The following is a 69,992-nucleotide window of genomic DNA, read 5'->3' as shown; positions in this document are numbered from 1 at the left end:
AATCTTATGTTTTTGTCTGTCGAGCTGCTCAGAATAGGGAGCATTCTGTCTCAGTGTGAGGCTCTTCACAAGGATCCTGGCATGAACTATCCCGTTGCAAATGCACAGCACAGCTCCAGAGTCCTGCTTAGTACATGCATCACGCATCTGACTTTTTCCCTGAGCTCTTCCCAGCATCGTTCACAGGCCAGCAAGATACCCCTGGCTCCACCCTCAAGAAAGGCCAAGACTCAGAGGTGCTGTGTACCAGGCAGTGTATACTGTATGTATCCTTCATCCTATTTTGCAGCTGGAGAAACTGAGGTTCAGATACGTTAAAATCCTTGCCTCCAACTTCAGTGTCCTTTTACCCAAGCACCCTTGATTTTCTGGGATTTTGCTCCATAATTTCCTCTAACTCTTGACCTGACTAAAACCAAGACACTCACTCAATCATTCATTCAAGTATTCAGCATTTCCAATCTGTGCTCAGAGGACCTGGACTGCCTGCCTGTAACCAAGTCTCCAAAGACGCTGCTACCACCTTCCTCAGACTCCCCTGAGCCTCAAAACCAAAAGATCCTCAGCGCTGTGGACCTGTCCTTGGTGCTGAACTGCTTCTGCAGTATTCTGCCTCCAAGGTCTGGGCTGGGGTCATCTCTGGACCTCAGGGAGCTATAAACATAAGCTCCAGGACCTAGGATGAGTTATTTGAAGAAGAGAGTCATGGTCAAAGGAGGTGATTTTCCACTGTGTTCCATGCTGGCTTTGAACGTCTAAGCATTGCCTCTCATCTGGCTGAACACTCCTTACCGAGCTTCTCAGAGGCAGCACAAGGCTGATGCAGCCTAGGACCTGGTTCAGTAACGTTTGCTGGACTGAGCCAAGGGAGAAGTACAAACACTTGGGCATGTCCAGGGGTGATACCAAGGTAGAGGAGGGTCTGGGAGCCACGGCAAAGGGAGACGGTGGCAAGGCCCTGGTGAGGACCCACAGGTCCCTGTGGGGCTGTCCTGGGAGAGGGTCTCAGGGTGGTTCTTCCCAGAATCAGATGCTTGAGGCCTAAGGAAGGGAGATTTCAGCTCCACCTAAGAAGACCTTTTCTTATAGCTAAAGGACCCCAGTGAGGGATCATTTTGCCGCATGAAAAGATGAAAAAGTCAATTCCATTCTTCTAGGGTCCTCATGAGAGCAGACCAGCCATTCAATGGACACCTATCATGTACCTGCCACAACCCACAGGTATATGCACCATTAGCCCACATCACAGATAAAGAAGCAAGCTCAGGGCTGGAGGGGGTGACTCATGCAAGGTCATATAGCCATTAAATAATTGGGTGAAATCATACCCAGGTTTGTTTGACTCCAAACCTGTGTTGTTAACCTCTGTGCTAAAAATGCTCCCCGAAATAATCCAGAAGGGAAAGAATTCCTCCCCCACTCTCCCAGTCTTCTTTGAGCTTTAAGGAACAAATACATGGGGAAAAAAAAAAAGAAGGAAAGAAATGCTCAGCCCAGGGCATGGAGTCTGATTTTACTAAAACTGATGTTTCTTTCATGAGGGATGGGACAGTACTTCTCACCTGCAGCAACCCAGAGTGGTGGTGAAAGCTGCCTCTAGTCACTAAGGCCACCTGCCTCCCGCTCTGCAGGATTCTCCAGCCCAGCCCACCCCACCATCTGCCACCACCTTTTCCTCCCTCGCTCCCCGTGGCCCCACCACGGCTCGCACAGGCACTCCCAAGCTCCGATCCGATCTCAAGGGCAGCCCAGGGTGGCAGAACAAGACTGGGCTTTGGAATCAGGCCAGAGTCGAAATCCTGCCTCTGCCATTTACTAACTGTGAGGTTTAAGAAAAAACACTTAATCAAAGGATTTCTCTCCAGTAAAGGGGGGATGCCTGTGACATAGAGTCACCATGACATCTGAGCTAATGTATGTAGAGCATAGTTTCTCTCCCTCTGATCCTGGTCACAATTCTGAGCTGTAGGGTCTGTCATTACCCTTGTTTAACAGAGTGGCAACCTAGGGCTCGATAACTGGCCCATATTGCTACTGCTACTCCTGTTCTTTTTATTATTATTATTATTATTATTTTACATGGGCAGGCACCAGGAATCGAACCCGGGTCCTCGGGCATGGCAGGCAAGCGCTCTTACCCGCTGAGCCACCGTGGCCCGCCCTACTCCTGTTCTTATTGGTGTATTGATGAATGGCAGCACTTCTTGCTCTGAGTGCCCATGGCGCACAACCAAAAGGGGAAATGGACAAAATCAAGATGGTTGGGGTTGAGGTCCTTTTCGTGGAGGAGCAGGGTACACCTTGGGGAAGCCCCAGTACTTCTCCCCCACAGTTTTTCCTTGACCCAGCCCCTGTCCATATAGAAGTGCTTAACAACAAGGGATCAGACTGACCAGGGCTCCGATTGTTGGAGGTTTGCCCCACGTGATGTTTCAACCAACAGAGAGACTGATGGGACCCACTTGGATGGAGAGCATGTGATTGCTGAAAAAGCTGAGCTTGCATGATGTGACTTATACCGAGGGCTAGTAGGCTTCCTATAATGAACCCCAGAGTTAGGCAGACCCATGGCCCAGCTACAAGCATACTGGACCTGGCAGCCCGCTCAACTGCAGAAGAGCAGAGATCATGGGCTTCCTGTGGGCAGCCTGGTTCCCCAAAGAAACAGTCCCACTGCCCTCATGCTGAGAGCCCTTGGCCTAGGCAATTCTCTCTGAACCCCAATTTCCCATTCCGTGCAATGGGGGTAATAAGAGAACCTACCACATAAAGTCATGACCAGGGTCAGATGGTACAGAAGGATGAGGCAGCGGCCAGCAGGATCCCTCCAAGGCTGCCCAAGCCCTCAATCCCCCAGGCTAGAATCCTAAATGCCAGGTGGCCCAAGAGGGGTCTGGGCACAGCCCGCACTCGCCAACCACAGAGCAGCCCTCAGCAGCAGCTCTGAGCCTCCTTGCCTTGCGTGCCATATGATGCACGTGGCTGTGAGAAGCAAAGGGAAGGCAAAGAGGCCGGGAAGGCTGGGGCCCAGGGGAGCACCCTGCTTGCCAGGCGCCCTCATGCAAGGGGCTTGACATGCAATGTGAAAGCATCCTCCCCCTCTCCTCCCTCCTCCTTTCTCCAGCCCAGAAGCAATTGCTCAGCAATCCCAGCCTCTGACCCCACTCCAGCCTCCACTCCCTCTGCCTTTTAGTCGGTCAGTCTGGCCTCTCAATGGGCACTCTGGCTGCCTGCCCCTCTCCTCATTTGCTCGTTGGACTTTCACCATGCTCATTGGTCTGCCTGTGAGTCTGTCGGTCTGGCTGTTGGTTGACAGGTCTCTCGTAGGTCAGACTGGATGTCCATTTGTCTATCAGTCTGCCTATCTGCTTGTCTTCCTCCCTGTTTATCCATTAAGTCTGTCTGTCCTCTTAATGGTCAGACTGGCCTCCCATCTCTCAGTCTGAGTGTAATCTGCGTGGAGTCTGTCTGCTGTCTGTTTGCTCATAACTATTCTTTCAGTGATCAGGCTGTCTGCCCATCTGTCTTTCAGTTTGTCTGTCTCCCTCTGTCTACACAGCAGTAAATTAGTCCCTCAGGCTGTCTGCCCACCCACCTCTCTGCACACATATCCTCTCTGTCCACTCTCCTATTCCTCCTCTCCCATTCTGCCTGGAGCTAAATTCACTCATCTCTAAAACCTGCCCCTCTATGCCATGGACCAGGACCTAAGCTGGCTGCCCCAGGGAAGCAGAGCGGCAGGCCATCAGCCCAGGAGGTCCCAAGACACTGCCCTCCCCCAGCCCCATTTTGCCCCCCCCACCTCCATGGGGCAGCATCTCCTAGCTTTTAGCACCACCCTCCTTTCTCCAGCCCTGGAGTGTTATAGAAAGATTTAGCTAAAGGCATTTCGGGAGAGAAGAATCAAATTAATGATGAAAATAAGGTTTTATGATGCCATTTCAGTTTTATTTCTTGACTGATTTTCCCCATTACCATTGAACAGAATTTGAGAATGGCTGTTCTCTGCAGCATTTATGATAATGCAGGTTAATGTCTGAGTTTGAGGAACTCAATTAGCGAACTCATGGGCAAGAGGGTCTGTTCAGGCATCTCTTGTGAAGACCGATGGTTCATTAACCATGGGGAGGTGCTGGGTCTCATGTCCACAGACAAACGCCGCAGTTCTCCCCATAGTTGGTGTCAGGGAGCCCATGAGCCTTTGTTCTCTCTGCCCATCGTAGTACTGGGCACAGAGTAGGGCCTGGATATATGTTAACTAACCTTTGCTATTTGGCACTCAGCAAAGATCTGAGCACATGGGAGATGCCTCTAAACATTGAATAAATGAGGTAATCATTTTGTCCCCATTGTTAGGCAGAGGGCCTGGAACAGAGAGGTACTTTGAAGAAATTGACACACTCCTGATCCCCTTGTGCCTAGCATGGGGCTTGCCAGGTGATAGTGCTGGCTGAATGTTTGTTGACTGACTAAATGACTGGCAATGAATAAATGCCTCTAAACTTCTCTAGCAGCAAGGCTAGGCTGCCCAGATCCTGCCTTGAGGGTGACTAGAAGAAGTAGGGTTTACTGGAAGGGGTCCTAATTTGGAGGGTGTAGGGCCAGAGGAGATGAGCAGAGCTCCTGCCCTGGGCTAAGTACAAGTGCTGTAGGCACCTGCCTATCCTCTCCTAGTTGCCTAGTCCTAGGCAATCCTAGTCCCTGTTTCTCAGGGGAGGGATGCTGTGGAGAGAGACCTCATTTTCCCAGTGCCTCCCCAAGACTGACTTCATCGGAGATGCACCACTTGGGGAAGCAAGTTTGGATGATTAGCTCCCATTTTGCAAACGTGAAAACTGAAGCCCAGGAAAGGCAAATGCCCAGACAAGCCACTTAGTGGCTGAGTCAGGATTTGAATGCAAGTCTTCTGTGTTCCTTCCTCTACTCCCTGCTGCCACCTACTCCCATCCTTTGTTCTCTCTGCATCTTTGATATCCCATATCTTCCTGGATGTGGCTCCCATCCCTCTCCCACTAGAATGCCAGCTCTACCTGGGCAGGGATCTTTGTCTCTTTGCTTGCTGCTGTATGCCCAATGCCTAGAACTGTGCTGGGAAATTAGAGTAAGCTATAAAGTTGTACTGAATAAGTGAATGAATGGATGATCCCAATTCTCATGCCCACCTGTAAGGGCAAGATGATAACAAGAGTCATAGCACCTCCCACTTATTATACTCCTACTGTGTGCACTCTTTCCTCCCAGCAGCCCCATGGGGAGAGTGTTAACTTATCCCTGCAGTCCTGGTGAAGAAACCAACCACATTTAGAGAGCAATGCAACTCACCCCAGTCACACCGTCAGTGAGAGGCAGAGGCAGGACTCCAACCCAGTCCATCCTGTACCCGAGCCCCAAGCTCCCACCCACTAGTCTCGTGCCTTTGGCCCCCCTTGGCCTGAAGCTGCACGCCCAGCCCCCTGCACACCCAGCCCCAGGGCGGCGGCTCGAGCAACTGCGGAATCACCTCCCCAGGCTGGAGCTGGAGCCATGCCAGGGAGACCAGGAGGGGCCCGGCCAGAGGAAGCAAGTTCGGGCCCTGGGCAGCTTCCCTGACCGCCCGCCAGGGGCCTCAGCAGTGGCCTCTCGGTGAGATGAGGTCGACATTTCCCGCACAGCCTGTCACCGGCTGCCTGACTCCCCCTGGAAGGGGATCTGGTGGGAGGAGATGTGGCGTGATAGGCGGGGACATGACAGCCGGGCCTGGGGGACCAGCCCCGTGTGCCCTCCTCCAAAAGCCTGGCAAAGGAAACATGCGGCCACGGCCCTGCACAGAAGCTTGCAGGAGTTGCAGCCAGCATCTGTGGAAGGCCAGCGCCGGCCGGGCACCCTGTCCTTAAACTGTGAGGGAGGCACAGCGAATAGCCCCATTTTACAGAGAGGGAAACTTGGGCCCAGAGACATGAGCTCAATTACCTAATGTTGTGTGAACAGCGTGGTGGGTGCAGGACCGAGTTCCGTCTCACCCCAGAGCCCTCTCCCTTAAATTCTGCTCTCAGGAGCCTCAGTTCAAAAATGTAAGTCACATAAACGTGGGCTCTGCCCTCCAGGAACTTCCCAATACAGCTGAAAGAGGCAGGAGGCAAAGCCCCGGCCGTGGAGCCAGGAGACCCAGGCCCAATCCTGCTTCTGCCAGGAACTCCCTCCCTTGGCTGTGGGCAAGCCGCTTCACCTTTGGGATCCTCTGCTTAAAATGCAGATGGTTATGCATCCAGGTCTGAAAGAGGAGGTCAGCTTGGCTGATCCTGGAGGCTCCTTCCACCCACCCCCTCTCCGATTTTCAGGCCTGAGGAAAGCTTTCATATTCCGAAGGAGGAGGTGGCCTGGGGCGCTGAGTCCCAGGGGAAATAACACGCATTTGGTGAGAAAGTCCCCACAATACAGAGTTGCATGCAACCCTCCTCAGCTCCCAGCGGGGGCATCTGACGGCCAGAGAGAGAAGCGACTTGTCCAAGGTCACATGGCTCATTAGCATCCGTGAGCGGACTCCCAGCCCAGCACCCTCCCCCACACAGCTGCCGCAGCAGTAAGTGTTCAAAGGAATTTAAGAGCTTTACCTTCCGCCCTTATTTTTTTTCAGATCTTTATTTCTTTTTCTTTGAAGAGAACTGCGCATGGGGGTTCTTAGAAACTCTTCTTCTTTTTTTTTTTTTTTCGTCCTTTAAAAAAAAAAATAAGCAAGCTTGGTCTAGAGGACCCTGAAGACAGAAATGGCAGCTTGGCTTTCTCCCACTGCTCCCTGGAGACCTGGCGGCTGTCTTCCTGAGTCCCTGGGGACTGGCACTGTCACGGAAAAGCCCGGGGGTAGGGGGGACTTGCCGGACCAGCTGCTGCATAAACAGCGAGCAACTTCAGACAGACTGGAAAATCAGGTGCCACTTCAAAGGCGCCATGACAGGCGGCAGCGGCGGTGGCAGCACGGAGGTGGTCTCCCCTGGCGACCAGCCCTGAGTGGGAGGCTGGCCCCCTGCTGTGTTCTCACCGAGAAACGGCGGACAGGAGGGCAGCCGCCGTCTCTCCCCACCAGCCAGGAGGCTGTTACAATATTTGTCAACCCGGGAGCTCCGGTGGGGGGCATTTGCGCCCACCTGGGGGAGTGGGGATGGGGGAGAACAGAGCTCAGGCCCCTCCCCAGGCTGCGGGCGCCTGCAGAGCATGCGGCGGCCGGGCTGAGATGTGGGTGGGCAGACGCCGGCCTGGCCCCTTCCCCGAGCCACCTTGAGGCGCCGGGCGTGCTGCAGGGCCCAACACACCTTGGGAGCAGAATCGTTCCTCCCCTCAAACAAGAAACGCATGAACTCAAGGCTCCAGGAGGCAGCAGGAAGCCCCTCTAGAAAGGTCGGGGTGAAGCTGTGCGTCTCTGTGTGTGTCCTTTAGCACCACTTATTTTGTGCTCAGACCTTGCTAGAATTCCCCGTTTCCCTCATCTGACCTCGGTCCCGCTTTCACCCCCACCTCCTTCTATCGGCTGTCCGTCCTCCCACTCCTCCTCTCCCTTAAAGGGACACAGGAGTGTGACAGCCCCCATGGGATCCAGACCCAGCCCATCAATCCCGGACAGGTGACCTCAGAGAGAACTGCACCCCCCCCCCCCCGCCCCGCCACCTGCCAGGGCCTCACTCACCCTCCTTGTCTGTAAAGCAGGCGGGGTCACTGCACCTTTGGGGAGTGGCTGAGGTATGGAAGCACCCAACACAGGCCAGGCACACGGGGCTGGGGATGGGGGCGGCAATGCACACAGACGTTTGCCCCCCTCCCCCTTCATCCTCTCTTCTCCTTAGCTCCTTCCCCAATCCCTCTATGTGCCTCTGTTCCCCTTTCTGTAAAATGGGGATAATGCAACTTATCGTCAAAGCTTGTGTTGAAGATTAGGAAAGATGTTCTACACAGGTCCTGTGGTTTCACCACTCACTGGCCATGCAATCTTCATCATCCTCACTCCCCAACGTCGGGCACATAAACTACGTTGTTACTGAACGGGGAGCCTCTGACGTGTTCTATTTTCTCAAACTCTTTGCACTAGTCTTTGGTGTTTAGCTAAATGGCTTTTCACACAGGTATACACCTACAAAGCCACCACTTCTGAATTCACCATTTTGAATCAAAATGTAGACTTTTCCAGCATCCCAGAATGTTCCTTCATGCCCCCTCTCAACTGATACCTCCCCGCCCCCAACCTTCCCACTAGAGAGAATCAGTATTCTGACTGCTGATACAGCCCAAGTTGCAGCTTAGAAAAGCGAGTCAGGTACAGGAGGATGCCAGCTGCCAGAGAAAACCACCGAGCCTGTGGTCTCAGGGGACCTCTTCTCCAGGAGCTTTCCACTGCCTGAGAGGGAGGCAGGAAGTAGGAAGCCCAGCCCCATGGTTCACGGTCATGTGCGTCTCAGGTCTCTGGGCTGAGCTGGTCCAGCAGAGCCAGAGATGCAGGCAGCTGCCACCCCGGCCCTTTGATGTGACAGAGATGGAGACACACACACACCCGACAATTAATTAATTGTGACTTTCACCGCACAGCGGCCGCTTCCTATTGATCTCCTCCCGTCTGGAGTGAGAGAGACAATTAGGAGGGAGCACAGCGGCAGCAGCTAATTACCCACAGAATGAAAACCGTGCCTTTCAATTTATTAAACTTTTATCACAAAAATAACCCTGCACCCCCTCCAGCTGAGAAGCAGAGGGGGTGCTCTGGAGTGGCACCCGCAGCCAGGCCTTCACAGGTGCTGAAATCCTGAGGATGTCATGGCCACCTCATTGCCAAAGAAGACACCCGCAGTCACCTGGGCTCTGGGAAATAGAGTTGGAAGGGAGAGGGGGCTGCCATGCCATCTGAACCAGCCCCGGGGCCCAAGGCTCTAGTTCTGATAAAATCCTGCCGCAGACCAGATGAAACCAGACAGAGGCTTCCAAAGACCATGAGGATGTCGATGAGGGCCTGAGAATGTCTCTAGAGATCGCCAGATGTGGCCCCTCGGCAGACAGAGGCAGCCTGGTGGCAAGCAGGTGTCATGCAAACCTTGGCTCAAACCTCAGCACCGCCTCCTGGGATTTTTACTGCTTGCCATGGTTTAGCACCCGCGTGGTAAAGACTGGCACGCCCATTATGCAGATGTGGGAACCAAAGCTCTGAGGTTCAAGGCCACACAGCTGGCAGCCACTAAATCTGAGGCTCCACTGTGTCAGTCTTTCTGTGTGTGGCCTTGGGTAAGTGATGTCACGTCCCAGAGCCTCAGTTCTCCTTGTAACTGTGATGAAGTACCTACTATGTAGGGAGCTTGTGACTCTTTAGAGACAATGAAAACATTGATTGGTCCTTTAATGGGCCAGCAGCATGACTAGCAGCCATTGCCTTCAGCAATGGGGAAACTGAGGCTCTGAGATGGGGTCAATCACTCAAGGCCAGCACATGGGGAGCAGAAGGAGTAGACTATTCCCTGTCAGCCCTATTTTCATCCTATAAACATCTTTCTCTGAGTTTGCACCTGGCTCTGTCTCTTGCTGGACATGCATGTGAGACCCTGGGAGTGTCACTTACCAGCAGAACCTCAAAGCCCTTAGATCTGCCTGGCCTGTGGGAAGCTCCTTCATGAGCATCATTCCTTGGGGTCCTTCCCAGGGCTTCTCGAGGCAGCCAGGACAACACATATTGGCACCTGAGAAAGAAGAGAGGGTGCCCAGGATGCATAAGGTGCTTGTGACTGAACCGAGAATAGAACTCAGATCTCCAGGCTCCAAAACCAGTGCCCTTTCCCAATACCTGGGCAGAGCGAGTGCTCCCAGCCTGGCTCCAAAGTTGGCTTGGCATCTGCACCCCTTACCCAAGGCTGGCCCTAGAGTCCAGCCCATAAGCCTTTGATCCCTCTCCTCCCTGATAGAAGTTGGCCCAGACTCTAGAAAGCCTCCTGTGGCCTTGGTTCCTGCAGGAGATGGTGGGAGTAAAAGGAGGGTTGCTTATCCCATCAGCCTCTATCCAGTATGGGCCAGCTCCCACCTGGGTCTCCCAGCAACTGCCTGACTGCCTGGAGCCATAAAGCTGGAGAAATCGGGGACAGCAAGTGGAGGGCTTCAGAGACAGCTGCTTGGAAGTCCCTCTTCTGGGGGGGGAAAGCTGACCCAAGGGCCATTTCCCCCTGTATGTCCCCTGGGCCTTCACCCCAGCCCCCCGTTAATTCCCATAACAGCCTTGCATTGTAGGCAACAGGCATTACGTTATTTGTTCAGTGCAGGAGACAAGTAGCCTCCCAGGAGTCTAAGCAACCCTTTCCAGGCCACCCTGGATACCTGTGAGCCATGGGCCAGGGGTCATCATTTTGAACTCAGGCCACTCTTCAGTCTCATTTAATTTTGCAAAGATCCTCTGGGCAAGTACTTCATATTTCCTTCCTAAATAATATCTAGCATTCATTAACACTCCCTGTCTGCCTGGCGCTGTTCTAAAGACATTATCGTATTGACTCCAGTAATCCTCGGCACGATCTTGAGAGGTGGCTTCTGTTACCATCTCCATCTGACAGACGGAAACACTGAGGTACAGACAGGTGCCCAATATCACACATCCAGGAAGACGCAGGGCTGGGATTTAAACCCAGGCTGATGAGGATGCTTCTCTGGCAAGTGAGCAGGGTGAGGGGAATGGGGGATGAGGAGCCAGGCACCATGGCAGGCTGGGCAGCGATGACTCCGACCCACCCCTGCCCTCTGGGAACTCACAGTCTGCTAGGGCTGCTATGTGGTGCCAGGAAGTCAGCTGTCCATTTCGACCCCCCCTTTTTTAAAAAAATATTTTTTATTATGGAATACAACATATAAACAAGCAAAAATTTCAAAGTGCATTATAACAGCTAGTTACAGAACAGATTTCGGAATTTGGTATGGGTTACAGTTCTACAATTTTAGGTTTTTCTTTCTAGCTGCTCCAAGACACTGAAGACTAAAAGAAATATCAATATAATAATTCAGCAGTCATACTCATTTATTAAATCCTATCTTCTCTGGTATAACTCTCCTTTTCTTTTGACCCGTCTCCCAATCTTAAGGGGTGTTCTAGTTTGCTAGCTGCCGGAATGCAACTCATCAGAGATGGATTGGCTTTTAATACAAGGGGATTTATTTCGTTAGTTCTTCAGAGAAAAGGCAGCTAACTTTCAACTGAGGTTCTTTCTTACGTGTAAACGCATAGGGTGGTCTCTGCTGACCTTCTCTCCAGGCCTCTGGGTTCCAACATCTTTCCCCGGGGTGATTCATTTCTGCATCTCCAAAGGCCTGGGCTGAGCTGCGAGTGCTCAGATGAGGTATGCCAAGCTGCTTGGGCTGTGCTACATTGCACTCTCTCATTGAAGCACCAGCCAATTAAATCAAACATCATTCATTGCAGCAGGCACGCCTCCTAGCCGACTGCAGATGTAATCAACAACAGATGAGGTTCATATGCCGTTGGCTCATGTCCACAGCAATAGAACTAGGTTCCTTCACCTGGCCAAGTTGACACTTGAATCTAACTACCACAAGAGGTATTTGGGCTATGCCCATTATTATTTTTCACGTTGAAATGGGTGTTGATAAATTGGGATAGGGAGATGGAACTAGCTGATGTTCTTGGAGAGGCTGGGCCCTCTGGGTTTCAGGACTTATCTGGCCTAGGAACCATATGGAGGTTGTAGTGCCTGGAAAGTAATCCTAGTGTGTGAAACTTTTGTAGAATTTCAGATAGAAATTCTTTAGTGTTATAAGAATGGAGTTGGCAAACCATGGTACATAGCAGTATCTAGCTGAAGCTTGCATAAGAGTAAGCCTCCAGAATAGCCTCTCGGCTCTATTTGAATGCTCTTAGCCTTTCTGCTTTCCCTTTTGGTCGGGAATACATTGCCAATCCCACAGTGCCAGGGCCAGGCTCATCCTTGGGAGTCATGTCCCATGTTGCCAAGGAAAATTTCACCCTTGGATGTCATGTCCCACATAAGAGGGAAGAGTAATGATTTTCCTTGCAAAGTTGGGCTTAGAGAGAGAGAGAGGCCACATCTGAGCCACAAAAGAAGTTTTCTGGAAGTAACTCTTAGGATTAACTATTGGTAGGCTTAGCTTCTCTGCTACAGAAATAAGCTTCATACGAGCAAGCCTCAAGATCAAAGGCTTGGGCTATTGACTCGGGAGTCCCTAATGTTTGAGGCAGTATCGGGGGTTTCCCCAGTGCTAAAGTTTAATAGTTCCATATTTTTTCCTTCAGTCCTTCAAGGGATTTTGCCAATATTTTTTAATTATCTGCCCAACATACTCTAAGATGTATCCAGATCACCTCTTCTTTTTTGAAAAAAACTTTTTCGTGTGCAATATATACAGTGTTGCTTTGGATTGCTAATGCTGCCAGAATGCAATATACCAGAAATGGATTGGCTTTTTGTAGCCTAATTAGGCTACAAATTTACAGTTCTAAGGCTATGGAAATGTCCAAATTAAGGCATCAACAAGAGGATACCTTCACTCAAGAAAGGCTGAAAGCGACCAGGTTTCTCTGTCACATGGGAAGGCACATGACATCTGCTGCCCTTCTCTCCTGGGTTGGTTTCCAAAATGGCTACCTCAGCTCCTGCGGGACCTTCTGGCCTCTTCTGGGGTGTTTTCCCTCTCTAAGCTTCTGTGCATCCTCTCTTAGCTTCTCTGGGGCAAACTCTGGATTACATCTCATAGTTTATAATATCCCAGGGCATTTTCTGTCTCCAAGCATCCGTCATCTCTCTGCTTTCTGTATTGGTTCTGAGCTCTCTCTGTTTCCTGCCTTTTACTTTCTTCATAGAAGATAGCGCAAAAAGATTAAGACCCTCCTTGAATTGGGAGGGTCACATCTCCATGGAAACAACCTAATCAAAAGGTCCCACCCACAAGATTGGATGAGAAGATACGGCTTTTCTGGGGTATATAACAGTTTCAAACCAGCACAAGTGTAAAATTTCCCATTTAACCTTTTTCTTTTTTTGCATGAGCAAGCACTGGGAATCCAACCTGGATCTCTGGCATGGCAGGCCAGAACTCTGCCTGCTGAACCACCGTGGCCCACCCTATACCCATGAAGCTTTAACTCCTTGTTCCCCACCCCCACCCTGCCCCATAAACTGTAATCTACTCTCTGTTTTCTGTGAATTTACATATTCTAGGTATTCCACATTGGTTCAGTCACACGATATTTATCTTTTTGTGCTTGGCTTATTTCATTCAACAGGACATCCTCAAGGTTCATCCATGTTTTGCAGCATGTATCAGAACTTCCTTTTTATGGTTAAATAAATTCCATTGTATGTATATATGACATTTTGTTTATCCGTGTATTTGTTGATGGACACTTGGGTTGCTTCCATCTTTTGGCAATTGTGAATAATGCTGCTAAGAACACTGGTGTACAAATATCTGTTCGAGTCCCTGTTTTCAATTCTTTTCACTATGTACTTTTCCCTATATACAATTGCTGGGTGGGCCATGTGATAATTCGATACTTAACTGTCTGTAGAACTGCCAAATTGCTTTCCACAGCGGCTGCACCATTTGCCTTCCCACCAACAATGTACTAGGATTTCTATTTTTTGAAGCCTCGCCAGCTCTCATTTTCTGTTTTTGTTTTGTTTTAATAATAGCCATTCTAGTTGTTACGAAGTGAAATCTCATTGTGGGTTTGATTTGTATTTCTCTAATGAATTAATGATGTTGAGAATATTTTCATGTGCTTTTTAAGCCAATTTTATATCCTCTTTGGAGAAATGTCTATTCAAGTCCTTTGCCCATTCTCTAATTGGGTTGTTTGTCTTTTTGTTGTTGAATTGTAGCTGTTTGGTTTTTTAAGAAAACATGTTCTGGATATTAAACCCTTATTAGATTTGTGATTTACAACTCTTTTCTCCTATTCTGTAGGTTGTCTTTTCACTTTCTTGATAATGTCCTTTGATGCACTGCCGGATGTAATTTCGGCCCCGTTCCTCTAGCTTCTCTTCTTTCTTCAAACCCTCTAACCTCGTCTTCTATGGAATCCTATTACTTGCCTTAATTATCGTTCTTATTACATTCAAATGCATATATAAACAACTCTCCCACCATAGACAACAAACTAAACTTCTTGCTCTAGCAGCTCTCGAACTTCAAAACCCCTTCGCGGGCGCAGGCCATCACCAACAGGCACAGGTATGGTTAGCAAGTGTTGCCCACCCTGAGGACTGATCACCCTCTGGGAGCGTGGCTCATGCATATGCTGGCTCATCCGCATGAGCCCCACGGGCGCCCGCGGGCCACCTGCACCTGTAGCCGGCCTCGCCCCTCCCTTTTCTTTTTTACTCTCTCTTTCTCTCCTATTAAACAAAAGGGAGGAATTGCCGGATGTAATTTCCGCCCGTTCCTCTAGCTCTCTGCCTAGCAACATATTCAAGCCATTCCATTGGACCTTTCTGCTCTCAGCACACCCAATCCCTCGCTGCCACCCTTAGCCTCCTCACCAATCACGCAGCGCACCTCCCCTGGCCTCCCCCCCCCCATTTCCGCCTCGCCACTATATAAAGCTCTGTACTTCCTCTAATAAACGTTCTGGTGTGCGATGCCTTGCCAGCCCCATCAGTTCCCGCGACTCGTTCTTCGTCTCGCGCGCCCTCCAGACCTTCGAGCCCCCGGGACCAATCGGCTACCGAGTTCCCCCGTCTCGCTGCGAGGAAGACCCCAGGCGGGAGCTAGGGAAAGCTCCTGCAATGCACAAAAATTTTTAACGTTCATGAAGTCAATTACGTATTTTTTCTTTTGTTACTCATGCTTTTGGTATAAAGTCTAAGAATCCATTGCCTAATACAAGGTTTTGGAGATATTTCTCTATGCTTTCTTTTAAAAGCTTATAGTTTTAGTTCTTATATTTAGGTCATTGATCCAATTTGTGTTAATTTCTTTTCTAAAAAATATTTTTATTGATAAATCTTCACACACATACATTCCATACATGACATACAATCAATGACTCACAATATCATCACATAGTTGTGTATTCCTACCATGATCACTTTTTAGAACATTTGTATCACACCAGAAAAAGAAATAAAAAGAAAAAAGAAAAAACTCATACATACCATACCTCTTACCCCTCCCTCTCATTGACCACTAGTATTTCCATCTACCCAATTTATTTTACCCTTTGTCCCCCCTATTATTTATTTATTTTTTAATCCATATTTTTCACTCATCTGTCCATACCCTGGATGAAAGGAGCAATAGACACAGGGTTTTCACAATCACACAGTCACATTGTCAAAGTTATATCTTTATACAACTGTCTTCAAGAATCAAGGCTAGATGCTCCTTTTAGCTACTATATCAACAGAAGAGTAGAACATATGGAATAAAAATAAATAATAGGGGGAACAAATGTTAAAATAAATTTAGCTTGAAATGCTAGTGGTAAATGAAAGCGAGGGGTAAGGAGTATGGTATGTATAATCTTTTTTTTTTCTGTTGTCTTTTTATTTCTTTTTCTAAATCGATGCAAATGTACTAAGAAATGATGAATATGCAACTATGTGATGATACTAAGAATTACTGATTGTATATGTAGAATGGAATGATATCTTATGTTTTGTTTATTAATAAAAAAAGTTAAAAAAAAAAAAGAATCAAGGCTACTGGAACACAGCTCTACAGTTTCAGGTACTTCCTTTCAGCCACTTGAATACACTATAAACTAAAAAGGGATATCTATATAATACATAACAATAACCTCCAGGATAACCTTTCGACTCTGTTTAAAATCCCTCAGTCACTGAAAACTTGTCTCATTTCTCTCTTCCCCCTTCAGGTCAAGAAGGCTTTCTCAATCCCATGATGCTGGGTCCCAACTCATCCTAGGATATCTGTCCTACGTTGCCAGGGAGATTTTCACCCCTGGGAGTTGTGTCCCCTGTAGTGGAGAGAGCAGTGAGTTCCCCTGCTAAGGTGGCTTAGAGAGAGAGGCCACATCTGAGCAACAAAAGAGGTTCTCTGGGGGTGAAGTTTAGGCTTAATTTTAAGTAGGCTTAACCTATCCTTTGCAGAAATAAGTTTCACAGGGGCGAACCCTAAGATGGAGGGCTCAGGCTAGTGATTTGGTTGCCCTCCCTGCTTGCAAGAATATCAGAAATTCTCGAAATGGGGAAGTTGAATATTTCCTCCTTTCTCCCCAGTCCTCTAGGGGGACCTTGCCAATGCTTCTTTATTCACTGCCCAAATTACTCTGGGATATATGGGCATCACTCTAACCTGGACAAACCAACGAGATCTCCCCTTATTCAAGAGTCCATGTACTTATGGTGTTCAACTACACCGACCATACAAGTTAAATTAGGAAATGCACTATCCAAAATATAAATTTTGCACCAAATAAACATCTCTCCCTTTGGTCTCACACATAAGTTGAAGTTTTAAAATATGGAAGCTATCATTCTTTACCCTGTATTCTGATTTAACTATCCAGAACAGTTTCGTTCATATCGCTACTCAAAGTCTGATCACTTTTTCAACTTTTTAAACAGTTCCTGTATGGGACAGTGCTGACTTTCGTAGCTTCAGAGCTCTAACTCTGAGTCTCAGGTGTCACATAAATACCCGAAGTTTCTGGGAATGACCAGGTTATAAACACACAGCTCAGTATCTCAGAATTTAGACATAACAGTTACAACTCCTCAATATACATGGCTGTTTTAAGAGCTTACAATCTAGGACCCTTTACAATAGGCCCCAGCCTAATAACCCATGTCGTCAACTTCAGTTCACCGGGTCTTTATATTATAGCTAGTCCATATGATTGAGACATGATAGTATTTGCTTTTTTGTTCCTGACATTTCATTCTACGTACAGCTTTTAAGGTTCATTCACCTAGTTGCATGCCTCACAACTTCATTCTTTCTTGAGGCTGCTCAGTAGTCCATTGTATGTATACACCATAGTTCCCCCTTCCCTTCCTTAGTCATTTTGTACCCTTAGGCCACCTCCATCCATTGTGGATCATGAACACTGCCACCATAAACACCAGCGTGCAATGGTCCATTAGTCCATTCATAACCCCATATCAGTGCCTCCAGGTATATACTCAGTGACAGGTTTCAGGATCACATGGCAACCCCACTCCTAGCCTCCTTGGAACCACCGCACTGCCCTCCAAAGGGTTGCACCTCTCATTTCTATACTCATAGTGAAGAGGTACATCTCTTTTTCCGCATTTTCTCTAGCACTTGTTTCTCTCTGTTCATTTTTTAGCAGTTTTATTCATATATCATGCAATCACACCTAAGTGTATAGCTCTGCCTTCACCACCATAATCTATGTGAAGACATTTCCTTTTCTACCATACGATTTGTGTTAATTTTTGCATATGGTGTGAGGTAGGGGTCCACTTTCATTCTTTTGCATGCAGATATCCAGTTTACCCAACACTACTAGTCAGAGATTTTTCTTTCCCCCTTGAATGAACTTGGTTTTCGTGTTAAAAAATCAATTGACCTTAGATGTAAGGGTTTATTTTTGAACTCTCAGTTTGATTCCATTGATTTATATGTCTGTCTTTGTGCCTGTATCATATTGTCTTGGTTACTGTAGTTTTGTAATAAGTTTTGAAATTGGGGAGCATGAGTCCTCCAGCTTTGTTCTTTTTCAAGTAGTTTGGCATTTCGGGGCCTCTTGCCCTTCCATATGAATTTAATGATTGGCTTTTTCATTTCTCTGAAGGGTATATGAATCTGATTTGGCTAGTGTTAAATCTGTAAATCACTTTGGGTAGTATTGACATCTTAACAATACTAAGTTTTCCCAGGCACGAACACAGAACGTCTTTCAATTTATTTAGGCCTTTAATTTCTCTCAGCAATGTTTTGCAGCTTTGAACGTACCAGCTCTTTATGTCTTCGGTTAAATTTATTCCTAGATATTTTGTTCATTCTGTTGCTATTGTAAGTGGAATTATTTTCTTGATTTCCTTTTCATTTTGTTCATTGCTGGTCTATAGAAACAACACTGATTTTTGCTTGCTGATCTTGTACACTGCCACTCTGCTGAACTTATGCATCAGCTCTAGTAGCTCTTCTTGTAGATTCTCTGGAGCTTTCTATATATAGGATCATGTCATCGGCAAATAGGAAAAGTTTTACTTCTTCCTTTCCAATTTGGGTGCGTTTTATTTCTTTTTCTCGCTTTACTGCTCTGGCTGGAACTTCCTTTAGCAACCCTTCTCGTTCTGCCACATAACCCAGTCACAAGGACTCTCAACTCCAGTCACCTCCGAAAGGAAAAAGGTTCTCTAACCTGGGGCACAGAGACCACACTGGAGGAAAGGGGGAGTCTGTGTTCCCTATTCCCAGACTCCTGTCCCTCCCACCCCCCCACTTTCCTTCTTGGGGAGGATACGGTTAACAAGGCCCCTGGGGTGGGGACTTGGTTGTGCTTGGGCCCCATTTTCAGTTGTTTGTTCTCATGGGGCACTGCTGAGGCTCCCAGCACCCATCCAGTAAAGCAGGACAAGGCCACTGGGGCTCAGCCTCAGCCCCTTGACAGTGTTCCCCTCCACCCCCCACCCCCTGGCCCCGGTCCCTCCCCACCGACTCCCTGCACTCTGGCCTCAAGAGCTGGGCCAGCTTCTGGGAGCCTCCCACCTCTACTTCCCCAGGACTTGGTTAACTCTAAGATCCACTCAGAAAAGGGGGCACGGAACTGTTGGCCCTGCTGCTTCATCTGGCTTGAAAAGTCAGAGTTTGCAAGATTCCAGAGGCAGGGTTAGTTCTCATTCATCACCCTGGCACACTGAAATGAAGCGTCTTGGGTCACCTAACCGGCACATGTTCTCGAAGACCCGCATCTCTGCCTTTCTTCAAGGGGAGCTAATTTCTGCAATACTCTTAAGGGAATTCCCTATTTGGAGAGATGAGGGTGAGACCAGGCATACATACAGTAATTGAAGGTTCAAGCGAGGGCCAGAAAGAGGACAGGGAGCCCTGGGGGGATGAGGCTTCCATGAGGGGCGGGGGGGGGGGGGGAGGGGAGGTTGTGTATATTTGAGCCTCCAGGTGTAGTGGGCTTGCACTATGGAGATGGTGTGGAAGGGCACGCCAGGATGAAGGGACAGTGAAGTCAAAGGTATGGAGATGAGAGGGCAGCAAGAGGGCCATTGGGCTGTGAGCTGGGTGAGAGTCCCAGTTCCTGGATCACATGGACTCTGGGACCACTGGATCCTGGCAAAACCCTTGAGTGCCCCCAGGTTGGGGCAGTAGTGGGGTCTCAAAGATCAGGCTGGAGCATTGAGACTTCAAAGGAGAAGGAGAATATTCTGGAGCAGCTAGAAGGAAAAATCTGAGAGGATCGTATGGGAAACTTTTGGATCTGTCCTGTAACCACTTGTTGAAGAGTGCTTTGAAAACTATTGCTTTTTTATTTCTTTGCTTTGTATATATGTGATACTATACACTAAAAAAAGTTATAAAAAAAAAAAGAGTGAGAGAGAGAAAGAGAAGGAGAGGGCAGTGCAACCGTGGCTCAGTGGAAGAATTCTCGTCTGCCATGCCGGAGACCTGGGTTTGATTCCCAGCGCTGGCCCATGCAAAAAAAGAAAAGAAAAGAAAGAAGGAGATGTGGCTAGGCCAGAGGGAGCAAAGTGAGGCTCAAGGTCAGAGGACAGAAATCCCTAACCCCAAACAGCACAGTGGATACAGGCTCTGAAACCAGGCGGGCTCAGCTTCCAGTCCTGGCTCGGCCACGTCTTAGCTGTTTAGTTTTAGGCAAGCCAATTCCCTTTCAGAGCCTCCATTTTCTCATCTGTAAAACAGGGATAATACTCGTTATTTCTGTCCTCTCACAGCACTGTTGCAAAGGCCAAATGAGGTCATAATAGCAACTAGCATGTATTGAGCAATTACTAATACCAGACACTGGGCAAAGCACTTTACATATATTAAGTCATTCAACCCTCACGAGGACCCTATGAAAATGTACTTGTATTATCCTCATTTTACAGACAATAAAACTAAGGCTTTAGGAGGGGACATGCCTGATCCATGGTTATATAGCAGGGAGTAGAGGAACTAGGGCTTGCACCTGAGTCAGGACAAGAGCCTAGGAGCACCATGAAGGTGAGTCGCTGCTGCCAGCTCCCTCGTCCTCCTCTGAGAAGTCTCCCAAGATTTCTGCACTGGGGCAACACCCTCCTAATCACTGCAAGCTCTGCTACTGTTGGTATCTTGGCGCCCCCAGGACCTGCTCAGTCCAGGAGTTATTTCTGCAGCTGCCTCCCCCAACAGAACACAAGTTCTCCAAAGGTGGGTCTGGATATTTTTCATTTTGGATTCCTGGCACCCAACCAGTTGCTGGATTGGATGGCACAGAATTGATAAAGGTCTGGGCAGTGGTGGAGAGCTCAGGCCGAGGATAACTGGACAGCTCAAGTGGGCTCAGCTGGAGATGGTGCCTCCTGAAGGGGTCTATGAAGACATTGTCAATGACAAGAAAAGCACTGAAAATGAAGAGGAGGCAACAGAGGAGGAGGAAGAGGAGAGGAAGGAGAGTGGATTAGAACAATGACAACAACAATCTCAGTATCAATGTGATACTCATCCTGTATTGGGCCCCTCCTGCACTGTTTCAGTCAGGATAAGCTAAGTTCTGCTGCAGTGACAACATACTCCACAACAGCTTAATTCCTTGATAGTTTACTCCTCATACCTTTCAAAGCATCCAGGTGACTCTCCTAAGCCATCGTTCCCCATTCAGACACTCAGCTAGCCAGGCATCTCTCATCCTGTGGCTCCTTCATCCCAACACGAGGACTCCACAACCACAGCAGCGGAGCAAGAGGGCGCTGGAGGGTTTGCACCAGGAATTCATTTTTGCTCACATGATATTGTTCAAATCTGGTCCTTGGTCTGACCTAACTGCAGGGATAGGGCCAGAAAATGCCATTCACCTATGTCTCCTGCTGGAGAGGAGCTCATAAGGCTTCTACAATCCATGAAAGCACTTCACACACTACGTCTCTTTTAACCTGGATAATTCCTAAGCACACACAATACTGGGAGAGTCAGTAGACTAGAAGTCAAGGCCTTGGACTCTGGAGTCAGATCTGGGTTCAGATCCATTTCCACTGCCAAAACAAATGATGGGCTGACTCTTTAGGGAGTGAGTGCCCCATCACAAGAGGTATACAAGCAGAAACAAGATGACCACCCTAGTCATTGTCCTCATGGTATGTTAATGTGCAATCTTTTTGGTGAAATACCTACAATTCATTTTATTTTAATCGTGTTTTGAGGTAAAATTTATATATAGTAAAATGCACAGAACTTAAAACTTGATGAGTTTTGACAGATGCATACACTCATGTAACAGACCCCTCAACCAAAATATGGAATATTTCCATCACTCCTGAAGATTGCCTCCGCCCCTTTCCCTAGCCCACTACCCCAGACACTTGCATTTTAAAGGAGATATATGATGAGGGCAACGGTTGGCCGAGTGAGAGGACTCTGTAATGGTAGAATTTCAGCACGGCCAGGACCAGTGTGAGGCAAGCAAGGCGCCCAGAGCACAGAATTCAAGGAGGCAGTCACTCTCTGCACCTGCACGCCTGTGAATGCTGCCTGGAATTTTGCACCCCAGGTGCCTCGCTCACCTCCCCTGGCCCTGCACTGCAGGGGAAGGGGCAGAGGTGCAGTACCTGGGAGTAGGAGGGCTGTTCCTGAAGCCTTTTCAAATCACCTACCACATGGTCAACGGCCTGCTGGAAGGCAGATCAGGGCAAGGCTGAGCCCCGAGGGTGCAGTGGGCGTATCTTTGATGTCGGACAGCCCCAGGGGTTCTCGGAGAAATGGGCACCTCAGTCAAACGCTGGCACCGCGAGGGTTCTCAACCCAGTCGCGGGAAAGAATTCAAGTACTAGTCAGTGTGGACAGCCAAGTAGTTTAATAAGGTCGATGCCGGAGAGCTCGGGCAATTCTTGGAGAAGTCAAGAACTCTGATGCCAAGAAGGTTCTTGAATCAGCTGCAGGAAAGAATTTGAGGACTCATCAGAGTGTGCAGCCAAAGGCTCCAGGGACTAGCTAGTGTGTACAGCCTGAAACTTGAATGTGTAGCCTAAGTACATGCTCCAAGGGGGTGAGTACAGATCTCTCCAAAGGAGGAGAAGCGCCCTGAGGTTGGGATTCCTGCATTATAAGGACTTGGGGGCCCTCCCCACTCTGGTTATGCCATGAAGGGATTGATAAGCTGCACTTTCCAATAGTTCTTTTTGGTAGTGGACCTGAGCGAGGGCTAGGTGTGCAGGGGCTGGGTGTGTGTGTGGCAAAAGGGCCTTTTTGTTATGGGTCTTAGGGTCACTTCCCCTCCCTCTTTCCCTGTCTACCCTGCTTCATCTTGAGCTCTCCAATCAGAGCTCCCACTTACTGAACACTTACTAAGTGCCAGACCGTATTAGATACATTACACAAAAGCCCCTGCCCAGCCCTCAGCACGATCCTGAAAAGTATGTTGTTAGCTTCATCTTACAATGAAAAAAATAGAGGCTCAGGGAAGTGAAGTGACTTGTCCAATGACACACAGGGTAGGGCTGATGGGGTTCCGAGTCAAAGCCAGTTCTCTGAGCCCCAAGTCAATTTCCCCTCTGCCCTTCCCTGTGCTCCAGATGCAGGAAGGCAGGTGTGATGGAGGATGAGCCCCACCCATGCTGCTATCTGTCCCCCAACGCCCTTGAACAGGAGGGACCTGGCCCTGCAGCCAGGGTTCCCTTTTCCCCGGACCTGCCTCTGCCCAACAGCCAGCGCTTCCGCCGAGGCTTCATACAGCCTTTCCCAGGAGCCAGCGAGGGGTTCGTTTGCATACTACGGTGTCATTTGCATACTACTTAGAAAAAGCTTTCCCTCTTCCCACCTGCAGCAAACTCCAGGCTGATTAGTTCTCCCCACATTGGAGAGTTAATTACTCTCCTGCGTAGAGTGACTGTTTATTTGTAATCAGCAGAGGGCTAGGAAAAGGGGGAGGAAACAAGACAGAAGCAGCTGTCGTCAGCCCAAATTCCAGAGCAGCTCCGCGGGTGGAGAAACAAGAGGGAGCTCCTGCCCTGCGAACCCCACCCTGGAACCCTGGCCCTTACGCGCCATGGACCTTGGACACGACCTGGGCTCGAGGGGAAGGAGAAGGTTGATTAGATGTGGGCTTAGGAGAGTGCTTGTTAACTGCTCCCAGTGAGCTCTCAGGCAGGGCATCTCTATGCAAAGGCAGCCACAAGCCCAGAACCCTGGGAACGGCTGGGACAGGAAACTACAGCCGCCTTCCAGGACAATCCTGCGGACAGGCTGGTGGGCAGAGACCTGGCCTGAGAAACTGCAGATTGGACCTGGCTTGGCTGTGTGATGTGGGTAACTCGCTGTCTTCTCTGAGCCTCTACTTTCCCATCAGCTCACTGGGGATAACAACAGTAGGCTGTCCACTCCTCTCGTGGGGAATCAATGAGCCAGGCAGGACCTATGAAAAACATTAACTCAGCTTAAATGTGAGCCGAGACATTCAGAGATATTTCTGAATTCCAAGCTTGGCAATGGTCTCAGCCCGAGGGGAGACTGGTTGACCCTCTCCTTTGTCCCCCACCCCAAATAAACCTGAACTTGCCCCCCTTCACCAAGGTATTTCTAGACCCTCCAGAACCTGCTCCTCACTTGTCAGACGTCATGTCCAAAGGTCCAAACAGGCCCAGCCCAACATGGTAAGGTTGGAAAGAACCTCGGGACCCAAGGTGCTGGGCTGCCAGCCTCGGAGCTCTGCGGGAGGGCACTTGTTAAAAATGCAGAGGCAGAGGCTGCACCCCTGAGATTCTGATGGAATAGTTCAAGCTGCAGCTCAGGCAACTGTGTTCTTAACCAGCTCTGCCAGGTGACTCCGATGCAAAGGAACCACTGCTTTGGTTCAACCCCCACCCCCTCCTTTTTAAATAGATGGGGAGTCTGATGCCCAGAGGGGTGATTTGTCCCAGAACACCCCGCAGAGCTGAGGGTAGAACCCAAGTTTCCTGTCTCCAGCCCGTAGTGGCATTTCCTGATGAAAAGCCTAGGGCAGGCCGAACCACCAGTGGACAGCCTAACCTAACACTTACTCCCTGCCTGCTGGAGGCCGGTGGAGCACCTTCAGATGTGGTAGAACTAACTGTATCACTTACTGGGTGTGTGACCTTTGTGCCTCAGTTACCCAGTGTGTGACGGGGACTCCATCGTAGCACTACCTCCCTGGGGTTTGTGATGATGAAATAAAATGGTGCATTAGAGCACCTAGCACGCAGTACCGCTGCCCATTAGCATCTTGCAAAGCTGCTTCTTCAATTTGAAAGAGAGGGCAATGCTTACCTCCACTGAATTACCCACTCTAACGGGGAATGGCACACCTTGTGATCAGCCCACGACGGGGCTCATTTCTGCACGAGGGGCTTTCCCTTGGAAGCTGGCTTTACCCCCGCCCTCTTGGGTGCCACATGAACCCTGCCTGTAGGGTCCCCGACAGCCCTCAGCACCCAGGGCTGAGCCCCCAGAAGGCAGAGGCAATACCTCCCTGTGGGCTCCCACAGCCCGCTCTGTTTGTTTCCCAAACTCACTCCTAATTCTCTTAATCTTTTTTACTCTCACCTGCCTGCGTGCCTGGTAGCGTCTGTGCGGGCATTTCCAGCTTGATTTGCATGTTGGGAACCTCTCCGGGAGTGGCTCCCCTCGCAGACTTGGCCTCTCCCTTCTGAGCATCTGGGGTGCAGGCTCCAGCGGGGCCGGGGTGGGGTAAGGGGGCAGGGTGGGGGTCTGCCTTTGTTTCTTTTTCATTTTCTCCACCCTCCCCCAAAGAAATCGCTTTGCCTTGTTTTGTCGTCTTTTTACATTTTCTTTCCAAAACTTCACAATTTAGCCGCCGTGCCCAGGCCCTGGGAGTGGTGGGTCGGGGAAGGAGGAGGAGACGGGAACGGCTGAGAGCTGACCACGGGCCAGGGACTGCCCTGCCCGGAAGTCTCCCACCTGGCGGAGGCGGTCAGCATTCTCAGTTCCCAGGAGGCTGCCCGGGCAACAGCACACAGCCAAAGGGAGACGGACACCGAATTCGGACCCAGGCTGCCTCCACCTCCCTCTCTGCAACAGATTATTTCTATGGCCAACCCCCTCCATTTTCATAGACCCTTCCCAAGAAGTGCTTTTATCTGCCAGAAGGGGCAAAGAATAGAAGAAAGAATGTGAGCTGGAGAAGCGTGGCGGGCTCGGACAGCTCCCTCTCCAACTCCCAACCCTCCCCGGGCCACCCAAATCCTGATCTTGTTAGGTCATTGGAAGGGATAATGGGAAGAGAAACCCCAGACGTTGAGGATTTAGGGAGAAAGACCAGATTAAGACAATCTCCATAATAAAGAGCAGAGAGAAGGAGAGTGAGGGAAGAGACAAAGCAGTGAGGCAGAGCGCGGGAGGTTATTTTGTTGGGGGTGGGGGGTATGGAGGGGGTGGCTGAAGAGAGAGGAGTTTTGAGGAGTATTGACGTAAAACCTCTATGTCCCTTTGTGGGGTTTAAAGAGTGCAGTGGAGAACTGCGTGTATGTTCACGGGAGGTGGGATGTGGGGCTCACGGCCGCTTGATTCACCACAGCCAAAAATATCCTCCGACAGGAGAATGGATAAACTAAGTGTGATATGGTGGGAAAGTGGGCTATTACTCATCAATAAAAATGGACCCGACACACACAGCCACATGGATGACTGTCACGAGACTTAAGTGAAGCCAAAAAAGCTGGACACCAAAGAGCACCTACTGCGTGATTCTATTTACCTGAAGTGAACGGTGATAGAAGTCAGAAAGGTGGTAACTTGGGGGGTGCGGGGGGTACTACGACTGGAAAGGGGCATGACAACTTTCTGGGGTGATGAAAATGTTCCACGTTTTGGTCTGGGTGCTGGTAAAGGGTTTGCTCCCGCACATGTAAAAGAGTCATCAAGCAGTACACTTAAGATCTGCACATTTTACTGTATGCAAATCATACCTCAATTTTTTAAAATGAAGAAAAAAAAGCAAGTGCCTCAGAGTTGCCAATACATATATTTGAAGATCTGTGCTTGGCCTAATGAGAGAGAGAGAGAAATGACAATGGAATGACCTGCCTTCTCCGCGGCCTGCCTCAGCTCCCAGGATTTTCTCCTGGTCTAAACCTCCCGCCACTGTGACCCCAGTCTTTAAGGGATTCACTTCCTCTTCTGGGGGCTGAGGTGAGGTATACATTAGCCAATCAGGGCTCAACTAAAGAAATCGAAATCTGATATAACGTCAGCGTTAAAACTGCCTAGAACTATTATAAGATGGTAAGATGGATTCCACTTCCAAGGGTAATTTTTCAAGGGTAATATGGACAATTTATAATTTTTGCCTAAATGCTAATTTTGGAGCCCAACCTTGAATGAGACATGACCGCAGCATAAGGAATTTAAGCATTAAAAAATAGCCTTTGGGGGCACTGCAACGGTGGCTCAGTGGTAGAGTTCTCACCTGCCGTGCGGGAGACCTGGGTTCGATTCCCAGAGCCTGCCCATGTCAAAAAAAAAAAGTCCTTTGGGTAATTCCTTAGAGCCCCTGCTAGACATCTAGGCTTTGGAGAAATAGAGGAATATGTCGTCCCCCCTGACTGGATTGTCCCTGTGGTGGTCTCACTGAGTGCTGACCCGCTTGTTTCTCACACAAATGATATATTCCTTACGACCGATGCCTTTTAATTCTTAGGAAGTGTTTGCACTCTCAAAACAGCCTGTTAAGTAAAATTGCCCAACACTTGGCAATAAGGCAAATAGATATCTGGTGTCCTTTCAAAGTCAAATCAGAGTGGTGGCTACCGAGCCCTCCCAGGGTCATATGACACTCCAAGGGAATGTCACCTTGCTTGACTTATTATTTACTATTGATCAGGGGCCAGACTCTTTAAAGACAGCTGTTAACCGGTAGAAAACTGATAAGTCGCGAGGTTTTTTTTGGTGCGATAGATATGCAAACGATTTCTGTCCAATAGAAACGATGACCCCAAAGTTATGATTTTATTGTTCCATAGGACATTAACTGGTTTTGTTTATAATTTAGCAATCTTATCAGCATTCCAGATTCCTCTGTCTTTTTTTTATCCGAATCTCTCTCTTCTTTCATTCTCTCCATATAGGTATATATACATTTTAAAATCATACCTTCATTGAAACAGCTTTGTTACCCTCTGTTCCCCTTAATAATAAGCTACCAGAAAATGTAGGCATGTGCTATTTATTTATAGGAGAACTGTGTATTGAATATATTTTTAATCAACTTTATTGAGACAAAATCCAACCACTTGATAAAGTGCACACTTAGTGGTTGTTAGTATATTCAGGGTTGTGCAACCATCCCCACAATCAATTTTAGGACATTCTCATTACTCCCAAAAGAAATCCTGTATCCTTTAACTGTCACCCACCAATTTTCCCAACCTACTCCCCATGCTAGCAACCTCTAATCTAATTTCTGTCTGTGTAGAGTTGCCTATTTGAGACATTTCATATAAATAGGGCCATATAATATATGGTCTTTTGCAAGTGGCTTCTTTCACTTAGCCTAATGTTTCCAGGGTTCGTTAATACATTTTAAACTATACTTTGACAAGCCTTTCACAGTATTTCATTTTTCCCTCACACCAACTCTGCCTCTTTCTGTGGGACCTTAGGCAAGTCCCTGTCTCTGCTCCTTAGTTTCTTCATCTATACAACGGGAAAGTTTGGGCAGGCCCTTGAGTTCTGAAATGACATATTTCTAACTCCTCTTGCAGGGAAGCAAGATTGACGTGATGCATTCCAAAAAGCTGGTAGCTGGAAGCGACATTAGAGACCATTTGGTGCAAAGTTCCTGCCTCCCATCTGCTCCCTCACCTTGAAAGATTGGAATAATGAGGCTCAGAGAGGTTAGGTGACTTGCCCAAGGTCACACAGATATGATTCATAATGATGACTGGCTTTAATGTGTTGCTTGACACCATATGCTTTCTCATAATCTCATACACTAGCCTGGTGGGGTGGCTCTGTTATCCCATCTAAAACATATATAATTTTTTTATTGTGAAAAATAAACATATACAAAATAGCAACAGATTTCAAAGCACACCACAGCAATTAGTCGTAGAACAGATTTCAGAGTTTAGTATGGGTTATGGTTCCACGATTTTAGGATTTTACTTCTAGCTGCTCTAAGACACTGGAGATTAAAAGAAATAGTACTGTAATGATTCAGCACTCATACTTGTTTGTTAAAATCTATCTTCTCTGCATAATTCCACATTCTCTCTGTCATCCCATTACTATACAATGGGTTGGTTTAACAACAGGGATTTACTGGGTCCCAATTTTGGGGGCTAGATGGCTGGCTTCCTCCTGGGGTCAGTGTCCAACTGTCCAGCCATCTCTGGACTTCCTTGGCTTCTCTGTCACCCGGCAATATACAGAGCGGCGTCTTCTCCTTTCTGTTCAGGGTTCCGTTGACTTCCAGCTGCTGGCTGCTCCACGTGGCTTCTCTTTCTGGTTCCAATTTCCTTTTCTTGTAAGGGCTTCAGCCCTGTTGGATTAAGGCCCACCCTCATTCACTTTGGGTGTGCCTTAGCCAATAACATCTTCAAAGGTCGTATTTACTAAGGGTCTCCCACCCACAGGACCCGGGGCTGGTACCTAACATGGCTTTTGGCGGGGAACATGACTCAAGCCCCACAGGGCCCCAGCTGGCACTGATGGAGCCAGGTGTCCTGGTAAGTAAAGAGCAGTGAAATGAATAAGGCTAGATGATCAAACATTAACAGCAATTATCTCTACATGGTGGACTTATGCCGGCTTTTGTTGCTGGCTTTTATTTTTGAGGTTGATAAAGCCTAATTATTGTATTGTAACACAGACCAAATGTTTATTGTATATCATCTCTTAAAACTTTATAATAATCCTACGAAGTAGGACCTGTTCTTCCCTATTTACAGATAAGAAAACTGAGGCTCCAGGGGATTAAGTAATGTGCCCACAGACACACAGTTAGGAAGTAGACGGGTCTAGAAAGCTGATTGCCAAGCTTCTACTTTTCGCCACTGCAGTGTTCTTTCTTCTTTGCGCTTTCCTGTTTTCTGAGCTTTTGACAGTGAACACATGTTGCTTTCATAATCGTGAAAAAATCCTACAAGTGATGGATTTTTAAAAAGTATTCCTTCCACCGGATGTTCTATGCTTCTCTGATTCTCACAGCCCCGTCCGCTACCCCCTCCTCCACCCACATCCTTGCAGACGCCCGCCTTGCCCCCACTGTCCCTTCACCCGCTGTGGCTGGGGTAGATTGTCCAATGCCCCAGACCTGCTGAGGTCTGCTCAAAATGTCCCTGGCGGGGCCTGATCCCTGGCCCCTGGAGCCGTGCCAGGGGCAGGCCCTGAGAAGGAAAAGAGAAGTGGGAAGGGATGTGAAACTTGGCCACGGCCAGGCGCCGCCCCTGCTGGGTGTCCCACAGGGGTCCCTGGGCCGAGGGCAGGAGCATCCAGTTGGAGTTAACAGCCAGAGGCAGGTGAGGCCAGAGCCTGAGAGGGAGGGTGCGATTTGCTTCTGGGAAAACCACTAGCTGGTTCTGTGCCAGGACAGGGAGGGGAGAGGAGGGGGCTGACCCAGGGCCCGGACTGGGAGAGATCAGAGCCTGGGGAGGGGGTATCCACACAGACCCATCAGGTGTAGCCAGACTTGCTGGGTCCTACCCCTCCCCCCCAGAATACAAGAAGTTTTACAAAGGCTGAGGGTGCCAGAGCCCAGCAGAGAGGCCCCACCGAGGCGGGGGAGGTCACCCAGTTGTCCATCCTCAAGTTGGGTGCCGAAAGGGGCCGTGCGTGCAGGGGAGTGAGCAGATGTGTTGTGTCGGGTGTTGGTGAATTCCTGTGTGGTGTGTGTGTGTGTCTTCACCATCTGGGTGAGAGAGTGTTAATTAAATAAGGAGTAGGCGCTCAATAAATATCTGTTCAATTGAGTCGCTCATCGGTGGAGTCCATGACTGTTGTGTCCAGTGAGTGAGGAGCGGTATCTATTTGGGTCAGTTTGTGTCCAGGACTGTGTGCTAGAATTCTCCACCGCTACTGTGTTGTGTAGGTGAAGGGTTGTCTCGGTGAGAGGGTTTATGTGTACACGCAAATATATGAGTGTGCTTAGTTGTGTGCAAGTATCTGTGTGTTTGTGGTTTTTGTGTCTATGAGTGGGGCGCCTAGAGCTGGATGGAGGGTGGACACTGGAAGGTGTGTGCGTGTGTGCGTGTGTGCGTGTGTGTGTATGCGTCAGGGTGAGAGGTATACGTGTCACTGTGTGTCTGGACTACAGCGTGTGAGTTGGGGGTGGGTGAGCACATGACGTCCAGCCTGCAGGGCCCTGCCCGTGTCTGCACAGCGTCATGGAGACCCCCCGGGGCTGGCTGGTCTGCATGCTGGCTGCATCCCTGGCCTCTGCGGTGACCCAGGACGTGTGCCGGGCCCCAGACGGGAAGGACGGGGTCATGGGAATCCCTGGCCGACCTGGACGGCCGGGCCTCAAGGGGGAGCAAGGGGAGCCAGGTAAGCACCTCTCTCTGGACCCAGCCCCTCAGCCCTGGCCCGGCCTGACCTCCAGGGTGGAGGCCTGTGGTGTCACTGAGCCTCCGCATGGGGCCCCCCACCTTGAGTTGGCCTAGGGCCTTGGGGGTGGAGGGGTCCTGGCCTTCTCTCTGGGCCAGGCCCTCAGGCTCCTCCATGTCCTCTTTAGTGCTCCCATCCTCTTCCTGTGGCCTCAGCTTTCTCCTCTGGTGAATGGGTATCTGGGAGCCATGAATGTGAGAGGGCCGAGCAAGTGCCCAGTCCTTGGTTATTGCTCAGTTAATAAAGCCATAAGGCCCAGGGCTTTAGACTCAGGACCTTCTACCCTCCTGTGTGACCTCAAGCAAGTTACTGACCCTCTCTGAGCCTCATCTGTAAAAGGAACCTCTACCTGGCAACTAGAGAGGGGCCAATGGACAACAATGATCCTTTTTGCTTCTTCCTCCCCAGTCCCTTCATGTTAGAAAAAAAGGCTGAGGAGAGCATGGCCAGAGTAGGAAAAGAAAGTCTCATATAACTCTTGAGCCTCCCAGCTCATAGCAGACCAGAAGGATCGCGTAGACATTTGCAACAATTTGCTTCTGGGCATCCTATGTGTGGTTCCCGAAATTGGAGAAGTCAGACCCAGTGGCCAGGAGGGGTGTGGAGTGCATGCCGTGGTCAGGGTACAGCCAAGGAGCCAGCCCGCCCTGCCTGTCCCGGCACCCGACCTTCTCCCAAGTGCCTGGCCACACTTTCCATTTTGCAGATGCAGGAGCTGAGGCTCAGAGAGGTGGAGAGATTTGCCCAAAGTCACACAGCTGGTCAGAATCCATGTCCCAAAGGCCCAGGACTCCCCAGCCCCCCTCCCCCATCCTACAGCCCCCCCCCGGGGACCCAGCCCTCTCCCCGAGGACTGGGCGGGCACCGGACCCCCATTCCCAATCTGGCCTCTCTCCCTGCAGGAGCCGCTGGTGTCCGGACGGGCTTCCGAGGCCTTAAAGGAGACCAGGGGGAAGCCGGGGCCCCTGGAAAAGCCGGCCACATGGGCTACCCGGGCCACGGTGGCCCCCCAGGTCCCACTGGGAGCCCAGGGCCAAAGGGCATCAAAGGCAACCCGGGGAACATCAGGGACCAGCCACGGCCGGCCTTCTCGGCGGTGAGGCGGAACCCCCCGATGGGCGGCAACGTGGTCATCTTTGACAAGGTCATCACCAACCAGGAGGCCCCCTACCAGAACCACTCGGGCCGCTTCGTCTGCGCTGTGCCCGGCTTCTACTACTTCACCTTCCAGGTGGTGTCCAAGTGGGACATCTGCCTGTCCATCGTGTCCTCCTCCAGGGGCCAGGTCCAGCGCTCCCTGGGCTTCTGCGACGCCAACAGCAAGGGGCTCTTCCAGGTGGTGTCGGGGGGCACGGTGCTCCAGCTGCAGCACGGCGACCAGGTCTGGATCGAGAGAGACCCCACCAAGGGCCTCATTTACCAGGGGACCGAGGCAGACAGCGTCTTCAGCGGCTTCCTCATCTTCCCGTCCACCTGAGCCGGGCAAGGGCGCCCCCTCCCCATCCTGCCCCGCCCCCCCCCCCCCACCGCTTCCTGCTGTGTGACCCTGGACCACTCATTCCACCTCTCTGGGCTTCTGTGCTCTGTTGCTTTAATGGCCGAAGGGAAGGGGCTGGCTCTGAGAGCCTCTAGGACTTGTTGCCCCACTGCATGTTGTGAGAAGATCGATTCTTAAATAAAAACCTGAATGTGTATCTGCTGAGCTCGAGGTTCCTTCCTTTACTCTGGGCCCAGTGAGGGAGGCATAGGAGCAACCACAATTATGAAGTGCTTAAGAGGCAGACCCCGAAGTTTGAATTTTACATCATGTGTTTAGTACGTGCTGGGAGCCTCATGCGCCTCAGTTCAAATCCTGGTTCCACCACTGGCTGGTTGAACCCTCAAGCACATGTCACATATCTTCTGTGACGCTCAGTTCCCTCACCTGTGTAAAATGGGGACCCGCCTCCAAGTGCTGCTAAGAGAATTAAATGGGTTAATATATGAAAACCTCAGAGCAGTGCCTGGTTCATAGTTAGGGCCATGCAAATTTCAGCTAGTGTTTACTATAATTTGCTGATGCCTTCATAATCGGGCCCTGAGGTGTGTATTAGCACCCTACTTCACACGTAGTGAAATCGAGGATGGAGAGCAGAGATGGAAACCTAGGTCAGGCCTTAAAGAGTGGAGTTAGGATTTGAACTCAAATCTTTCTGACACTCAAGCTGTGTGTGTAGCCACTACTCTCATCGGTTTCCAGAGCCATGTACGTGGCAAATCACACGTGTTTTTCCAAATCTGTGCCAGAGAAGGAACGGCAGGAATCAGAGAGGGGAGGCAAGTGACCCAAGGGCATCCAGCAGGCCTCGGAGACCCAGGAAGCTGGGTCTCCTCCCCCACAAGGCTTGGGGGCTAGGGCTGGAGCTGTTGTCTACCAGGCACCCCAGCTTAGGGTGGGGGCCGGGGAGAACTGTAATCCTTGTGGTGCATTTCCAGGGCCCCACTCACCCCATCTGGGAGCTGCTTAGAAGTCAGAAGCCCCACCAGGAACTTTGCATGTGGGGAAAATAAAGGGGCTGGGAGTTCAGTTCTGAATGCCCAATGCTCTGAGCATTTCCCCCAAAGAAATCCGTTTTATCTTTGTTCCACACACACCCGTACACACACATATACACACACAATCACATACATGCACATCCCTTGAGATACACACGGGTCTTCATTCCTGGTCCCAGACTCATCCTCTTCCCCCAAAACATTAGGCACATGTAATCCCCTCCCTTATACAAACATACACGCCCGCAGACACCTTGGAGATACAGATGAATTACGCCCGCAAACCCACAGACACACTTGGGGACACACACACTGTCATATGCGTGCACCCCCTGCCGAAGACATCCAAGTGACACCTGTCAAGCGTCATAAGTACACATGCACATATACACACTCACCCTTCGAGAAACACGTCGATACCCAGACACCCCCGCCGACACCCAGCTATACTCATCCCCCTGCGCGCTCTCTCACTCACTGACACCCACACATGCCCAGATTCCCACCAAGCCACCCTCCGAGCTGCAGGGACCTCCTCCCGTATGCACAGACCAACATGCCCTAGGCTGGGAGTCATCACGTACACGTACACCCAACGCTCAACTGCAGCCCCCGCCGTACACACAAAAGCCTCTCTCGGGGCCCTTGCCCTGTCTGCCAGCAGTCTTTGGGGGGCAGGAAAAAGTGAGGCGCCACCCAGGAAGGAGAGCGTGCCCCCCACAGTGCCGCCCCCCTCCCCCCCTCCCCGTCAGGCCTCAGCTCCCTCCCTTGCTCCAGCTCTCCCGCTGCCTACCTGGAACACATGTAAACCACAGACTGGGAAAAGAAACATATTTTTGATCATCTACAACATGCTGGACCTTTCAGAGCCATTAAACGTATTTAATCCCGGAAAATCGATGAGAACACCGAGGCTCAGAGAAAAGGTCACACTGCAAGGAAGTGGCAGCTTAGATTTGAACCAGGGCTACCCGGCCCCGAATCGGGGGCTTCTCTCATCGCAGGGGGACTCAGAGAGCGCGGCCGAGCTGGAGGCCGGATGAGAGGCGGGAGAGGCCAGCGGAGGAGCGGCGGGTGCGGGGCCTGCGCGGCTGCCTCCTTCCTCTGAATTCAGCCCCTGCCCAGCCCCCGGCCAGCCCGTCACTCGCCCCTGGGAGGAGGGGGTCGTGCAGCGCCAGGCGGGGCAGGGGAGGCTGCGGCGGGCCGAGGCTGCCATCTGCTGGACAAGCCAGGCCCAGGCGCGGACGAGGCGAGGACGAAAGAAGGGAGCCCCGGCGCTGTGTGGCTGGTCACCCCCGGATAACGCGGCGTCCACCATTTATGGTGCTCCCCGGTGTTTCCCAGCCCCTCATCCCCTGGAGGCTCCCAGGGCCAATGGGCTCAGGTCCTTGATCTTGCCCCACACTCTGCAGCCAGGTGGGGAGACTGAGGCTCAGGCAGCGAGGCAGGGCAGGGCTCTGACCTTCTGCTCACGGGCTGGGCACCGCGTATGCGTCACTGCGCTGACTCCTCACCCTGCCCCGTGGGGGAGACGTCGGGGTCCCCCATTTACAGAGGAGGAGCCGAAGACCAGGTGGGTGAAAGCACACACCTAGAGTCACACGGGAGGCAGGAGCAGGGTCCAGATTGGAACCTGTGCTGTTGACACTCCTTCACCCCTAGAATCTCTAAGAGGGTAGGAAGTATGGGGTCTCTCTCAGCTCTGCCAGCCTGGCCCCCACTAGCAACCCCTCCGCAGCCACAATAGGCTTCAGGACCAGAGACAGAGGCTGCCTTGGGTGGAGGTGAGGAAAGGGTGCTGACAGGGAAGGTGAGATGGTCGAGAGGAAACCAGGCGTCCAACAAAGTCAGAGGCACCAATAACCAAAGCCTGGGGTCCCCAGTATACGGCTGGGAAGACTGAGGCCCAGACTGATTTGCTGAAGGCTTCGGGAAAGGGAGTGGCAGGGCTGGAAGGAGAACCCAAGGCTGCAACCGTACAGCCAGTTGGCATCCCCATTGCAGGCTTGATGTGCCCTTCCCAGGTGTCTACCCCCAAGAATGGCAAATGTTCCCCGGAACACGGGGAAGTGCCTAGAATAGGGACAGCTGCTTGGCCAGTGCACGTGAGGCTTGGTTCTTGGGGCTGCTGAGCAGGGGGTCAGAGCAAGGCTTGTACCCCCAAGAGACCCCTTCCGTGTGGCTTTGGGCAAAGCCTGTCACCTCCCTCAGCCTCAGTTTCCTTGCCCATAAAGAAGGGGATTGTAACTTCCTCCTAGGGTGTCGTGAGACAACTGGGTCTCAGGCACAATAAATGGCAGCCAGGGGGTGGAATTAGATGTGCTGAACTTGACTTGGTGGGAAATCTATTTCCGCACACCTCTCCCCACCCTTAACCAGATGTCGGGGCATTTCCTCATTTCATACCCCCATAGCCCCGGGGTGGGGGGTGCTGGGGTGGCGCTGTGGTCAGCCTGGCTCAGCACCCACAGGAAAGTGTCGAGTCAGGGAAATGATGGGAAAGGGGATGTGGGATGGGGGAGGGCAGGGGAAGGAAAGGGAGGGGGCGCCCCCCGCCCAGCTCTGGGCTCTCCTTGCTGTGTCCACTTTGACACGGTGTCCTCCTGCCTGGGAGAGGGGAAGCAGATCTGAGGACACCTCTGTGACCAGGCCAGAAGCAGCCTCCCAGCCCCAGGTGAGCCCAGGACCCCTGATCAGCTGAGGGCAGATGGCGGTTCTTCTTACCCGCACCCCCCGCCCGCCCCCCGCCCCCTGCCTCCTACCTTCCCCTTCCAGACTCAGCCCCGGGGACCGCTTGGTCTGTGAGGAGGAGGAAGGCCCCCACTCCCTGCTGTGTCCTGTCACCTGGACTCAAGGAAGAGGACCCACCCTCCAACACGGGCGCCAAGGGCTCTGGGGCCGGGGAAGGAAGGTGGGCCCTGAGGGCTGAGAAGCACCAGCCCTGGGCAAGGAGAAGGGTGAGGAGGGTGGGAGAGGGGCTGGGTGGCCAACTCAGCTTCCTCCCCCCTCCCGCTCCCTGCCAGGTTGGACATGGGGCCCGGCTCCCTGCCCCACTGCAGCCTAAACCTGCTTCTGCTCCTGCTGGTGCTGCCCCTGGGGGGCCAGGCCAGCTCAGGCTGCTACGGGATCCCAGGGATGCCAGGCCTGCCTGGGGCGCCCGGAAAGGACGGGCACGATGGACTGCGGGGGCCCAAGGGTGAGCCAGGTGAGTCTGCTGGGGGGGGGTGAGGGGGGGGAGCGTGGGACAGCATTTCCTCATCTGATACTAGGGAGGGAATAAGAGGGCCTCCCTGACAGGTGGCAGACACGATCCCAGGAGATAATGCATGTAAGCTTCGTGAACTCTGAAGCCTTTGGTAAACCCTACAGGGCTCTGCTGTTCTCTTATCACAATCCTTCCACGTCTTATCGTGCAACATTGACACCCAGGGGTGGGGGTGGGGGACGGTGGGGCCCACAGTGAACACACACAACTGCCGGGATTCAAATCCCAGCTTCACCGTGCCCCAGCTCTGTAAACTGAACTCATGCAAGCTTCCTAGCCCCGCAGTGCCTCAGTCTTCTCATCTGCAAAATGGGGACAGCGTAGCTCCTGCTTCCCAAGGATGCTGTAAGGATTAAATAGGCTTAAACATGCAACAGTACTGAGCATGGGTTAAAGCTAATTGTGATTATTCTATGGTTGTGTAATTGGAGCTTGTAGTCACCTCCCTCCCAGGTTCTCTGAGTGGTTGGAAGGGTGGGGAGTGAAGAGTCTGTCTCACAGCCACAGAATCTTCTGGTAGATTCCAGCAAGCCCCAGCATGAGAGCAGGGAGCTGAGGGTATGCAGGGGCACGGTGTTGGGTTGAGAGTGGGAGTCTCAGGGCAGGTGTGCCTTGTCGGTGAGTGAGTAGGGGCATGCCTAGGGGTCTGGGGTGTCTGGAGCAGCCTGTCACACTGGGGTGGGGCTGGGGAGAGGCAGTGGGGGTGGCAGAGGCAGGTGGGGAGGCCAGAGGAGAGAAATGTCCTTAGGAATTTCCCCAGAGTCATCTTTCCAGCCGGCAGTGGAATGGAATTTTACCAGCATTCCAGAGGGAATTCTCCACTTCTGGGTGAGCTGAATGGGCCCGGAGATCTGATGTCTTTGGGGACCTGTATCACAGCTGCCTCTGGCCATCTCACCACTTAGGGTGACCACTGTGGCAAATGTTCTGTGTATATTCACCTCATGGGGTAGATAACTCCGTTTCACAAAGGATAAAATGCAGGCAAAAACCTTCTCAAGAAGGAATTTTTCGTCCCATTTTACAATGACAAACCTGGGGTTCAGAGAGATTGAGCAACTTGCCCAGAGTCACACAGCAGCAGCAGTCCCAATCCTGTCCAACGCCAAAACCCATGTCCTTAACCGCTACCCTCCACTACCTCTCAGCCCCTCCCCACCGCTGCTTCCTGCCCCTTTCTGGTGGGCTTGTGAAGCCATCACCAAGGATGGGTCACCTGCCTGCTGAGAATCACAACAGCCAGTAGATGGATGGACAGACGCCTGCCTTAGCGCACACTGGCGATGCTGTGCCCAGAACTTCCCATTCATTGTTTCATTCCACTTCCCAGCAGCTCCTAGAGATGTATTCTGTTCCCATGCCCTTATCTCAATGGAGCAAACAGCAGCTCAGGGAGGGAAGTCATGAGGCCTGAAGCTGGGGTCTGCCAGGTCTTTGATTATTGTTTTTAAACATCTTATTGTGGGAACAGATACAATGCAAAATCTCCCACTGCAACCACTGTCAAGCATACACTTCAGTGGTCTCATCCTACACTCCTTAACCTCTGAGCTTCACTGACTCACTGCAGAGGTGTTGGGACCTAAAAGGTTAACAAGTTATAAGGTTAACAAGGATCTGCCAAAAACTGGTCTACTTAGATCCCCCAAAGGAGTGCAGGGACCATGAGGCCTGGGGTAGCAGTCAGAGAGGGCTTCCTGGAAGAGGGAAACTTCAGGTGGATTGAGAAGATGGTTGGACAAGTGGAGAGGACTCTCTGCAGAGGTGCAGATTTTCAGGGCAGCAACGAATAAAGGAGGACCTGGTGGGATGCAGCCAGACTTGGATCTGAGCCCACCTTCCATTGGCTGCGTGGCCTCAGGCAAATCCCTGGCCTCAATTTCTTTGTCTGAAACAGGAGCGAAGTTGAATCAGGCCAGCTGTCCCCAGGGTCTGAAGTGGGCTGGGTGGGGCTGGGGTGAGCTGGAGAGGCGCAGCTGCCATACTGCTCCAGCCAGGCTCAGAGACAGAGTTTGTGGGACTCTGCAGCTTTCTTTAAGAAAAATAATACACAATTACAAATATACTTGGTGGTGGTGGTGGTGGTTACACAAATCTATGCACGTGACAAAAATGGCATAGAACTACACACACACACACACACACACACAAATGAGTGCATGTAAAACTGGTGAAATCTGCATAGGTTCTGTGGCTTGTACCCCTGCCTATTTCCTGGTTTGGGTACTGTTCTTTAGTTACACAAGATGTACCATTGGGAAAAACCAGGTGAAGAGTACATGGGACCTCCTTTTACCATACCCCCCCCAACTTCCTATAAATCTATAATTACTTCAAAAGAAAAAGGTGAAAAAAATTACAAATACAGAATTAGACAAAGGGGCTTGAATGGGCAGGTGCAAGTAAGGAGTAGGAAGCTTTAAGCTCCATGAGCTTCCCATAAAGCTGCCTGGGAATCTGGTTTTGTTCTACCCTCTCCATCGCAAATGTGGAAACTGAGGCCAAGAGACAGGGAAGTACCCTAACCAAGTCAGAGCCAGGGTCTCCCTCCCTCTGCCCAAAGCCTCCATGCCTGCTTTTACTGCTCCAGGTGGACACTCTGGGGGAAGAAGTCTCCAGAGACAAAACACCACTGGCATGTTCCCAAGAGGACCCCCCCAGGGCCCCCTACCCTGTCCCCTACCCCATCACTATCTTTCCGCCTGCTCTCTCCCCAGGAATCCCAGCTATCCCCGGGACACGAGGACCCAAGGGCCAGAAAGGGGAGCCCGGTACACCTGGCCAGCCTGGGAAAAATGGCCCCATGGGGCCCTCTGGGCTTCCAGGGGCTCCGGGCCCCACTGGCCCCACCGGGGAACCTGGCGAAGAGGGCAGGTACAAGCAGAAGTACCAGTCAGTGTTCACGGTCACGCGGCAGACGGCCCAGTACCCGGCGCCTAACAGCCTGGTCAAGTTCAACACGGTGGTCACCAACCCCCAGGGGGATTACGACACGAGCACCGGCAAGTTCACCTGCAAAGTCCCCGGCCTCTACTACTTCGTCTACCACACGTCGCAGACGGCCAACCTGTGTGTGCAGCTGTACCGCAGCAACGTCAGGGTGACCATCTTCTGCGACCACATGTCCAACAGCAAGCAGGTCAGCTCGGGCGGCGTGCTGCTGCGGCTGCAGGTGGGCGAGGAGGTGTGGCTGGCTGTCAACGACTACAACGGCATGGTGGGCATCGAGGGTTCCGACAGCGTCTTCTCGGGTTTCCTGCTCTTCCCCGACTAGGGCGGGCAGGTCGGCTCCAGCCCCTCGGGCTGCCCCCACCGCCCTCGGCATCCTTGAACCAACCCGTCATGCCAGCCACACTGGGCTGCCTGGCCCTTGTTCCTCGCTCAAGCCGTTCTTCCCACCCAATGGACTCCTCTTCCAGGCAGCCTGCCCTGACTCCCATCCCAGGATTCCCCTTCCTCCCCTGAGCGCCTTCAGGAATCACTCCTTTACCATTCCTTTGACACTTAACCAATACTTTCTGGTACTGGCTCACCACTCCACCACCCCAAGTCTTGGAAGAGGCAAGGAAATAAAGTTAAATCAACGGATGTGCATTGCTCAGATTCTTCATTGCTGATTTCTTAAAGGAGCTGGTCTCCTCGTCTTTGATTTTGCATCTGTTCCAACTATTCATGGGCTCTAGACTCAGACGAGGCACAGAGTTAGTGCTCAGTCAAGTTCAGCTGCCAATGCTGACGCTCAGTATCTCTGGCCTGATAGGAGAGAGACAGATGCTCAAGTGTGGTTAGAGGTCACAAGAAGTCCCCAGGTGCTGTGTGTTGCCACTTGTTTGGGCGAGAGATACTGCTGTCATTAAAGTTCTGTCCATGCTCACAGGTAAATGCCAGTGTGTTTGAATTCCCAGACCTAGGTTGAATGTTGGGAGCCCTTGTCACAGGAGAGGTTTGGGCTCAGGTAAGCCCAATGCAGGCAAAGACTAGATGTGCGATGAATTTGTGCCAAGTGAATGAGTGAATGAGTACATGGATAAATGAATGAATGAAATGGGTAAATGGATGACCAAAAACAGAGTAAATGAATGAGTGAATAAAACTCATAACAACTAACCTTTAATGAGCACTTACTACATGCCAGGCATTATGCTAAATGCTTCATATGTATTGACTTCTTTAATATTCCTAACCACCCTCTGAGGTGGGCATGAGTGGGGGAGTGAGTGAGAATCTGCTCTCCGGAAGTCAGACCCACCCACAGGCTCCGGGAGCCCCCAGGGGACTAATTGAAAACTGCCACTTTCCGCAGGTCATCAGGTTTTAACCTCTGGGCCAAGCAGCCAGAATCCTTTTGGGGGGCCAGGGAGGCCCACCATTTGCTGTAGCAGTTTTACTATAGTGGGCACCAGAAGCAATTCACAGCTCAGGCATAAAAAGTGCAACTTTCCTGTGGAGACTTCAGGTCCATGCTTCAGTCCACCGAGGACTGAGAACCCAAGAGAACCCGGCCCCAGCCCGACCAGGATCTCAACTTGGCTCAAGAGGCCCCGTGGAGCTCACCGAGGTGCCAGCTGATGGAGGTGGGCTGCAAGAACAGAGGGCTTGAGCCAAGTTCTACCGTCACCTCCGTGCCCTTTGGTGCCTTTGTATTTGAAAGAAGCTCTTTCACACTCCCAGGCCTTGGCTCATGCTGTCTCTTCATCCAGCAGAGCCTCCTGTCCCCCACCCCACCCCCAAATCCTCCATCCACCTAGCTAAACGCCCACTTAACTGTGAGGCTTCAACACAAAGATCACCTCCCCCATGAAGCCTTCCTTGAATACCACCCCCCTTTGTGTCCCCACAGTGTCTTCCTGAGGCTTGGACCTCAAGCTCATTGCACTTTAGGGCCCAGTTCCCAAATCCAGCGACGCCACAAAATGATCTGCAGGCTTATTTAAATATAAGAACAAAAACAAAAAACAGATTCCGAGACCTAAGGCTGTTTAATAAATGTCTGGAGAAGATGGGGTTAGGGGTGAATGGATGAACCCGGCAAACCCGATGGTTCCAAAGTGGCTTTAGAGCACTTACTCACTTAGCTCTGTAAGCATCCTTGAGGCGAGGACACTCCTGATACACGTCTGTATCCCTAAGCTCCTCGCAGATACTGGGACACAAGAAATGTGCAGGATGGGGAGAGGAGAGAGACACATGCACAAAGAGAATGAGAACAGGAGGTGAGGGCAGAGGAGCTGGGCCTAGTTCACCCAGTCTGGGCACCTCTGGCAGGGACAGGGTTGGGTCACAGAGCCACTACGCTCATGGCCTCCCCTCCACCCACCACTTAGCAGTCTGCCCGGCAGCGCCACAAGGGATACATCTTTCTTCTCATTTCACTTTTATTTAAAAAATCAATATCCTGTGCATGTAAGCCACAGTGGCAGATCACAAACCTGTACTTTGGAAATGACATTTATTGTGCCATTTTTATTTTCCATGTTGTTTCCTTGTTCTCCCTTATTCAGGACAGACGGGTCTTTGAAAATATCAGCTTGTCTGCATTGCTAAGGGGAGCCAGGCAAGAGTTTTTCAGGGGGGCAGGCAGGCAGAGGCAGCCTCCTCCTGGAGGTGAGGAGGGGTGCTGGAGGTGAGGTGGGGACCCCAAACTGTAAGGGATCTCCTCCAGACCACAGAGAGTTGAGAGATTTTAGGAGGTTTCTTTTCTCACCCATCGTTGGAATCATCCCCTCTCTTTCAGGGACAGCAATTTCATTGGTACAGAGTCCATCAGGGGTCAAGGCCCAGAGACCTCTCAGCACCTGATTCCTAAATTCAGTCCCCTCCCCCTCCACCAAATCTAGGTCTGGCTCCTTTGCTAGCAGGCTCCGAAGATTTCTGTCTTCTCTTAATAATAAATTACAATAGTCCCATGTATGCACTGGGTGCCTACTAAGAGCTGAGTACTCAGTAGGATCACCTCTTCGGACCCCAGGAGGTGGGTGCCTAGTCCATCAACTTATATATGGGGAAAATGGGGTTAACAGATATTCCTGAGCCACACCAATTAGAGGCCGAGCTGGGCGTCAAACTCAGGAGTGGCTGATCACAAAGCAAAGGCTCTTCACTCCCCTTTCTGCTGCTCCCTGTTCTTAACCTTACTCCACTTCTGCCCCAAATTCAAGCTCATCTTTTCCACTGCCCTCAGCCACCAAGGAATTAGAGGCCTCGGGAACCCCCTGATGGACCTCTGGACTTCCACCCTGCTAGCTCCCTAAGAGCCCACCTTCCTTTGCTTTTCATTCCAGCCCAGGTCACTCTGGTTCTACTGTTGGCCAAGCCCAGACACCCTTTGATGTTTATCAAATTGGTCTTGGCCCTTTCTATCACCCACCACAGTTAACATTTCATTTCCATCAGTCAGCATCCACCAAAACCCGACAATTATCTATCTCCAAGCACAGATGCCAAAAAGTGCCCTCCTGACCTAAGGCAGCTCCCGGTCCTTGCCAGGAAAGCATCCCTGCGAGGGGCATCACACTGTCTCAGATGCAGTCTCAGTAAGGAGGCTAAAACTCTGGTGCCAGGGATGCTAGGGGTTCCTGCATCTGCAGTGAGGTGTGGGGTCCAGGAGTCTCTTCTTTTTTGTGACATTCATCCCAATGAAATAATCCTGTCATTCAATGTCTAACACCAACCTCCCCCACTAGAAGAGAGGATCCTTGGGGTCTGGAAGCACAGCTATCTGGTTCATGGCTCTATATCCGGCGCCCAGCACACAGACACGCACAGGAAATAATTGTCGGATAATGATCATCTCCTCTCTGGGCTTCAGCTCCCCGTATACATGATGGGGGATGGGGGGTGGGCTAGATGCTTTCCTAGGTCCTCACCAGCCCTCACTTGTGGTTCCAGGATCAACGAGCTCCAGTCCCCAGCCTGTGTTTTGTATTGTCTGTTATCATCAGATTTAAGTCCTTCTGGAGGAGGAGGGAGGCCTATAAATAAATAATGACCATGTTTAAAATTCACTCTTATTTTCTGAGACCAGGAAAAGAACTGGGGTGCAGAAAGGGAGCAAACAGAACTGAGGGGCTCTGAAAAGTGGAAGCCTGGAACATAGAGAGATGTTAACAATTAACATGGTGCACAATGCTTTACACTTCCCCCATGCTTTCTCCTCCATCATCCCATCTGAGCTTCCGAGAGCCCCATGCGAGCTGCAGAGCAGGTGTGATTATAGTGCCATTATAGAGAGAAGAAAATTGGGGTTCCCTTGGGTTCCCTTGGCAAAGAACTCTCAGCAGGGAATTGGTAGGGCCAGAAATGGAACCAAGGTCTCTGACTCCAAACCCAGTGCTCAGGCACCAGGCCAGCCACGTGATCATTCCACTGAGGGCCACCCCCCTGTCTCTTGGAGAAGACCAGGACCTTGGCGGGTGAGTGGCCAGTTTTGGACATTCCCCTGGACAGCCTGTTCTCTCTTACAGTGCTGAGTCGGCGAAACCAAACTCACCACTCACCCAGCCCACTTACAGTAAACCCCTCCGGTAGCAGAAACGGGACCTGAAACTGCCTGAGTGCAGCAGGATGGGGTGAGAGTGGGGTGACGGGGAGGGGGCTGGTCTGCTGGGCCCACAGGAGGGGACCAGCAGGGAAAGGCCCTTCCTGCCCCTGGAGAAGGGAACTTCCGCTTTGGACTGAGAGCAGCAGGCTCCAGGCTCCTGGCCCCACTGCTGCCCAGCCCCAGGAATCACAGGACACCAGCTTCCCAGGTGAGCGCCTGGGGGGATTGACTGGCAGGGCCAAAATGGTGGAGGGTGGTGATTCTCAAAGTGCAGGCTTTGCGTCACCTGCCTTGGAGCCTTCTAGGGTATTTGTAAACAGCGCAGAGTCCTGCAACCAACCTCAGAGCTAGGGAATCTGACCCTCTGGAGTGAGCCTGGGCATTGCTGCTACCCAGGGGCCCAGCATAAAGGCTCTGGGGTCCCAAAGCTGACCTAAGTCCAGCTTGTGCCTCTTTTGTGCTGATGATCTTGGGCAAGATAACATTTCTCAGCCTAAGACCCTTTCTGGGGATGAGATTCTTTCTCCAGGGGCCCTGTGAGTCCTAAAGAAGATCAAGGTCCTTGGGTGCTTAGCATACTCTCTGGCTCAAAATCTATTAGTAAACCAGAGGCAGAGGTAAAATTAGAACCCAGGGCTCCCTCTGTCCAGCCCAGCACTCCCCTAGCCTTGCTTCTCTCATTTCCTCCCCGTCTGCTAAGAAAGCTCAGCTTGACTCTTTCAGGGCAATAATTTGATTTGCAGGTGAAGCTGTGGTTAATTATCAGTACTGAGTGAACTCGATAATGCTGACAAAGGTTGGGGGTGGGGGTAGGGCTTTTAGAGGGGCCGTGTTCCTTTTAGGTCTCAGCTCGTGTAATCCCTCTGGGCCAGGTAGAAATCGTCATTGCCCAAGAGACTCAGAGAGGTTAAGGCACTTGGCCGAGGTCATGCCACGAGGGAGCAATGAGGTGATGTTTAAGGTCAAGTTGGCCTGACTCCAAGTCAGCGGAGGGGGAGGCCCTTGGGCTGGAGGTAGCTGGAGGGGTCGGCATTGTGGGGGAAGATGTGGGGAGCTGGGCTGAAGGGGACGATGGACTGATGACGGCGGAAGGTCAGACCGGGTGAGTTTTAAGTCCTACCCCAAGTCTGAGATTTGGTATCCTCCTGAATTAGAACTAGATTCTGATTAGAACTAGAAATCAGAACTTCCCCCTCTCACCCCATCTCCAACTTCCCCAAGAAGCCCAAGTTCCATCACAAATCGAACCTCTGCTCCCCGCCAGGCGAGCCCCTCTCCCTGAGCCCAATCTTCCCAAAGGAACAGACCCTTCCTCACTTCTCCAACCACCTTTGCTCCTGCCCAGAAACCTGGGGATTCTTGGATGATGGTGATAATAATAAAATGTCTAATATTCATTAATCATTGCAACATGCCAGGCTCTGTTGTAAGCCCTAACTCACCTGTCCTTGAACCAACCCTGAGAGGTATAGGTTAGTATCATCCCCATTTTATAGACAGGGAAACTGAGGTCAGGAAGAAGTGATTTGTGCAAGGCCCTTGGCTAAGATGTGACAGAGGCTGGATGTGAACCCTGGCTTTCCTTATGACACTACAGGGCTCTCACCACTAAGGGAATGTTTGCTGCTAATGACCACAGCAATACTAGTAATGAAAAAGGCTCCTTTCCTGAGCACCGTCCCTGCACCCAGTATTCTGAGCTTGCCCTGTGCATTAACTCCTTTTCATAGGTCATCTGGCCCCAAAGCTGTAAGCACCAGCTACATCTGCCTCCTAACAGAACAGCCCTGCAAGTTGTTGAGATCCTGTGGAAGTGGGTCTGAATCCCAGCCACATGGTAGCTGTGTGGCCTTTATTGAGGTTCTCACCCCCTCTGATCCTCACTTGTAAAATGAGAGAAAGGGCAGGAGTGCTTTCTCAAAGGGCTGTTGTGGGGATCAAATTAAATGGGAAAATGGCACATAAAGCATTTAGCACCGAGCCTGGCACTTGTTAAGCCTTAGCAAACGTCAGGCTTGGTGCGAAATGCATAGATTATTAAAGTTGTCAAACTGTTATTTGGCAAAACCTCCAGCAAGAGTGAGGGCTGGGGCATATTCATAGACAAGTGGAACTGTCCTCCAAGCCACTGTGTCTTTGGAGCATACTGGCAGGCCCTGGTCCCATCCCCTCTGCATCTTCCCATCCTTGTGCACAGCGCAGAGTCAGGCATAGCCCAGGGGGCTGGGAAATGTTTCATGAATTGATTAGAACTGGATGAGGGGCTGAGGCTAATTTTCAGAGTACCTGAGCCAAAACTCAGCAAGTCTTTAAGGTCCCGGGAAACCCACCAATTGCCAGACTCTGGGATGGGCACAGCTCGGGGGGTGCGGGTGGCAGGGAGCATGGGGCTTGGTCACAGCCCTGCCACTCCCCAAATCGCTGGGTGACTCTGAGCAGGGTGCTTTCTGCTTTTTGAGCCTCGGTTTCTGCCATCTACAAGAGGGGAAAATAATCACGACCCACTTCCCCGGGGTGTCGTGAGGATCGGAAGACGGGAGGAGCAGCAGCGTAGCAACAAGCCAGATGAGAGCTCGGAACATCGTGATTCATTCCCATCCATGGCCTGATCTGGATCCCCATGTTTGCCCCAGGAGGCAGGCAAGGACCACCTGACTCTGCCATTTTAACAGTGGGAAACAGCTCAGCAGAGGGAGAAAACCCTATGGGCTAAGAGGTGATATGATCTTCACAATACCCTGCGAGGTGGGCAAAAGGATTTGACCCAAGTCTTGAAACAGGGAGAATTTTAATATGAGCAAAGTTGGAATGGCCTTGGTAGGTAGTGAGCTGCCTGTCACTGAAATGGTGCAAGCCATTAATGGAAGAGCCCTTATCTGGCAGAGATGTTATTGAGGAGACTTAAGAATATGCTGAGCACTGGACTACATGAAATTGAAGATCCCTTCTGTCTCGGGAATTAACACCACAAGGTGATGGCCAAATTGGTCTGACTGGCTCCAGACAACCTCCAGGCTTCTTCCTAGTTTTCTAGAATTAAAAAGGGGGCAGCACCACCTTCTCACCAAGGCCAGTAGCCCTTGGAGGAACCTGAGAATATGCAGCCTGCAGAGATGGCCAGGAATGCTGGCGGGGACACTAGATGGACCTGGGCCCAAGTCCTGCTTCATTCCTAAATGTGAGACCCTGAGCAATCGACTTGACCTCCCTGAGCCTCGGTGTCCTTTTTGGTGTCGAAATAATAGTTTCTACCACGCAAGGCTGCTCTGAGAATGCAGAGTGGCTTGCTGTGAAACAGCACAGGCAGCCCAAAATCAGACACTCCCCTAAATACAAACATTTGGAATAAAAATTCCCAAACCCAGGTGGGCCACGGTGGCTCAGCAGGCAGGAATGCTTGCCTGCGATGCCAGAGGACCTGGGTTCGATTCCTGGTGCCTGCCAATGTAAAAAAAAAACAAACATTCCCAAACCCATATACCCACAGCCTTTGAGAACCTACACTGGCCCCTTCTGACCTCTCTAACCTCACCTGTCACTTAGAGCCCTCACTACCCTCTGTCTACACTGGCTTCCCTGCTGATCTTCACTGTTCCAAGCTCTGTCCGACATCTGGGCCTTTGCCCCTCACTGTTCCTTCCTCCTGCTACACTCCTGTCTCAGCCCGTTCAGGTACTTCAGGTCTCAGCCTAATCATTCCCCTGTCGAGCACGCTACCCTGGGGGAAAGGACTCCCCTCGCTAAAGAAGGCACCTCCTACCCCCCTTACTCTCCCTCCTGCCACCCTCCTGATCCTTTCAGAGCACTCGTCACAGCCCAGAACCCTGGAGATATTGAGGGTTCCATACCAGACCACTGCAATAGAGTGAGTATCACAATAAAGCAAGTCACACAAACATTTTGGTTTCCTGGTGCATATAAAACTTAAGTTTACACTATACTGTAGTCTATTAAATATGCCATGGTATTATGTCTAAAAACAATATATGTACCTTATGTAAAATGTGACACAGGGATATGAAGTGGGCACACGCTGCTGGAAAAATAGCACCGATAGACTTGCTCAACACAGGATTGCCACAAACCTTCAATCTGTTACAAAAAAAAAAAAAACAAAAAAAAACACAGTATCTGCAAAGCACAATAAAATGAGGTATGCCTGTATTTTTGTTCCTTTGTATGTTGACCTGTTTATTGTCTGTCTCCTGCTAGAGCATCAGCTCTGTGAGGGCAGGACCATTATCTGTCTGTTCATCACTATGTCCCGGGCACCTAGAACAGCTTCTGGTACACGAGACATTCAGTGAGCACATGAACCAATGAATGAATAAATGAATGAATGACTGAATGAATGGTAGGAGTCACTTTGGTAGTGACTTTGCCCCTGCTTTCTCTTTGCCCAGCAGGAGGCTGCTGAGACAGTGTGATGATGAAGACCCTGTGGGGCAACGTCCCGCTGCTGCTGCTTCTGGGTCTGCTTGATGCCTCCTGGGCCCAGAGCAGCTGCACAGGACCCGCAGCCATCCCTGGCATCCCAGGCATCCCCGGGAAACCAGGCTCAGATGGCCAGCCTGGGACCCCTGGGATAAAGGGAGAGAAAGGTACTGTGAGTTTTGGGGACACTCTGGTATTGCTGACCAAGGCTCCATCTCCTGTCTCCTGAGTCACAGTTGTCCATCTTAGGGACTGCAACAGTACTTTCAAATCCACTAGCTTTCTGGGCCATCCCCTAGAGAGGATGATCGCCACTTTACAGATGAGAAAACTGATGTCCAGAAAGGCTACTGACTTGCCCAAGTTAGCCCAGGAACTGTTAAGGCTGAGACCAAAGCAGGTATCTCTTGGTCCCAAATCCAGAGAGAAAGGCAGCATCGGTGCTGAAGTTACACAGTCCTAGGTTTGAATGATCCTTTTGCAGGGCTATAGTGGGGTTCAAGTGAGACATGCCCCCAAATGAAAACCTCTGCAAAGTGTAGTTCATTTATTCATTTAACCAATGGGTAGGGAGCAACCCTCTGTGTCAGTCACTCTCCTCACATAATCCCATTTAATCCTTGCAATCTCTTAAAATATCATTCCCAGTTTACAGATGAGAAAGCTGAGCCTTAGAGAATATGCCTCAGTCAAGGTGACACAACAACTACTGGCAGATGTGATATTCAAGGAACAACTGTCCATCCCCAGAGCCCATGTTCTCAGTCACTCTATTAGACAATAGATTTTATCAAGTGGTGTGCCCACTTGAGAGGTAGAGGCTGACTGGAGAGTCGTTTTCAGAAGGATTCCAAGGACCATTTCCAGGGTTAGTAAGAAAAGAATGTGGTGATTGATTAAGGGTGTCTGCACCTGGTGAGGTTGTGGAGAGGACTAGCATGACTGCCAAGAATTTGCTATCTCTGCTGGAGACTTAAGTCTGGACTGGGGTGCCTGTCCAACCACCTTCCTCCCCTCAGACATGAGCCCCCATTAGTGCTGAGCACATCTCAGAATGCTGGGCTGGAAGGAGACTCAGAGGCCCTCTCAGAACCGCTCTTTGTACAGATGGGAGGCTGAGGCCCAGAGAGGGGCAGGGACTCGTCCAAGGTCACACAGCCAGGCTCCCATGCCTCCCAGCCCAGGGCTCCTTCCTCTGGTTCTCAATTATCTCTCGTATCCTCATTTCTCTTGTCTTGGCTTTCCCAGGGCTGCCAGGGCTAGCTGGAGACCACGGCGAGTTTGGAGAGAAGGGGGACCCAGGGATCCCTGGGAACCCAGGAAAAGTTGGCCCCAAGGGCCCCGTGGGTCCCAAAGGTTTCCCAGGGGCCCCTGGAGCCCCTGGCCCCAAGGGTGAATCTGGGGACTACAAGGCCACGCAAAAAATAGCCTTCTCTGCCAAGCGGACCATCTCCAGTCCCCTGCGGCGGGACCAGACCATCCGCTTCGACCACATAATCACCAACGAGAACAACAACTACGAGCCTCGCAACGGCAAGTTCACCTGCAAGGTGCCCGGCCTCTACTACTTCACATTCCATGCCAGCTCGCGGGGGAACCTGTGCGTGAACCTGGTCCGCGGCCGGGAGCAACTGCAGAAGGTGGTCACCTTCTGCGACTACGTGTACAGCACCTTCCAAGTCACCACGGGCGGCGTGGTCCTCAAGCTGGAGTGGGGGGAGAACGTCTTCCTGCAGGCCACCGACAAGAATTCCCTGCTGGGCATGGACGGCGCCAACAGCGTCTTCTCCGGGTTCCTGCTCTTCCCGGATATGGAAGTGTGACCCGGTAGGCAGCTCCTCCCCGGCCTGCGACACTCACTGTACCCCAAATGCCCCCTCCTCCCAGCCAAAGCAGAATGGCTGAACGAATGAGTGAATAAACTCTTCAGGGACAAGGGACGGTGGTCTGATTCAACTCTGTGTCCCAGTGCCTGGCACACAGTAGATGCTCAGAAATGCTGGCTGAATGACTGACTGACTGAATGAATGAATGAACGACCTCTGAAAACAGAAATGCCATCTAAGGATAGTCTCTGTGTCCTGCTCTGTGCCAGCCACACAGTGGGAGGCAGGATGGGGACAGCATCTACCGAGCACCTATTCTGTCCCATGTGCCAGGTTAGCCCCTTTCCTCGTTCTCTCATTAATCCTTACTCTCACCCCTGGAGGTAGATTGCATCCTGCTCAGTTTACAGAGGGGGACAGTGAGGATTGGAGGAAGAAGGGATCATCTATGACCCCACAGGAGATCTGAGGATTTAGGGCAGGTCAGCCCATAGGTGCATCAAAACACCTTTTAAGGCCACATGTCTAGGCCGGATATGAAAGGTGTTCTGCTGCTTATAATTTCACACCATCCACACCCAGGGGATCAAGGGGTCCTCCTCCAAAGTCTTAACTCACCTTGGAACCAGGACCATCCCACTTTTGATGCTCCCCACATTTCCACTGTCCCAAAATGTTCACAGGCCAGTACAACCAGTTAGAACAAAAGTCACCCCTTATCCTGCTCTAAAACCTCCATTGGCTCCCCACTGTCAACTGGATATAGTCCCAGCCTACGAGCCTGGCATATGACGCTCTCTATGGCTGCCCTTCAAGCCCTGCCCGCTCCTGGGCAAAGAAAGTCTCCACTCCAAACCAACCGGGCCCTCTCGGTCTTCCAAACAAGGACCATGCTTTCCTCCTCAGTGCCTCTCCTCTACTCTTCCCCACCTAGAAGCTTCCACGCTGCCACTGAACCAGCCTCGAAAGCCTCGTTCAACCCATACCTCTTCCCTGAGGCGGGGCCATTCCAGCCTCACAGCTCTCTCCCTCCTCTAACCCCTTTTCTCACTATTCAGGTCTGAGCACGCACAGCTTGGTTCCGGGTTTTACTCGTGCCCGCCCGACCTCCCCAGCGAGGTCCTGAGCTCCTGCTCATCCCCAGACGCGGACACGCTCAGCGGCCGCGCAATACAGCCCTGCTTCGGCCGGACTGGCGGAGACCACAGCCCTGCACCCCCGCAGCGCTCCAGCTTTGCACCTGCTAGCCACAGCTCCTCCCACGAGCCCCACCCCACCCAGACCCACAACCAATCCCGACCTATCACATGGGCCGCAACACCACGCAGCCTCCTGATTGGCCGGCCCATCTCTCAGGCCTCCATTCATTGGACGCAGATGCTGCTCGGTCTCGCACCAGTGACCTGCCCCAGGCTCAGACCCTCCAACAGGCCTTGGATCTTGCCTGCAGCGGGTGGGTCTGTTTTCTACTGCTCGGCGCTTCCAATGCAAACTGTCTTCTGGCCTTTAAGTCTGAGGTAATAGTAATAGTAGTAGCAGTAGCAGCAGCAGCAGCAGCAGTAGTAGCAGTAGCAGTAATAGCAGTAGCAGCAACAGTAACAGTAATAGATAGTAGTAGTAATAGTAACCACAGCCACAACTGAATGACTATGTGCCAGGCAGTGGGCCTGGTGCTTTCCATAGATCAGCTCCTGTGATCCCCCATAACTCCTGCGAGGTATGTAGCATTGTTCCCATTTTACAGAGAAGGAATCCCAGGCTCAAAGACGGCAAGCAGTTGCAGTGGGTTGCGCAAGCTGGGCCTGGAGGCTGGATCTCTTCATCCCAAAGCCTTCTTGGCTAAACCTGGAGACCGGCCACCTCTGTGCCCCTCGGACCTTGACTGTGAACCCTGACCCTGCTGCCTTTCCTCCTCGCAGAGAACCCAGTCAGGACCCCCACGACTGCCCTTGTTGTAACCCCACCCCCGCCCCAGCTTTGGGATCTGCTCCAAATGCAGGGTCTTGCTGCAAGTCCATTCTTGCCTGTTATGTGGCAGACATATCTTGCTTCATACAAACTTTGACATGTGTTAACTCCTCACCTTTATTACGACTCTTTTCTAACCAAAGGCAGAGTTTCATTCCAGGTATCCAAGGGAAGAATAACGTGGGAGCCCAGAAGAGACCACAGATGGGTCTCCGGGCCTCACCTGCAGACCCCATTACTGACCTGGGCACCTTCCTTTTCCCCTTTGCCCCTTTCTCAGAGGGACCAGGGGTGGAGCTGCAGCTTGGAACCTCCTGCTGAGCTAGCAATTGGGCAGGGAAAGGAAGGAAAATGGGTCCCCTGAGACCTGTGACTCTTGACCTTTGGGCACCCTCCCTGACCCCCAGCCCTCAACATGCCACATCCCACAGCCAAAGTCTTTTTAGTTGCAAGTGCAAGAAACCCCCTCAGACCAACTTAGAAGGGAGAGGGGGACTTATCAGGAGAGCCCAGAGGTATCCCACAGGACCCGGGAGCAGGGGCACAGCCCACCTCAGTGGACATGGGGTCCAGAGCCAGATACCTCCCAGGCAGGACTGCTGGACATCGCATCTCCCACTGAGACCGTTGTCGCTGGGCTTCTCCTTGCACGTGGAGGGAGATGGGGCCCCCCAAAGGACCACCTTGGCCCCGGAAAGCCTCTGCCCCTCACTGAAGTGCCACAGAGACTGACGGCTCCAATTCCCAGTTCCCAGGAGAGGGGATCTGGTCAGCCTGGTCTGGAACAGGGTTTTACTCCTATCCCAACCAGCTGAGACCAGGAAGGGGCTAAATGCCTGGCAAGTGTGATCTCCTTTCACGGTGACAATGAGCCCATAAGTGCTCAAACAAGCATCAGAGTCACCAGGAGGGCTCGTTAAAATCTTCATCTCTAACGCCACCTTCCCCAGTAATGCTGATCCTTCTGCTCTGGGGACCACATTGTAGGACCCACTGCTCTAGTCCTAATGCTCCCAGTCTATAGATGAGAACATTGAGGCACAGGGACGGCGCATTACTTGCCCACATCATGCCGCAGACCTAGGATTTAGATTTTAGCTTCTTGAATCCAGGGATTAATCAAGAAGTAAGGTTTTATCTAATTTAACAGGCCGAATCCTCAATCTTGGGGTTCGCCCCTATGAAACTTATTCCTGCAAAGTAGAAACCAGGCCTACTTATAATTATGCCTAAGAATCACTCCCAGAGAACGTCTTTAGTTGCTCAGATGTGGCCTCTCTCTCTAAGCCGGTGAATTCACTGCCTCCCCGCTAAATGGGACATGACTCCCAGGGGTGCAAATCTCCCTGGGGTGCAATGTGGGACATAACTCACAGAATGAGCTGGGACCCAGCCTCATGGGGTTGAGAAAGCTTTCTTGATCGAAAGGGGGAAGAAAGAAATGAAGCAAAATAAAGTTTCAGTGGTCGAGAGATTTCAAACGGAGTAGGAAGGTTATTCTGGAAGTTTTTCTTATGCTTTATATAGAGATCCCTTTTTAGTTTTTAGTGTATTAGAATAGCTAGAAGGAAATACCTGAAACTGTTGAACTCTTTTCCAGTAGCCTTGATTCTTGAAGATGATTATATAACTATATAGCTTTTGCAGCATGACCATGTGATTGTGAAAACCTTGTGGCTGATGCTCCCTTTATCCAGGGTATGGACAGGTGAGTAAAATATTAAGGACAGGGCAGGCTGCCGTGGCTCAGCAGGCAGAGCTCTCACCTGCCATACTGGAGGTCTGAAGTTTGATTCCTGGTGCCTCCTGCCCATATGCAAAATAAAATAAATAAATAAATAAAAAGTTAAAAAAAAATTAAGGACAAAAAATAAATAAATAATAGAGGTGGAATGAGGGGTTAAAAAAATTGGGTATTGTGCAATACAAGTGTTCAGAGAGAGGGAGGAGTAAGGGTTGTATGGGGGTTTTCGTTTTTCTTTTTATTTCTTTTTCTGTAGTGATGCAAATGTTCCAAAAATGATTATGTGAGCCATTGGTTGTGTACTTTGGATGGATTGTATGGTGCATGAAGATGTCTCAATAAAAATATTTTTAAAAAAGAAGCATGTTACTCTTGTGAAGCTTATGTAGGTAGTGGAGAAGCTTAGACTACCTATAGGCATGCCTAAGAGTCACTTCTGGAGGACCGCTGTTGTTCCTCAGATGTTGTGCTCAGTCTCTCTAAGCCCAACTCTGCAAGTGAAATTATTGCCCTCCCCCTTACGTGGGACATGACATCCAGGGGTGAAAGTCTCTCTAGCGACGTGGGAGATGACTCACAGGGATGAATCTCCAGACCTGGCACCATGGGATCAACAATTGTATCCTGACCAAAAGGGCGGAAAGAAGTGTACCAGTGGCAGAGAGAGTTCAAATAGAGTCAAGAGGCTACACAAGCTTCAGTTAGACATTGCTACCTATATAATCTGCCAACCCCCAACCAGGATCATTCCAGCCAATCCTAAAGAACACCTAGGGCAATATATAAGATTCCACAAGGGTTCCAGGCACTAGAATAACTTTCCAGAAACCTACAACCTCCAGGTGTGTCCCCGGTCCAGATAAGTCCTGAAACCTAGCACAGCCTCTCCAGAACATCAGCTAGTTCCATCTCCCTACCCCATATTAGTGACAGACCCTTCCAATGTGAAAAACTTAGAATTGCCATAGCTCAAACACCCCTAAAGAGAGGTATGGAAAGATCAGAGGGGATGGTGGAGTTATACAGAGAAGATAGGACTTAACAAATTACTTTGAATACTGAACCATTATGTTGATATCTCTTACTCTCCGGTATTTTAGAGCAGCTAGAAATAAAAAACTAAAATTGTGAAATTGTAACCCATGTCAAAGTCTGAAATATGTTCTACAACTAATTGTGGTACTGTGCTTTGAAATCTATAGCTTTTTTGTATGTATGTTATTGTTTACAAAAAAAAAGGAAAGAAAAAGTCGATTGTGATGATAAAAAAGTATTTAAGCCCTCTAGCTTTCTATATTCTGGAGCAGCTGGAAGGAAAAATATGAGAGGATTGAATGGTAGCCCATGAAAAACTCTGGGATCTATCCTGCAACCACTTGTTGAAGAGTGCTTTGAAAACTATTGCTTTTTTATTTCTTTGCTTTGTATATATGTTATACTATACAATAAAAAAAAGTTAAAAAAAAAAAAAAAAAGAAGCAAGGCCTTTTGGGCAAATTGAAGAGGAAGAGGATACTTCTGATTGCAGTACAGACTGAGTGTAACAGAACCTAACTCTTCATAAGAATTTTTCTTAATTTTACGCAGCCTGCTAAGCTGTCCTATTCTGTGTAATGTACTAATGTTATGCTATGGCACAAGCTGTGTGAATATGTATCACGTGAGATATTCAGTAAAAGAACCAGGCAATTTTAAAATAATAATACTAATAATACCCTATTGCCCAGGTTCCAGGGACCCAGCACTGTGCCCGGGAACAATTGTCAGGGCAGGGTGGGCGTGGGCATGGCGTGGCCCTGGTCTGCCACCATCTGACCACGTTGCCTCCTCCTGCCCCATCCACCTCCACCCACCCCTGGTCAATCCAGACCAAGACGTCACAGTGTTTTCACCCTCTCCCCCTCCTGGTGAACCACAAGCTTTTGAGCCAGTTAAAAAGAGGAAAGAGGGGTAGAAGGCAAAGAAGGAGAAAGGTGGAACCTGATAAATAACAGCTCACACACATTGCATTGTTGTAAGCACCTCATGTTAACTCACGTAACCTTTACGATGAACTTATGCCCCCCTTTTACGGATGGGAACACGGAGGCACAGAGCAGTAAAGTAGCATGTCCAATGTTACACAACTGGAAATTAACAGAACCAGAATTCAACAATGCAAGTACCTCTGCATGCTCTTAGCCTCTGGACTGTTCGTGGCGGGCAGGGCATGCGAAGGGCTACGTTGGGCTACAGGTGAGGGCACTGGCTCTTGAGTCTGACAGACCCAAGTTCAAATCCTGTAACTGTGGCCAAGGGAACATCCGCCTCCCCCCGTCTCTATTTTGTGCCCCCTTTACAAACGAACAACACAACAAGTGTCCTGGTACGTATTCTCAATTCTTTCCTTGGATTAAACTCTCAGAAGTAGACTCGCTGGGTGAAAACTTGTGCATACTCTGGAGGCTTTGAAATGTGTTTCTTTGTGGAGGGACAGGCTCTCAAGTCTGAATCAGCCAAGATGCGATTCAGGGCCCATCACCACCAGGGGGGAGCAGACGCCAGAACGACAGCCTGGGAGAGGGCTGGTGGGCAGGTGGGTGGAGTGGGACCGGTGTGAACTCCTTCCTCTTCCCTCTCTTCTCCCACTCCCTGGGTAGGCTCTGAGCTCGCTGGGTGGGGTGGAGGAGCAGCTTGGAAGGCCCAAGTTCATCTAGACCGGTGTCCTCAAAGCATGGTCCCAGATGCGTTAGCATCACCTGGGAACTTGTTAGAAATGCCAATTCTAAGGCCCCACTCAAGACAGGCTGAATCAGAAAATCTGAGCGTGCGGCCCAACACTCTGTGTTTCAAAAATTCCCCAGGTGAGTGTGATGCAGAGAAAGTTTGAGGACTGGTCTAAACTGGGGATTGGAAAACTTTTTCTATAAAGGGCCAGATAGGAAATAGTTTCAGGCTTTGTAGGTCATTCGGTCTCCATTGCAACGACTCAATTCTGATTTTGTTGCACAAAACAGCCAATCACGATGTATAAACAGATGAGCAAGGCTATGTTCCAATAAAACCTTATTTATGGATCCTGAAATTTGAATTTTACATAATTTTTACATGTCATCAAATATGATTTTTCTTTAGATTTTTTCAGCCATCTAAAAATGTAAAATCCATTCTTAGCTCGCAGGCTGTACACAAACAGGCTGTGGGATGGATTTGGTCCCCAGCTTCAGTTTTTCCACCTGCTCTGGGCCCAGGTGTGGCTCCAAGCTTGGAACAAGAGGATCAGGAGCTTGAGCCCAGACCCACCTGGCTGCCAAGCCAATGTTCCTTGCAGAGGCTGGGGCATTTACAGAAAAACTCCCTGGGCCTCCAGGCCCTTGGGTGTAAAATGGGCATGGCGACCCTGCCCTGTGTGATCTGAGACATTCCATAGGATCCTGAGGGACCCAGGAAGCTAACCTTTTATCAAACACCCAGGTAATTCCAATGCAGGTGGTTCTCTACCCTGCAGCGAGAAGAGCACTAAGCTGGCCTCTAAGCTCAAAGCAAAATGGCTCTGTGGGAGAGAAGGAAGAAAGGGGAGACAGGCAGCTTCTCTGCTGAGATCTACACAAGAGAAGGAGGAAAGGCGATGGGGCTCAGGAACTAGAAAGACAGTGGTTTCAGAAAGACTGGCCTCAAATCCCACCTGTGCTATTTATTAGCTGTGTGTCCTCAGGCTGATTACTTACCCTCCCTGGGCTACAATTTCTTCGTGTGTAACATGCAGGTGATAATCATACCTACCCTAGAAAGCTGATGTGAGGGTTAAATGGGATTCTGTGGGCAAGGTGCCTGGCACACAGAGAGGTCTCTACAAGTGTTAGCTGTTGTCCTCGATGATGGGTCCTTATTGGAATTGGGGCAGTGGCACCACAAACTTTAGGTGCATGAGAATCAGCTAGGATCTTGGTGAAGTGCATCTTCTAATCCCACCAGTCTGGATTAGAATTTGCTCTGCTGACAACTTTTGAGAAAGTTGATGCTGACCTGGTTGATGTGCCCTTTACATAAGCACAGCTAGGAGCCCTGGGTCAGTATTGAGATGGGCTGTGAAAGTGAGCTCTGTCACCCATGGGAAGCAGTAACACAGGGCCTGGTAGGCAGCGAGCACCGGGGAATTCATCTGTTACTGTTAGTGGTGCTGTTGTGGTCGTTGTGATGTGGGGAGTTCAAGGTCAGGCCAAGGAAGGGACCAAGGATAGAGGGTTCATTTCCCCATGCTGAGAGCCCCTGGCTCTGTGTACTACACGTTGCATTCCTGTTTCTCTTCCATGTCCCTGCCTTCCTGTTTCACCACCACTCCACCCACCCCGACCAACACACACCCCCGTTTCAGAGCAGACTGCAAACTGCATTTAGTTTTACACATGGCCAGGAGGGCTTCTCGCAGATTACTCTGTTGGACAGATGCAGGAGAAAAGGGGACACTCGCTCAAGAAATCCAGGAGGGCCACCCATAGCAGAGCAGGAAGCACCCTAGGTGGGAAGTCAGCAGCTCCCAGTTCTAGGCTGGCCTCAGAACCTGATGCACTGTGTGACCTCAGAAAAGTCGCTACCCCTCTCTGAGCCTCAGACATTTCCATAGGAGAAGTTTGAATCAGGTTGCATTAGACTCAGTTGGAGACCTTGTGACAGACTCTCAGGCTTGCCCCAAGCCTACTGATTAGGAACCTAGGGGAGCTTGCTTCCTTGGAACACCCACAGGAAAAAGGAGGGGAGTTGCTGCAGGGTCACTGAGTCAGTGAGGACACAGTGGTGAAGTCCCTTGATCATTCCTCACTTATCCAGCATTCTCATCTCTAACAGAACACAGCCAGGGCCCAGAAGGAAACAACACAGGCCAGAAATGGACATTTCCCAGCCCAAGATCGTGGAAGACTCAGGTTTGTTGAATGAATGAATGAAAGCATGGGTGTGTTAGTTAATTGATGCATCTACTGATTCATCTTTCTTATTTCAGAGACTGAAGGGCCTGGATACATATAAGTTCTGTAATGGCATGGAATGGAAGGAAGAAGGTCAAAATGGAAGCAAATATCTAACTAACATTCTGCCTAGAAAGGTAGAGAATGCAAGCGTTTGTAAGCCCTTGGGACAATCTCCATGGCTTGACATTTCAAGGCGAAACAAAGAGAGAAGTTTAACTGAGCGTGGTGAACGTGCCAGTCGCACACAACCATTTAATCTCTGTAGCCAACCCCTGAAGGGGGCCTTGCCACCCCCCATTGACTGGCAAGGAGAAGGAGGCTTATTGTCCAACAATGCAATAGAAAACTGAGAGCCAAAGATCTGCGGGGACTCACCCGCAGCAAGTGTACAGGTCTTTATGGAACATATTTTCTTGGTAGCCTCCTTCTCACTTCTATTTTATGTCTTCCTGCCCCCACCCCTTGTTTGTCCATTGTCTTTCACAGATTCTTCTCATTATGCCATCTTTTCACTTACTTAGCCCTATAAACTGCCTCACAGTGTCTGTGGGGCAAGGGAGAATGCAAAGAAACAGGCAGCTAGCAGAAAGAAGGCAAGAGAAGCAAATTGCAGTGTACTGAGCGTCAACTATAGGCCAGGTGCTAGGCCAGATGCTTTGTGTAGTTGCGCCTTCACACAGGAGCCCACGAGGTTCAAACTCCAGCTTTGCCACTCTCGAGCAGGGTGACCTAGGACAGGCAGGTCACCTCCACGCTCTGAGCTTCTATTTCCTCAGCTGCAAATTGTTGTGACTATTAAATAAGCCAGAACATGTAACGCGCCTGCCTGGCACATAGCAGGCACGCAATAAACAGTGGTTCTTAAACCAGCTCACCATGCCCAGCACAAAGTAGGCCCTCAACAAATGTTAGCATCCTCATCTGTACAATGGGACTGTTGGCTGCTGTGAGGTTCTGATGAGTTCCAAGAGGCAAAAAGAGCTTTGCAAAAGGAAAAGTCGTACGTCCCCGACCTTGGGATAAATTTTCCTCTCCCCCCAGCTCCAGCCTAGGTTTTGGATGCCACAGGCATTTGCTGGGTTTGCAATTGGGGCGTCCGGGCTGCACCGCGGGGCGGGCCCCTCTGCAGGCGCCGAGGCCCGGGTTGGCACCTCTCCGGGCAGGCTCTCCCTGAGGGCACAGGTATCCGTGGGAGAGACAGCTGGGTCCTCGTTAACAAGGTGTCTCCAGACCTTGTTTGGAATCCGTCAGCTAATGTGATTAAAGACAGTACATAAATGTCAGCCTCGCCGGGACCTGGCCCCAGCTGGTTTCCGGGGAAGGAGACCTGAAAAATATGTCTTCATTCCATCTGTTTTATGGCTGAAGCCATCGACGGCTTGTGCAAAGTGAGTTCCTGGTGCTGGAAGCCTGTACAGGGCCCGTGGCGGGGTGGGGGCAGGAGGCTTGGGGTGTGTTGTAAGAATAGAAAAGTCATGGGAGAACAACATTCTAGTCCACTCCCAGCCAGGCCAGAGAATTAACTTGGAGCAAGTCACCTGCCCCCGGCAGCCTCAGTTTCCTCATCTATAAAATGGGGGCAGCAATATATATATATATATATATGCCCATGGGCTCTTTGGAAGCTGAAAGATAATGTTTGTGAAGTGTGCAGGGCACTGTTCTCTGCAACCAGGGAAACAAAAAAAGGAGACAGATGCTGTGGGGAATTGAGCTACTTGAGGGCAGCGTCTGTGTCTTCGGCCTCCCATGCCCCATCACAACTGGGCACTTCATATACAAAGGTGCTCAACGAATGTCCCTTTAACTGGGTCCAAGCTGGTAGGAGCTCCCCAAAACTGGGAGCAGTGTATGGGGCAAGAGCCTGGCCCTGCAGTCCTGAATTCACTGCGGGATCTTGGGAAGTGCGTTCTATTCTCGCAACTCAGTTTCCTTATCTGTAAAATGGGGGTGGGTGGGGGCGTTATCCTTGGTCCGTCTTGGTTCTTCCTTCTGGAACTCTGGGCCCTGTGACGAGGCCTAAGGCTGACCTGCCCAGGTCACGGCTGGCCCTGGTGGACGGGCATGGAGCCTGCTCAGAGTGCAGCTTCTGGTGCTCCCCAGGTCTGGGTCTGAGCCCTGCCCATCTCCCCATTGTCTGTGGGACGTGGGCCAGCCCCTCACATCCTGGGCCTTGGTATCCTCACCTGCGGGATTGGGCATTGGCACTTTCATCCCAGGCCCTCCCGAGAGAGCCCTGGGCAGGGAAGGAGCACTGGCCTGGGAGTCAGACTACCGGGATTTGAGTCCCAGCCTGAGTATTCACTTGCTGTATGGCCAGGGGAACCACCCATCCCCTTTTGAGCCTCAGTTTCCCTAGTCACAAAATAAGGGGGCTGAACCAGATGACTTCTGGGCCACCTCAACTCAAGTACATCAAACTTCTTCCAGGAAGGGAAAAGATGATTGGGGCCGGGCTGTGGGAAAAGGAGGGATAATGACTAATGGACAGATTCACATGGTGGAAGAAGCCCCTGGGTGCTGGAGGATAAGCCCAGAGCAGGGAGTGAGCTTGCCGTGCAGTAACCCTGAGCTGCAGATAAAGGTCATATCCTGGACCCAGACCCAGGAATAGGAGGGCAAGGGCAGGCCAAGGGCAGGGGTGGGGAACTGAGATGCCTTTTCACAACTTTCTGAACCCGTAAGAAGCTAGCATTGACCGAGCTTCTCTGTTGCAGGCTCCCTTCTAAATGCTTCATCCCCATGAGGTAGGTGATGTTATCCCCATTTCCCAGATAACCGAAGTGCAGGCGGGTTGAGGGACTTGGCTGAGGCCTCACAGCCCATACGCGGCAGGGCCAGGACCTGGACTGAGAGAGTCTGGCGCCTGAGCTGCTCTCCTGAAGAACGAGGGAGACTCATTTCTTGAGCAGCCACTGAGTGGGGCTCTGTCATGGCTAGGGACACGTGTCAACTTGGCTAAGTTGCTGTAGCTGTTTATCTGATTGGGCAAGTACTGGCCTGTCTGTTGCAATGAGGACATTTCATAGGATTAGGTCATGATCACGTCAGCTGCATCCACAGCTGATTCCATTTGTAATCAGCCAAAGGGGAGTGTCTTCTGCAATGAGTGATGCTAAATCTAATCACGGGAAGCCTTTTAAGGAGGACTCTGAAGAGACAGGCCCCATTCCTTCTTCGGCTGGTGAGCCTCTCCTGCGGAGTTCATCCAGACCCTCCATTGGAGTCGTCGGCTTCACACCCTGCCCTGTGGATTTTGGACTCTGCGTTCCTGCGGTCACGTGAGACACTTTTATAAATTTTATATTTGCAAGTGTTCCCTGTTGATTCTGTTTCTCTAGAGAACCCTAACTAATACATCTTGGTACTGGGAGTGGTTCTTAAGAAACAGAATCTTAAAAATGGGTTTTTATGAATGGTTTTCTACTCTGACTGGACTCAGAGACACTAAGGACTCTGATTCCCGTAATCAGAATGACACTCCCAATCCATGGAGTGAGTTGGCAAAGGAGATAGTCAAAATATCATCATTCGATTCTCCTAATGCTTCGCTTGTACGAAGCCAGACTCTGGGGGATAATGTTTTTGACACCTGGTCAGAGTTTTGTAGAAATAAGAGTTATAGAGATGTTGGCTGGTTGTTGTTAGATACACTGGCTACATTAAGGGGTGAAAGGGATGGACTTAAGGCTTCAAATGAGAAGCTTAAGTGCCGTCTGAAAGATGTAGACGTTTCTATGAGTATCCTGAAGGAAAATCTTATTTCCTGTAGCCGTAGACTTGAGATCTCTGAAAATCAGACTCAGAATCTTATTGTTAGAGTAGCAACTTTACAATGTAAACTGAAATCTCAGTCTTGCATGGTGTATGCCGTTAAAGTGAGGGCATTGATTGGAAAGGAGTGGGACCCTGAAAAATGGGATGGTGACATATGGATTGATAATGATGTTGGGGGCGAGGTTGAAACCCTAGGCCATGCTGAGTCTCCTCTAGATAACCCTGTAATAGTCTTCCCTGAGAACATAGCCACCCCACCTCCAGCCTGCCTTGAGGAATTGGCCACCCAACCTCCTCCTGAAGGGATTAGCCCTAGAGTGATTAATCCTGTTTCACCAGATGAAACTGCAAATGAAGGCCCTGAAGCAAATGGCTTGGAAGATATTTCTAATTCTTTTCATGACCCACCCCCACCACCCCTCGTTTCTTCCAGACCTATAACTAGACTAAAGTCCCAACAGGCCCCTAAAGGTGAGGTACAAAGTATCACACATGAGAAGGTACGTTATACTCCAAAAGAACTGTGTGAGTTTTCCAATTTATATAGACAGAAATCAGGGGAATATGTGTGGCAATGGATTTTAAGAGTGTGGGATAATGGTGGGAGGAATATAAGACTGGATCAGGCTGAATTTATTGATATGGGCCCACTAAGCAGAGATTCTGCATTCAATGTTATAGCTCAAGCGGTTAGAAAAGGTGTTAACAGCTTGTTTGGGTGGTTGGTTGAAACATGGATCAAAAGGTGGCCAACACTGGCCATTAGAGAAATGCAAATCAAAACCACAATGAGATATCATCTCACACCCACCAGAATGGCCATTATCAACAAAACAGAAAATGACAAGTGCTGGAGAGGATGCGGAGAAAGAGGCACACTCATCCACTGTTGGTGGGAATGTCAAATGCTGCAACCACTGTGGAAGGCAGTTTGGCGGTTCCTCAAAAAGCTGAATATAGAATTGCCATACGACCCAGCAATACCATTGCTGGGAATCTACTCAAAGGACTTAAGGGCAAAGACACAAACGGACATTTGCACACCAATGTTTATAGCAGTGTTATTTACAATTGCAAAGAGATGGAAACAGCCAAAATGTCCATCAACAGACGAGTGGCTAAACAAACTGTGGTATATACATACGATGGAATATTATGCAGCTTTAAGACAGGATAAACTTATGAAGCATGTAATAACATGGATGGACCTAGAGAACATTATGCTGAGTGAGTCTAGCCAAAAAGTAGAAGACAAATACTGTATGGTCCCACTGATGTGAACCGACATTTGAGAATAAACTTGGAATATGTCATTGGTAACAGAGTCCAGCAGGAGTTAGAAACAGGGTAAGATAATGGGTAATTGGAGCTGAAGAGATACAGACTGTGCAACAGGACTAGATACAAAAACTCAAAAATGGACAACACAATAATACCTAATTGTAAAGTAATCATGTTAAAACACTGAATGAAGCTGCATCTGAGCTATAGGTTTTTGTTGTTGTTGTTGTTGTTTTTTTGTTTTTTGTTTGTTTTTGTCTGTCTGGTTTTTTTGTTTGTTTTTTGTTTTTTTTTTACTGTTATTATTACTTTTGTTTTTTTCTCTATATTAACATTCTATATCTTTTTCTGTTGTGTTTTAGTTCTTCTAAACCGATGCAAATGTACTAAGAAATGATGATCATGCATCTATGTGATGATGTTAAGAATTACTGATTGCATATGTAGAATGGTATGATTTCTAAATGTTGGGTTAATTTCTTTTTTTTCTTTTTTTCCGTTAATTAATAAAAAAAAAAAAAAATCAAAAGGTGGCCAACATTACCTGAGGTTGAAATGCCAGAACTGCCCTGGTATAATGTAGATGAGGGGATCCAGAGGCTTAGAGAGATTGAAATGTTAGAGTAGATTTAACATGCAAATCCTGCTCTTACACCCCAGGAATGTCTGGAGGATGCACCTTTTACCAGAACAGTGAGAAATAAATTTGTGAGACTAGCACCATCATCCCTCAAGAGCTCTGTGGTTGCACTTCTCTGTAGGTCAGATATTACTGTAGGAACTGCTGTCACTGAGCTGGAATCCTTAAACACAATGGGGATGACAGGATCCCGAGTTGGCAGAAGCAAGGTGGCGGCACTTAATCACCAGAGACAAGGTAGACGTGGCTATTATAATAGACAACAAACTCAGAGGAGGCGTCAAAATTATATGACACGCAGAGATTTGTGGCATTAGCTAGTAAATCATGGGGTACCTAGAAATACAATAGAAGGGCAGTCTACTAAATTCTTGTTGGAGCTGTATAAACAAAAGAGTTCTAGGTCAAATGAACAGAAGTCTAACCTGAATTACAAAAACACAGAGTCACGGCCCCTTAATCAGTTTCCGGACTTGAAACAGTTTACAGACCCAGAGCCCCTTGAATGAAGGGGAGGCCAGGTCCCTTTGGGGGTGAACCCTGTTACACTGCCACAAATTTATACTGTTAATCTTCCTCCAAGTCTTGCCCAAGGAGACCGATGGCCTTTTACCAGGGTAACTGTGCATTGGGGAAAAGGAAATGATTAGATATTTCGGGGATTATTAGATACTGGTTCAGAAGTGACATTAATTCCAGGGGACCCAACACGTCACTCTGGACCACCAGTCAGAGTGGGGCTTATGGAGGCCAGATGATCAATGGAGTTTTAGCTTAGGTTCATTTCACAGTGGGTCCAGTGGGCCCCCGGACCCATTCTGTAGTTATTTCCCCAGTTCCAGAATATATAATTGGTATAGACATGCTGAGCAACTGGCAGAATCCCCACGTTGGCTCTCTAACTCGTGCAGTGAGGGCTATTATGGTGGGAAAGGCCATGTGGAGGCCACTAGAGCTGCCCCTACCTAGCAAAATAGTAAATCAGAAGCAATACTGTATTCCTGGAGGGATTGCAGAGATTACCGCCACTCTTAAGGACTTGAAGGTTGCAGGGGTGGTGATTCCCACCACATCCCCATTCAACTCTCCTATTTGGCCTGTGCAGAAAACAGATGGGTCTTGGAGAATGACAGTGGATTATCGTAAACTCAACCAGGTGGTAACTCCAATTGCAGCTGCTGTTCCAGATGTAGTATCATTGCTTGAGCAAATCAATATATCCCCTGGTACCTGGTATGCAGCTATTGATCTGGCAAATGCTTTTTTCTCAATAGCTATTAGTAAGGACCACCAGAAACAGTTTACTTTCAGCTGGCAAGGTCAGCAATATACTTTCACTGTCCTACCTCAGGGGTATATCAACTCTCCAGCCCTGTGTCATAATCTTGTTCGCAGAGAACTTGATCGTTTCTGTCTCCCACAAGACATCACACGGGTCCATTATATTGATGATATCATGTTGATTGGACCTCGTGAACAAGAAGTAGCAATTACTCTAGATTTACTGGTAAGGCATTTGCATGTCAGAGGATGGGAGATAAATCCAACAAAAATACAGGGGCCTTCCACCTCAGTAAAATTTCTAGGTGTCCAGTGGTGTGAGGCATGTCGAGATATCCCTTCTAAGGTGAAGGCTAAGTTGCTGCATCTGGCCCCTCCCACAACCAAAAAAGAGACACAACACCTAGTTGGTCTTTTTGGATTTTGGCGACAACATATTCTTCATTTGGATGTGCTACTCCGGCCCATTTATCGAGTGACCAGAAAAGCTGCTAATTTTGAGTGGGGACCTGAACAAGAGGAGGCTCTGCGACAGGTCCAGGCTGCTGTACAAGCTGCTCTGCCACTTGGGCCATATGATCCAGCAGATCCAATGGTGCTGGAAGTGTCAGTGGCAAAGAGAGATGCTGTCTGGAGCCTTTGGCAGGCCCCTATAGGAGAATCACAACGCAGACCCTTAGGATTTTGGAGCAAAGCCTTACCATCTGCTGCAGATAACTACTCTCCTTTTGAGAAACAGCTTTTGGCCTGCTACTGGGCCTTAGTAGAGACTGAACCCTTAACCATGGGCCACCAAGTTACCATGAGACCTGAGTTGCCTATCATGATTTGGGTGTTGTCTGACCCACCAAGCCATAAAGTTGGGCGTGCACAGCAGCACTCTATTATAAAATGGAAATGGTATATACGAGATAGAGTCAGAGCAGGTCCTGAAGGCACAAGTAAGTTACATGAAGAAGTGACACAAATACCCATGGTTTCCACTCCTGCTGCCACATTACCTTCTCTTTCCCAGACCAGAGCTATGGCCTCTTGGGGAGTTCCTTACAGTGAATTGACTGAGGAAGAGAAAACTCGGGCCTGGTTTACAGATGGTTCAGCACGATATACAGGTACCAGCTGAAAGTGGACAGCTGCAGCATTACAACCCCTTTCTGGGGTGTCCTTGAAGGACAGTGGTGAGGGGAAATCCTCCCAGTGGGCAGAACTTTGAGCAGTGCATCTGGTTGTTCATTTTGCTTGGAAGGAAAACTGGCCAGAGGTGCGTTTGTATACTGACTCATGGGCTGTTGCTAATGGTTTGGCTGGATGGTCAGGGACTTGGAAAGACCATAATTGAAAAACTGGTGACAAAGAGGTCTGGGGAAGAAGTATGTGGATAGACCTTTCTGAGTGGGCTAAAAACATGAAGATATTTGTGTCCCATGTGAATGTGCCCCAGAGGGTGACTTCAGCAGAGGAAGGTTTTTAATAATCAAGTGGATAAGATGACCCGTTCTGTGGATACCAGTCAGCCTCTTTCCCCAGCAACTCCTGTCATTGCCCAATGGGCTCATGAACAAAGTGGTCATGGTGGTAGGGATGGAGATTATGCATGGGCTCAGCAACATGGACTTCCACTCACCAAGGCTGACCTGGCTACAGCCACTGCTGAATGCCCAATCTGCCAGCATCAGAGACCCACACTCAGCCCTGAATGGCACCATTCCCTGAGGTGACCAGCCAGCTACATGATGGCAGGTTGATTACATTGGACCACTCCCTTCATGGAAGGGGCAGCGATTTGTTCTAACTGGAATAGACACATACTCTGGATATGGGTTTGCTTTCCCTGCACGCAATGCTTCTGCCAAAACTACTATCCGTGGGCTTACAGAATGCCTTATCCATCGTCATGGTATTCCACATAGCATTGCTTCGGATCAAGGAACACACTTCACAGCAAATGAAGTGCGGGAATGGGCACATGCTCATGGAATTCTCTGGTCTTACCATGTTCCCCATCATCCAGAAGCAGCTGGATTGATAGAATGGTGGAATGGCCTTTTGAAAACTCAATTACGGTGCCAGCTAGGTGGCAAAAACTTGAAAGGCTGGGGTAATGTTCTCCAGGAAGCTGTGTATGCTCTGAATCAGCGTCCGCTGTATGGTGCTGTTTCTCCCATAGCCAGGATCCATGGGTCCAGGAACCAAGGGGTGGAAATGGGTGTGGTACCACTCACTATTACCCCTAGTGATCCACTAGGAAAATTTTTGCTTCCTGTCCCTGCTACCCTGAGTTCTGCTGGTCTACAGGTTTTAGTTCCAAAACAGGTGTGCTTCCTCCAGGAGAAACAACAGTGATACCACTGAACTGGAAGTTAAGATTGCCACCTGGTCACTTTGGGCTCCTCTTGCCTCTGGAACAACAAGCCAAGAAGGCAAGAAGGGGGTTACATTATTGTCTGGGGTAATTGACCCTGACTATCAGAAAAAAATAGGACTACAACTACATAATGGAGGTAAGGAAGAGTTTTCTTGGAATATAGGAGATCCCCTGGGGCGTCTATTAGTACTACCATGCCCTGTGATTAAAATCAATGGAAAACTGCAACAACCCAATCCAGGCAGGACTACTAATGGCTCTGAAACTTCAGGAATGAAGGTTTGGGTCACCCCACCAGGCAAAGAACCACGGCCAGCTGAAGTGCTTGCTGAGGGGAAAGGGAACATGGAATGGGTAGTGGAAGAAGGTAGTGATAAATATGAACTTCGACCACGTGATCAGTTACAGAAACGAGGACTGTAATGCTGTTTTGTTCATGTTATACTGTTTAAGTTGTAAGATATCAAGTTTAAGAATGAATGTTGCCTAAGGATTTGCACCCTATTCTGGAGAGATTTAATGTGTTTCCAGTTATATGCAGGACAGTTGAGTATTGTAAGGTAAAAGAAAAAAATATGTGTGCTTATTTGTTTTCATTTGGAAATTAAGTATGGTTTAAGGTGATATATATGTATAGGTGCCAAGTTGACAAGGGGTGGACTGTCATGGTTAGGGACACGTGTCAACTTGGCCAAGTTGTGGTATCTGTTTATCTGATGGAGCAAGTACTGGCCTGTCTGTTGCAATGAGGACATTTCATAGGATTAGGTCATGATCACGTCAGCTGCATCCACAGCTGATTCCATTTGTAATCAGCCAAAGGGGCGTGTCTTCTGCAATGAGTGATGCTAAATCTAATCATGGGAAGCCTTTTAAGGAGGACTCTGAAGAGACAGGCCCCATTCCTGCTTCGGCTGGTGAGCCTCTCCTGCAGAGTTCATCCAGACCCTCCATCGGAGTCATCGGCTTCACAGCTTGCCCTGTGGATTTTGGACTCTGTGTTCCTGAGGTCACGCGAGACACTTTTATAAATTTTATATTTGCAAGTGTTCCCTGTTGATTCTGTTTCTCTAGAGGACCCTAACTAATACAGGCTCTGTGCCAGCTTCTTTGCAGCAAGATCCCTGCTCACCGTAGCAGTGCTCCTACGAGGCACGTGTTTCATTCATCGAAATCCACAGAGGAGGAAGCCAAGGCCCAGACAGATGCGGTGCCTGCCCCTGGCCACCCAGCTAGAATGTGTCTGGGCTGGGACGTGATCCAGGTCTGCCTGAGTCCAGGACCCAGGGCCCTTCCATGCCGCCAGGCTAAACAGGACCCCTCCCCAGAAACCCTGAGAAGGGTTAAAGCAGATGTCAGACTACGGCTTGTGTAAAATGTGATGAAAGTCCCGCAGGCCCCACCCTAGAGCTGAGAATAGGGGTCCAGGACCAGGCTGCGTGGTGGGGAGGTCCCCAGGAGGATGCTTGGGGGCTAACACTTGCTTCGAAGAGCTTCTGGAAGTTCCCATGGCTGGGTAGGTGTTCTTTATTGAGCACCTGCTGTATTCTGGGCACTACATTATGGTCACTGAATTCTTACCTATGACGGAGGTACCATTACTGTCATCCTCATTGAACAGATAAGGAAATAGGCTCAGGTAGGTGAAGTCACTATTCCAGGGTCGCACACTTGGCAAGAACCAAACTCAGGTCTGTGCATCTCAA

At 50.1% G+C, this 69,992-nt stretch overlaps 3 protein-coding genes across 6 annotated transcripts; all 3 read left to right on the top strand.

The window, feature by feature from the left end:
- Window positions 1-29,493: 29,493 nt before the first annotated feature.
- Window positions 29,494-32,378, top strand: C1QA (complement C1q A chain). Of its 2 annotated transcripts, none has more exons than XM_077150918.1 (3): window positions 29,494-29,600; window positions 30,461-30,624; window positions 31,587-32,378. In XM_077150918.1, exons 2-3 carry the CDS (start codon window positions 30,465-30,467, stop codon window positions 32,159-32,161), a joined length of 735 nt encoding a protein of 244 aa, XP_077007033.1. In that variant the 5' UTR covers window positions 29,494-29,600; window positions 30,461-30,464; the 3' UTR covers window positions 32,162-32,378. The 2 variants fall into 2 exon arrangements, with proteins under 2 accessions (XP_077007033.1, XP_077007034.1); XM_077150919.1 differs by having other exon boundaries at window positions 29,543-29,600; window positions 30,439-30,624.
- Window positions 32,379-35,762: 3,384 nt separating this feature from the next.
- On the top strand, window positions 35,763-40,072 carry C1QC (complement C1q C chain). The gene is made up of 3 exons (XM_077150917.1): window positions 35,763-35,893; window positions 36,243-36,424; window positions 39,202-40,072. The coding sequence occupies exons 2-3, from the start codon at window positions 36,250-36,252 to the stop codon at window positions 39,756-39,758; spliced, it is 732 nt and encodes a 243-aa protein (XP_077007032.1). The 5' UTR covers window positions 35,763-35,893; window positions 36,243-36,249; the 3' UTR covers window positions 39,759-40,072.
- Window positions 40,073-43,926: 3,854 nt separating this feature from the next.
- On the top strand, window positions 43,927-54,357 carry C1QB (complement C1q B chain). Of its 3 annotated transcripts, XM_077150915.1 has the most exons (4): window positions 43,928-44,232; window positions 48,431-48,625; window positions 49,707-50,285; window positions 51,343-54,357. In XM_077150915.1, the coding sequence occupies exons 2-3, from the start codon at window positions 48,451-48,453 to the stop codon at window positions 50,279-50,281; spliced, it is 750 nt and encodes a 249-aa protein (XP_077007030.1). In that variant the 5' UTR covers window positions 43,928-44,232; window positions 48,431-48,450; the 3' UTR covers window positions 50,282-50,285; window positions 51,343-54,357. The 3 variants fall into 3 exon arrangements, with proteins under 3 accessions (XP_077007031.1, XP_077007030.1, XP_077007029.1); XM_077150916.1 differs by lacking the exon at window positions 51,343-54,357 and having other exon boundaries at window positions 43,927-44,232; window positions 48,428-48,625; window positions 49,707-50,396; XM_077150914.1 differs by lacking the exon at window positions 51,343-54,357 and having other exon boundaries at window positions 43,929-44,232; window positions 49,707-50,396.
- Window positions 54,358-69,992: the final 15,635 nt, after the last annotated feature.

The sequence above is a fragment of the Tamandua tetradactyla genome, chromosome 2, assembly GCF_023851605.1.
Source record: "Tamandua tetradactyla isolate mTamTet1 chromosome 2, mTamTet1.pri, whole genome shotgun sequence".
NCBI lineage: Eukaryota > Metazoa > Chordata > Mammalia > Pilosa > Myrmecophagidae > Tamandua > Tamandua tetradactyla.
The sequence above is the reverse complement of the archived record's forward strand: the minus strand, read 5'-3'. Positions and strand labels throughout refer to the sequence as shown.

Bases quoted from the DNA above. Each gene is read 5' to 3' on its own strand.
- C1QA (XM_077150918.1), top strand. From the start codon at position 30,465: ATGGAGACCCCCCGGGGCTGGCTGGTCTGCATGCTGGCTGCATCCCTG. The intron at 30,625-31,586 runs GTAAGCACCTCT...CTCTCCCTGCAG, and splicing joins GGGGGAGCAAGGGGAGCCAG to GAGCCGCTGGTGTCCGGACG.
- C1QB (XM_077150915.1), top strand. From the start codon at position 48,451: ATGATGAAGACCCTGTGGGGCAACGTCCCGCTGCTGCTGCTTCTGGGT. The intron at 48,626-49,706 runs GTACTGTGAGTT...TGGCTTTCCCAG, and splicing joins TGGGATAAAGGGAGAGAAAG to GGCTGCCAGGGCTAGCTGGA.
- C1QC (XM_077150917.1), top strand. From the start codon at position 36,250: ATGGGGCCCGGCTCCCTGCCCCACTGCAGCCTAAACCTGCTTCTGCTC. The intron at 36,425-39,201 runs GTGAGTCTGCTG...CTCTCTCCCCAG, and splicing joins GGGGCCCAAGGGTGAGCCAG to GAATCCCAGCTATCCCCGGG.